This window comes from Hipposideros armiger, unplaced genomic scaffold, assembly GCF_001890085.2.
Source record: "Hipposideros armiger isolate ML-2016 unplaced genomic scaffold, ASM189008v1 scaffold_131, whole genome shotgun sequence".
Lineage (NCBI taxonomy): Eukaryota > Metazoa > Chordata > Mammalia > Chiroptera > Hipposideridae > Hipposideros > Hipposideros armiger.
In genome coordinates, this window is record NW_017731481.1 from 306,517 (window position 1) to 378,605 (window position 72,089).

Consider the following 72,089-nt stretch of genomic DNA (forward strand, 5'->3'; position numbering starts at 1 on the left):
GGGCTGTGATGCCCACTTCTGTATCTACCTGATTAGTCTGAAGCCCCCTTTCTTCCTCATTATTTAGTTTCACTTACTAACGTACAGGTATTAATTCAGAATAGCACAGAAATCAAAGGAAGATTGCTTATAATCAAATTTCTCACTATTTGCTCTTTTTACTAACCAGTCTCTGCTTACCCTGAAAATATAGGGAAATTAAAGGGAAAAAAAAAAGCCCCATAAAAAAAAAACCAAACCCCAAAAAACAAGAGGGAGGTAATATGCAGATAATTGAACAAATAATATGATTTTGACATCAGATGGTCTTTTCTTTCCTATTTGTTTTTTTTCTTTTTATTTCAGGCATGGGGGTTAATGTAACAACTTTGGTTTAAATAAATAAATAAATATATATATATATATATACACACACATACATATACATACATATATAATATAAATATAAAATATATAAAAATATATCTATAGCTTCTGATACTGCTTATGCCTCCAGGCATCTATCTGCATATTAGGAAATACAATGGGGGATCTGACTGTTCCATGTTTTCAAACTTGGGGAAGTGCAGAGAGAGACAGACAGACCTGAGCAGTGGCTATAGAGAATCAGGTGCTGAATTTGTTCTCAACATAGCTAGCATAAAAAAGCTTAACCCCTTCTAACTTGTAAAGAACAAAGAGTATTTAACTGACCAAAGGCTTTGGCACCTTCAACATCTACAATTTCGAAGCAGAAATGAGTGGCAAGGTAGAGGGTGTAATGAGGACAGGGTGGATGAAGAAGAAGTACACGGAAAACACTTTTCTTGAATTTCTATTTTTTTTTTTTGTGGTGGGATACAAAAAGAATGACATGTGATCAAACAGTATTCAATCTGATTCTCTAAGATTCAAAACTTTCCTAGAACAGCCTTCTATGGAGCAGATTTTCTATCATAGCTAGAAGTCATCTTGGAATTAATCTGAAGCAATCAATTCATTTTTTTATTTTTTAGTTTTTTAGATAAGGAGAGTAAGGCTACCAAACTAAAGATTTGCCTCAAGTCACACTGCAATTGACTCCCAGATAGCCTTTCTGAACTGGGACTCATCTGAAACACAGAAAGCATAAAATAATGTGTGTTGACTATTTACTCAATTCTCCCAAGGATGGTGCATAGTTAGTACAATTCTAGAATAATAATAAAGAGGTTAATTCATAACATTCAATGATTGCCTTAGGATATTAGGGCTTAATTCTCTTTAAAAACCCTGATAGAAAAAGACTGTAACAGCATACTATCACCATCTGGTTTCCCCCTGTCACAAACTATTTGGGAGCCGGTTCACAAATTGTTTGGGGGCTCATCCATAAAATGGAAGTCAAGTGAGTTTATAAGAGTTATAAAATTAAAGTATCAACCTTACTGTTTGGCTGCTAGAAGATTCCAAATGATGGACACAGGCTGTTTCCTCTGTGACCTTGAGTTATGATTAATTTTAGGTAAGCAGTGGCTAATACATTTAAGGGAAATCATCTTTGCCCCACCTTGAAACAGAAACATAAATTTCACTTGTGCTATAGTTTCTATAATAATGACTTTGCTATAAAATGTTTCCCAAATAGCTCAACACTGGAAAGGCTGGCTAATAAAGCACTTTGTGCTTATTAGAGAAGAGTAAAATCCCACAGAATTAAATAATTACCTGCAAATAATTGTCAGGATTTTTTTTTTTTGAAAGAACTCGACTCTTTCTCTATATGGGTATCCATACCAAACGCATAGGGAAGCAGTTTTCCCTCTCAGGTCATGATGAAGATGCTCAAGAAACAATCAAAGGCAAACATAATCAGAACAGGAGGCACAATACCGCAGTAGACAGGGCCAAGTGATTTAAGTTCATCCCTTTAGTGACAAAGGATCACTTATTTTTCTTATAGTTTGTCCATGGATAATTAAATATTTGCAAGACGAAGAAATAGTAACACTCACTGAACTGAATCCATCTTTTAGATATGATTGTCCTTCAATAGAGGAAGTAAACTTGATTTTTTTTTATGCCCTCACCAAAGCATGTTTTTAATTTAATAACTGTATAACCACTTATTTTTCATCCAAATGGTCTGGTATGTCATAAGAGGGGTTCAGGTCCTTCTTGAAGATATGCTATTGTGGAGTTTGATGGAATCTGAGTACAATTCAGGATTAAGAATACTGAGTCACTAGGCAAAGTCATTATGAGTTGTCTGAAATGAGAAACTGAAATTAAGATTGAGGATAAAGGCATCCAGAATAAACCACTGTGGCATAAACATTATTTTGAGCTGAAGCCATTTAAGTTCCTAAAATCCTTCATTTGCCCAAAGCAGAGACTCCCAAAAGAACTCAGTTGTCATAAATCTCTTATACAGGCAACTCTAATCTTATTTTCTGCAAGATGAGAAGGGGGCACTTGTACTCAAATATTGTCACAAAACTATCATATCTCTCATCTATTCTCTTAAGAGTCTTTCATCTATCTATCTGTTATCTATCAAAAAAGTCATTTGTTTTTCTACAAGTGCCTTTTCTCCCCCTCTTCTAAAAAATCATTTTATCTCCCAGAAGTGCCCCACTTCTCCTCCCCACCCCCTCTTAAGATAACATAAAAGCCCCACATTCTAACTACCACCTTGAATCACATTTTTCCATGAACTCCCATGTCCACATCTGTGAATAAAAATCTATCTTTTCTCTTGCTATTGTTTTTTGTCAGTTTAATTTTCAGTTCCCTATCAGAGAGCTTAAAAGAGTAAAGGGGAAAAAACCATATATATATATAAATAAAAATAAAATAAATATATTTTTATTATATATATATATATATATATATATATATATATATATATATATAAAATTTTTTTTATCTCCTCCAACAAGGATCAGGGTCACAAAATCAGATCAGAATTCTGTTTGGTGTGGTGGGGGTCACTCCCTTCCCTGCTTCTACAATAAAGACTGGGAAAAACAACACGCAGTCTCTTGTCAGTTTATTTTACAGTTCGGAGTGATCATGTAACACTGTCTGATCAATTAAGTAAAAAAATGAATTTTCTGGAATTGGTTTCTGCTTGCCTAATCAAAGTGGCAAAGGTGGCTAGGCATCTCCTGTCTGTCCCTTCTTCCTTCCTTGAATCATGGATGCAACGTTTGAATCAGCAAACAGCCCTGTATTGTCTATGAAGGGAAGAACATAATGACAAATGACAATTTTCTAAAGATGGAACAAAAAATTAAAAAAAGAGTTTGAGTTTGGGGACCTGTTAGCATCACTAAACAGGTAAGCCTCAACTATCAACTGCCTTCTTCAGGACTTTTTGTTAGGAGAGAAAAATTGTCGGGAGGGAAAACTTCACCCTGATTCCTTTAAGCCACTGTCACACATGTACTGCAAAGTTCAGGCAACTGAAATCTTAACTTAGGAAAACAGTTAAGACAAAAACAGGAAACCGGAGACCAGAACCAGGAGGGATAAGGAAAGTCTAGAGGACTTAATAAGCTCATTGCTCTTGCTGTTTTCTTCTGTTTCTCCGGAATTTTACTTGAAATTCAACTAACTCAGTATCTTTTCTCCTTTTCGGAGGCCTAATGGAAGAAAAGGGAATTATGTAAGCAAATTGCAGTGGCTGAGTCCTGCATGTTTCCACTGACTGGAGCTAGAGCGTCTAGTCAAAGAAAAACATCCATCCTCCTGCCCTGTCCGCTCTTGGTCCCATTCGGAAGAGCCTTTGAAATTCTGTAACAGCAGCTGAGCAAATGAAGTGCCTTATTACACTTCTTCCTTTTCCTTGGAGCAACAGGGACCATTTATACCTCTTAGCAGACCTTAAGAGTGGCTTTTTTTGCTGAAAAACTGGAGGCCTGGAAGGAAAGGAAATTATATGGAAATACATATAAAATGTTTCCTGGGGATGACTATGCAAAGTGTTAGGTAAATGGAAAATATACTACTTATATAAAGATACCCTTTTGCTACTGTTACTGTCCTGGGAGGAGAAGCTTCGAGGAGAGACTGGCTCCCCACTAGGTACACAGATAGGTTCTGGATGACACTGTGTCAGACACTAAAGGTTCTTGAATTGTCAATATAATACAGCAAAATTAAAATTAAGAGTACTCAGTATCTTTCACTCACATAAAAGAAACACCAGAACCTTATTTTTAAGTCACATATCTGAGACTAATAAATGCTTCTGCTCTCCCCCTTCAAAATCCAGGTGTCTCTGTGGCTCAAATGCAAGCTTTGGGTAACTTTCTTATGTATTGGTGATTGCCCTCTCAGGGTAGGCTCTCTTAGGATTGCAAGATCCCTGGAGAAGCGGGGAAAGGCAAGGAGGAAGAAAGAGTTTGGTAATGCCTATAGTGAACCAGGTACTATATTAAGAGCTTTGTTAAACAATTGTTAGAAACAAAACAACAGGACAAATTGGAATTGCTTATGTTAAGCTCCACATCACCAAACTTAACCTACAGTTTTTGTTCTCCCAGAAACAGAATTTTTAAACTAGTCAATCAGGAATCACCTGATCAACACTAATTAGGTAATCTGTTTGATAGACCCCCTGCCACCTCCTAAAGTAACTTTGTAATAACCCACCTACTTTTCTGCCTAGCGCAACTTCCTTGTTCCAGCTCCCTTCTGCCTATAAAAGTTTTTCATTTTGTACAGCTCTTTGGAGCTCCTTTCTATCTGCTAGATTGGATGTTGCCCGACTGAGATCAATATTTGCTTGAATAAACTTTAAAAAATTTTAATGTGCCCCATTTTAGCTTTGAACACTATATACTGGGTGTGTTGCAGTGGGAAAGATGTGTGTGTGGGTGGACTATTGGGTGGGTAATGTGGAATGCGCAGAATGTGGGGTAGGGGATCTGGCCGGGGGCATATACAATGTGAGGAGATAGGGTGAGGAGGAGTGCAGTAGAGCTTATGGGGTGGGGGATGTAAGGACATGCAGGGTGGCAGAGGACACACTATCTAGCACTACTGGGATGCATAGGCAAGACCTCAGTACTCTGGGAGAAGAGACATTGATTGAATAGCAAAGAGCTTAAGAAAGACAAAGTGTAAAAGGTGAGAAAGTGTCAAAAACAGACAAATGTTGCAACTTCCTATTTTATAGTTTACCTAGGGGCAAGGCTTTATGGATTCTATGACTGGAATCCAAAACCTTTTTTCAAATACCTCCAACATATTTAAGAGAAACAAACAAACAAACCACATTCACATGCCTGGGAGCTCATCCCATCTACTTGGCAACAACTAACCAATTTACACTCCCAAAGGGCAATACTGTTGAAGATGTTTAGCTACAGAAACTAATCACTGAGTCATAGTTTCTGCTCAAGAAAAAAATGCTGATCATAAGCAGCCTGAAAAATATATTTACTGAAAAATATATTTACTTAAATTTTACTTTCTGCTGACTTCACCCTTTTTTTCCCCCCCAAAAAAAGTCTATGGAAGTAATTTCACTAACACTCTACCAAGGAAACTAACATTACAATAGGCAAATAGCTTCAAAAGGAAAATAAAAGCACAAAGGATCTGAATGGAGGGCCCAAACATCTTCCACTTTGCTAAATAAAACTCAGTCTAAAACTATAAGAAATGCAAATACCGAAGGTGCCAAAAAATGCATACTTGTGTCTTATATACATTTTTTGTTATTGGTATACATTGAGTATTACAATTTTAATACAGTTTTTTTTTTGTCTTTCTTAAAATGTGTATAGATTTTTTTGGCACCCTCTATATAAGGACTCAAAAGGTTATCGTCACAGCTGGGGTTACCCAGTCTTGGTGATTCAGAGGAATTCATAAAACCTATTAGTACCTCTATGGAGCTTGAAGCCTTTTGCTTATACCACGGTGAGTGTCCTTTGAAAAGAGTTAACATGGGAAAGGATAGGTCTTACTAGAATGTCTTTCTTGAGCACTACAAATCTTATTGGGGAAATATTTAATTGTTTTTCCTCTGTAGGGTAGGAAAAATTACTTTCCCTCTACCTTTTTGAGTTCTTGGCTGAGACCCCCTGTAATAAAAGATAGATTAATAAGAGAGAAACAGAAGTTTATTTACTTTGTGTTGTGCATTGGTTTGATAGGATTTCAAATCCATTTGTGTATGACAAAATGAAAGTTGTTTTTATAAGTAAAATTGTTTTGATATAACAGTGAAGTTGTGGTGTCAAGATGTCATCAACATTCATGGTTTTCTATGAGCACTGGGCACCTCAGCTGTGAAAGGTCCAGCTGGGGGCTCACGAATAGGGCATGTGGAGGAGCAACTATGGTGAGGGGACATTTAGACTATAAATATCAAGAGTTTGTGAGGACTACCCGAGAGTGTTTGGTCTGGGCAAGGCAACTCTTGGCTGATCTAAATAGCTCTCCAAACACCCTGAGGCATTAACTTTCACCTGGGTAAAGTGACTCTTCACCTTTCAGCAGTGGTGAAAACCATCCAGTGGCCCCTTGAAGTAGATCATCTTGCCTGCTGACACTAGCATCTTTGTTCCCTAGCAACATGCTGTAGCAACAAGGAACTTTAATTTCACCCTGGCAGCTAGACCTCAGCTCTTGGTTGACTAAGCCGACTCTCCCGAGAAGCAACTCATAGAAAGGTACACCTCAAACTAAATTTAGACATTAGTTCCTTCTTCTCCCCCTTGCCTGGAACATCAGTATAATTAATTTGCCATTGTATTGGAATATGTCATTTCTTTGTTGGTTTACTAAGAGACATTATCCTGTATGCTATTGACTTGTGAAATTATCGTAATTCCCACAGTGAACTTGTGTTAAATAAATTACTGGCAAAGAGGGTCTCAGTCTCTGAGCATAATTTGCCTGCCTAAACAAAACAACATGGATCTCTTATGTATACATGAGAGATAACCAGCAAAAATGAGTAACTGTCTTAGTGACCTAAGCTACCAGCTTAAATACCATCTTCAGCTAAAGGCAAAAGAAAGAAAGGTATAATTGGGGTGGGGAGTCAGGGGTGGAGTAGTGGGGAGGACAATTATGGGAGGTTACCAGGAAAAGCATGGTAAACAATAGGTTAGTTACATAGATTTAAGGCAGTGTCTTCTCCATAGATAAGATTCTTTTGTGATTTAGTCACTCTTCCTGATACAGAGAGGGAGACCCTTACAAATTAGATTCCTTTGACAAATGCAAATTTCCCTTACAAAAGAGAACTTCTACTTGTGTTTTCAGTTTCTCTTGAATCTGCTGTTTTGCAAATTTAATCAGCTCAAAACAATCCTTGTGCCAATGAGGTATATTTTGGAGTGACATGTTCTGTTACTGTCCTCCTCCAAGGTAAAACATGAAACTATGTTTTGGGGTCATAGAAGCAATAATAATTATAAAACATGGAATATTTGCATTATTTTGGGTTTTTTTGGCCGAGTATAGTATTTTCTTTATGAATCTGAAGGACAGAAGAAAGAAAAATGAAGCCTTGGATACTTTCCAACATCCCTGTTTTTTCTTAGCTGCTCCTTATCCTTCAAGAGGTTTGTACTCCATGTTATTATATGTTATACATAGAAAAGAATCATGTAGAACAAATGTAATGACTTGAAATATAAAAATGATTTACTTAGAAGAAGTACATTTATAGGAAACCATTCTCTGAGAAGCTTTCCCAAAAGTCTCTGGGAATTTATAAAATGATTTTGCCAATGAACCTTATTTTCAGTTTTATCCTATGGCAGTCTCCTAGCAAAAAAATGGGAATTCTGTTTATGCTACAGAAATTAAAGTTCTGCACAGCAGTCAATAGAAAATAATGGGTATCAGTTACACAGCTGGAACCATTGACTTGTTCAAATTTTATAACTCTCTTCTCTGGGGGTCATTTTAATAAATCCATGGAGGGTAGTGTCATGGATTTTATGGGACTATTTCAGAGTTTTATTCTATATATAGAAACAAGTAACTCAAGGCAGCTTGACCACCTTACAGTAAGTCATATTCCTAAATACATAAAATTTAATGAAAAGCAGACACAATGTTAGATCTTTATTAGATTTGAAAGGACTTAAAGGGCACTCTGGATCTTTCTTTCTTTCTTTCTTTCTTTCTTTCTTTCTTTCTTTCTTTCTTTCTTTCTTCTTTCTCTCTTTCTTTTATTCAGTTTGTATTGTTTCTCTCTCTACTCAGAGGGAAATTATCTAGGCATGTTGGTTTGGACAAGGCCCAATGGTCTTTTGCTTTTGCTTCCTCTCTGATTTGTCTTTGCCCTGGTCACCACTTACATTGGACAAGATCTGACTTCTAATCAAATTTTATCTGTAAATCTCATCTAATTTTCTATCTGTAAATTGGATATAATAAAACCATCTACAGTAGTTCTCCCCTTATCCATGGGGTGTATGTTTCAAGACCCCCCAGTGGATGCATGAAATGTAGGATAGTACCAAACCCTATATGTACTATGTTCTTCCTATATATAGTTATGATAAAGTTTAATTTATAAATTAGGCACAGTAAGAGATTAACAACTAATGATAAAATAGAACAATTACAATAATATACTGCAATAAAAGTTATGTGAAAGTGGTCTCTCTCTCTCTCAAAATATCTATTGTACTGTACTCACCCTTTTTGTGATAAGTGAGATGATAAAAGGCCTATTTGATGAGATAAAGTGAAGTGACTGAGACATGACTGAGTAAAATAAGGATTACTTGAACACAGCCACTGCTATGCAGAGACGCCAGTCAGATAACTGAGATGGCTAAGTGAGTCGGGGGCCAGCAGCATCTATAGCATGGACAAAGGGATGATTCCTATCCCGGGCCGGATAGAGTGGGACAGAGCGAGACTTCATTATGCTACTCAGAATGGCATGCAATTTAAAACTTATGAATTGTTTATTTCTGGAATTTTCCATTAATAATTTTGGACTGTGGTTGACCACACGTAACTGAAACTGTGGAAAGGGAAACCACAAATGTGGGGGGTGGGTACTACTACACCTAACAGATAAGATCATGAGGATTAAATGAGATAAAGCAGGGAAAGGATTTAGAGCAGCCCCTGCAGTAAATTCTTTAAAATGTTGGCTATGAGTCATCAATCCATTCTGTATTCATGTCTGTCACACCACTTCTGATCAATTTGGAGAGTGATGTGAGCAAAAACAATAATAAAGTGGATGTTCTTTTTATTTTTCCAAGAAAAGGTCACTGAGAAATCCTGAGTTGAGGAGTCCTTGCTATTCTTTTCTATTTTTTTAATTAAATTTCCAGATTTCTACTAGGGTGTTTCTCTAGCTTTGTGTATAAAAGAATCACCTTGGAGGTGGTGGTGTTAAATGCAGATTATCAAGTCCTTTCCTTATTCTCTGGAGATTCTTATTCTGTAGATGTGGGTGGGCCCAGGAACTTGTATTATTACTAGCCTCCTCCACCTCCCCTCCCATCCTCATAAAGGTGGTCCACAGAACACTCTAAAAGAAGTACAGCCTTAATTTTTAGTTTAGAGCATGACAATAGGCTCACCGAGCTTTTTGAACTGCTACTAAATTTGATTTTTTCTCAGTACATCGATGTGTTGAGAACTCTCTATACTTTCAGAACTCTTTAAAGAGCTTTTAAGAAAATCTCTACCTCATGTGTGGGCAGTTCCAAGTTCTGCCTAACTTTTCTGGAAAATTCCCAGTAGAATACTTAAGGTATCACTTCAGAATCCGTGTGTCTTCTTTTAACAACTTTCCAGGATCTTTTGGTCACAGCTTTGCCACCTGCTGGATTTGGGCACTGGCAGGACTCAGTCTTATAGAAACCACCTGGATATTCTAAATTGGGGCTTGGCTCCCGTGCAGGTGTAGACATGATTGCCAAGTGTCTAGACTTATTTTTATGTGACAACTATAGAAATGACTCAGAAAATATTCCTTCCACATCCTCTCCTTTATTTTTGCCTCTCTTGAAAAAGGTTTTAATCTCTTTCTATGGCAGCAGGTTAAAAACAAAACAAAACAAAATATGCTTATGTCTCTTGAGTTTTCAGTCTTTGCAGAGCTGAGTAATATAGTATATATTATGCATTATTGGTTCTTATGGTCATAGAGACCATCTGCTACCTCTTGAGTTTCTAGTGGGACCTCTAGATGGTTTTCATAGCAGAGACAAATCTTTCTCTTCTCATTGAACACAAAGTAGAATCAGTTAAAAATGTTTCTTAGAAATATGCTGCCTGCTCATAAAATATAAAACATATTAACCCCCTCTCCACATGCAGTCAACTTCCATAGCGTTAAAGGCACTTAGACACTTGCACTACAGGAGAACACCACCATATGTATTTAAACTGCAAGGAGGAAAAGAACAGGAATAACTGCTGTGGTCTTCACAATGTTCTATTTTTTGTGCATTTTATTTGTTTGTTTATTCATGCTATCATACAGGTTTCTAAATACAGAAACATCACATCTCCTATGTGACATCGTCCCCATGGTAAATCTAATTAAACTGCCATTAAAGTCTGTGTTCACTCTATTATGCCAAGGTGACCGCAGATGCTAAGTGTTAACAGCATCTTTCTTTACCCGCTGCCAGGCGCTGGGGGAGGAACAACTGATAGTACTCGTTATAGAAATAGATTTTAACAACTACTGTTTTCTTATTTTACAATCAGTATTTTCTGATTTTGAAAATATCATTGTGAGCCAAGACCACTTGGAAAAAATATATTTAGAAAATTTCTCATACATAATAGAGTTTAAGACAGTTAGAATCAACATTTGCCTATTTCTCTGGCCTTAAATCAAGTGCCTCAGACTGCGATTCAAAACTCTCCATGCCTGGACCCCTACCTTTTGGGCCTATATGGCTGACTTGAACAGCAAGCACTGTTGCTGATGTCTAAACATGGCAAGTATGTTTTAGCCTTCATATTCATGCTAATTTTCATTTTTTATTTATTTTTTAATCTTAATTCCACCCCTCTTCAGGACTCAGTTTGAAATTAAGCTTATCGTGGACCTCAGCAGCCGAAAGTGATTTCTCCTTCACCTTCATTTGATTGACAGCCCAAGTGACCCTTATTACACATCGTCTTGCATTTTTACTCATAATCTCTTCATCAAAAGCATTTTTCGGGCCACCAACTTGAGGAAGAAGGAAGGAATTCAATAATTCTGGACATATACTTTCTTCATGGAAAGGGTTTGCTTCCTGCTCTGCAACTCCCTGGCATGTTATTAGGGTGGGGGCAGCATGCCTTTAACTCTCACAGAAGCCAGAATCCAGGAAGCCTGGGAGTCTCAGCAGCAAGGTCCCTTTTTTTTTTTTTTTTAACTTTCACTGTTACCTCTCTGTTACTGACATATTGAAGCCCTACCTACACTTGCTGCTATGGGTAAGCAGGTGCTTTTCCTCTCTGTCTCCTTGCACCCCCCGCCCCCCAATTCACACACACACACACACATGCACACACACACTGTGCAGGCTGTCCTTACAATTCTTATTCTGTCACAGTTCCTGGCCACACTGCCAGTTCCATACCTTTGGGGGGGTGGGGCGCACCAGGTCCAATGGCTCTGGGGCCTGGGGCCGCTGCTAGGTTTGTTCGGAACTCTGATTCTCTCTGAGCATCACTGCTCCTGCCCATCCCATGTACTGAGGCACTGCTGGTCCCACTCCTGTCCTTAAATACCCTGGTGCCTCCTGTGCCAGCCTGAGTGGTGTGGGCTTCCTCCACCATCCTTGTCCTTCCTCCCGCCCCCCTTTTTGTGGCAGCTTCTTTTGTTATTTATTTATTCATATTCCACTGCTAGATTTCCTTCCTCCTAGATTTGTAGATCCTTGCATATTTCTTTGGCCCCAGAGAAGGACACTCACCCTTTGGCAGGAAGGGCTGTGGGGATGAACATCTACCTCACCAATTAGAATTCCCACTTTGCTCTATGTATGTCCCTGTGCCTGGCAGACTCTAAATAAATATGAGTTAAGGCCAATCATTTCAAAGCTCTCTTTCAAAACCCTTATAGCAGTGAGGGTTATTATTTATCCAGATACTCTTAGGCTACCAGGTTCTTTACCTCAACGATCACATTAAATACTTATAGCATGGGGCAATATTCTTTTTTTCTATTCTATATGTGAGAAAACAGACTCAGATAAATTAATTAATTTGCCCAGGCCACTCAGTTAGTAAGAGTCAGAGAAGAGACTCAAACTCAAGTTTTATGACTCTGCAGTATGCCTGCCATTTCTGACAGGTTTGTTCCCGGCAAGGAGCAAACTCCCCAGGAAGATATAAAGTGATAATTCCCAGTTTACAAGGCCAGTAGTTTAACCCCACCAGAGGGTGCCTTAATGCTGAACAGAGGCTACCTTGTTGTCTGTACACTTTGACCAATAATGTTAAAATATACAAAAATAGGTGTTTTATTGTTAATTGGTACATTTCATTATTTGAGAATTACCTATGTGTATTGGAAAACTTAAGCCAAACTGAGATGTTTCCTTCTGAGTCCCAGAGTTGTATTTTTATCCATGGATCTGGCTTTTGACCCAAATACATAGACTACATGATACACTCTAATAGTTTAAATTGAACTGTATCTCCCCTAAGTAGGTAATTTGTCAGCTGAAGGTTAATGACAGCAAAATGCTAATGATCAAATGGCAATTAAGTGTATCATATTTTTTAAGCCAAACTCTCTTAAGAAGTATTACTATATAATTACTCTCTAGGAAACCTGCGTCATCTGTTAAATCAAAGTCAGGGAGACCTTCCTTTTTAGCAGCATCATGTTTGTCTTCCATCTTTCTCTATTTGATTTCACAAGTTTCATAAATCATTTAGCAGCTGCGATTGTTGTCAAAATGTTTTGGTTTCAAATGCAAATATGTATAACTATTGTTTTATTTTCTAAAACAAAGAGGAAGAACTCTTGAAAACAGCCACTAGAACTGCCAATACTTTTAACTTAGCCTGAGATCAGCCACCATGGTGGGCCCACGATTCTCTCAGAGGCCCTTTCCCAAGTTCTTGCTTGAGAATATACAGCTCTCACTAGCAGGCACGTGCCAGGTCAAAAGCTGGAGAGCCAAATTGTGTTCAAGGATTCCTAAACCTAACTAAGTAGGATGGACTTGGTTCAGACATGGCTCTGGCCTGGATAAGTGGTCCTCATGCAAGAGGAGAGGCACAAGTGCAGTTTTTTCAAGGCATTTCCAAGATTTTTAAAGACTTTGAGAATTGTCATCCCAGTCTTTATAAGGGAACATGTTTCATATGGGTAGACAATTAAAGCAAACAGGTTCAGAAACCCTCCTTTCTGTTGTCCTCCCAATCTCTCTGTCCTAGCTGGGACACTTGTCTGAGGATGTACATTGTGAGCCAAGCTGGCTATGACAATGCAGAGCAGTCACAGGCTCTCAACAGCAGGGCATTCTCACCATCTTTATAAGAATCAATACATTTCAGTAGGATTAATTAATCAAATTTGCCAGAAGAGTTTGTTTTCAAAAGGAATCCAACATGACTTACAATGAAAGTGTAGAAACTGCAGTGATCATAAAATAACAAAAACTATACGTGGGGAGGAGAAAAACAGATGTATGTAGACTAATAGAGGCCCTGAATGGGAACATTAAATGTGCTAAGTTTCTAGAAGGCTCAGAAGGAGAATCACGTCATGTCTAGTGTTCATATCACTTTTTAATAGTAAAAGCAACATATACAGTTTTTTAAATATAAATGTCGAGGATTAGGAAAGCATAATTCTCCAGACTTGCTAAAGCTATCTATTTTTCATTTTTTGTATATTCCATTTCAATCTTTATTCTTGTAAAAAGAGCCTTATACTATTCCATTCATGATATTTGTAAAATTTCATAGCCTCCTTCTTATTCTCTCCTCAACACCTACGTAACCATCTGTCAGATGAATCTTGACAGAAACTAGATCACTAATAGCTCAAGAGTAAGCCCCTGAGGAGCACCTGTGGCATATGTTCAAGGCAGGACATTGCTGGAGACAGAGGCAGGGGCAGGGCTTGGCTCTCTGCTTAGAGCTGTGATTGCTGACTTTGATGGGTCACTAAGCCTTTTGAAGCTTAGGAAAACTAGCAAAATTTTCCTTGGAAAGTATGCAGTCGTATAGATTTTTTTCATGTAATTTTAGGAAGTTGCAGAGACCAGATTGAAGATCTCTGATATAGTGTTAACTATAATAGAGCCTGCAAACAGAAATGAGCTTTTCTCAAGGCATAGCTCAAAAATAATTAAAGACAAGGACATAGATAACCCCTGGGATCACAAATAAGGGTGACTGTCTTAGGCCCAATGCTTTGGGTGCCGAGATGCAATTGCTATAGACAATATTGCGCTGTGGGTCTTAAGTATTCTGGTTTTATGACCCCTTTATGCTCTTTGAAATTATTGAGAATCCTAAAAAGTTTTTTTTAAATATGAGCTATACCTATCAATAGTTACCATATGAGAAATTGAAACTGAGAAATTTAAAAAATATGATTTACTAATTTATTTAAAATATGCATAACAATAAATTTGTTACATGTTTACATAACCTATCATTTTTAAAAAGTTACTTTTTTTAAAAATTGTGACAAAATGGCATGATATTCCATTTTGCCAATCTCTTTAATGTCTGTGTTAATGGAAGACAGCTGGATGCTCATATCTGCTCTTCATTCAATTTGTTGTGTTATGTTGTTTTGGTTGAAGACTGAAGAAAATCCAGCCTCACACTGACATGTAGTTAGAAAAGAGAGGAGAATATTAGTAATCTTTTCAGATAATTGTGAATATTTGTTTTTGTCACTATACCTAAAACTTGACAACTGTTAGTTTCCTAATAGTAAGTTGCCACTGGATATGCAATTCGAAATAATTACAATGTACTCTTTTTCACTTTGTTATGTTAAAATCCAGTGATCTATCTTGCAGTTAAAGCGTTTCTTTTCCCCATGAATGTTTTGGACCTCTCAGACCGCCCCCCCCATCCCCTCTGAAAGAGTCCCTGAGCTCAGAGACCACATAAATACAGTCCTGAAGCACTTTTTGTCCTCAGTCTACACATGCTGTTAAGCTTGCAAGTCCCCATTTTGTGGTTTTCGTCCACCTTCCTAGGTCCTTTTCACCCACAATTAGCTAAGAATGAAATAAAATATAGAGTATGTAGAACATAGAGAGATTATCATCACAATCTTGGAATCCACAGGAAACTCCAGCCCAAGGGAGAGATGTGTTTTCATATAAATGAAAGAGGGAGGGAGGGAGGGAGAGAGAGAGAGAGAGAAAGAAGGAGAGGGAGAAAGGGAGATGGGGGAGAGGGAGAGAGAACTAGAAGGCAAGGAAGGCAGATCCAAGAAGCAACCATACCAAAAAGGACTCCACTTGAAATCTGTGTATCAGTGTGTGTTTGTTCTGGGGATGGGGGTGCAGATAACTGGAGTACAGAGGTTGGAGAGAGACATACTAAAAGACAAACTTTGCCTAATACCAATCTCGGTGGGATATGCTACACATCGTTAAAGCAATGCTTATAACTTTTCCAACTCCCAGTTATTTGCAAGGCAATTGGGATAATTGCTAAAACAATAACACTACCTAGATAATGGTTTAGCAAAACTTTGAATGAACTGCATTTAGATTTTTTGTACAGTTAAAATTCCTTATATTCTAACACATTTTAAAAATAAAAAAACTGGCTTGGTTTCCTTTACTGAAGATAAAGTTAATCCCTAATTTAAACAAACTAATTCAACAATAGTATTTTCTCTTTCCTAGATGTACTAGATTTTCAAACCTGGCCTTACAGAATCTGGAAGGTTTCCATCTTTGCAATTAATAACTGTCTCTGATAAAATATAAGAAGTCTGAGCCATTCATGGCAACTCACTTCTTTAGGAGATTCTGGTCCTTCAGGAGTCTTGCCTGTCAGCCACAGGAGACCCCGTCATGACTGACCTCACCAGAGACCAGGTAGACTGAGAATGCCTGATTCAAAGTTCCTGTTCCAAACGTGTCCCTTTGCAGCCACCATGATACTTACATTCCAAGAAATATATCCATCTCAACAAGGAGCTGGCCCAGCCAGGAAATCCTGGGAATTTTAGAGCTGAGGCTCCTGAGCTTGCAATGGCTTTGTTACTTCTTTAAATGCAAAGATGCTTGTGTAATCTTTGCCAAAGGCTTTAGAGGCAGAGACATTTATTAGCATGAAAGTCAGACAAATGAAAAAAAAACTATTCTGAGACTGTAACTACAGCTACGTCCAGACAGCGGGGGAGTCTTACTACATGTTTGTGTAGGTGGTGCCATGGCTGTGCCTACAAGTGCTGCATCCCAGCAGCTGGTGGCCGGGCACTGCAGCTGGGTATCCACAGGTCTGATTGGTGGGAAAGTGGAACATCTACTCTCTGAGATTTAAGCACTCTCCTCACTGAGCTTATTATTCTTTTGCTTTTCAAGGGAAGGGTTAACACTTAATACTGACACTCTATCTAGTGAACTATTTAAAATTCATCTCTCGTACCTTTCATCTCCCTGTTATGCAACTAATTTCCCCAAAGGAAACATAGCTTGAAGTGTCTGGAGCATCTGAAGGAACAAGGCAAAAAAGCACATTCTATGTGAAAGCCAAGCTGGCCTCTGTTCAGGTAGCACCCAGGCACAGGGAAAACTTGGGTTTCTTCCAGATGGCTCCAGGGACACATTTTTGGTCTCTGCCGCTGTCAAGTTCTCCTATTTTTTCAAAGTTAATGACTCAAAGGGGAACAGGGGGTGATGTGTTGGCCAAAAAAAAAAAAAAAACCCCAAAGAAAAAAAACAAAACAAACCATGATGATAAAGCCTGCTGATGCATCTTTTCTAGAAAGAGCAGACAGCTGTTTTCTGCTTGCTATGCCAGGCATGCCTGGTTACCTGTGTTTTTCTCCATTCCCCAGTTCCCTGGCAGGGAGGAGTTGGCGTATGCACAGTTCCAAAACACCTTAATGAGAAGAATGCTATTGCAGGGCAGCCATTATTGTGAACATCTGTGAACTGTAGAGTTTAATTGAGCTACAGCTAATGTTTATTGTGTGTGGAAAGAGGAGGGGGATGAATGGTTGTTTGATTGCCTTTAGATGGTTTCTTATTATCTTTTCCTTTCTCCTGTGATGCTTTGTCAGAAGTTACAAGAAGCAGCAAAAGCCCGAGGATCAGGGACCTGAATCAGCCAGTGGTCTTTTGATTTACAAACTAAGAAGTCTGGGAGTTGTTCTTACAGCTTTCCTTAGGAATATATAGTATAAACTGTAGGGTCAGGTTGGAAAGCAGTTAACAATAAGGAAAATTTAGCTGCCACCCATAGCAAAATAAATAAATATATATGTTTATTTATATATTCCAGATTATTCATTATAATCTCCCCAGTGGTGTCAGCTTTGCACTGTCATTTCCAAATATCTTAAATAAACTGGGATTGAGCTGAGGAAATGAAAGTTCCTGAAGAATTTTTTGGATTAAACCACAAGGCTCAGATTTTTTTTTTGGATTTTTTTTTGAGACAAAAAGGTAAATGACCCTTAATTTCTTTTTCCTTAACAAAGCTGAGTACAGATAAAGTTTCCATTATCTTGGCTTCCCTACACTTGCCATATTCTGGGGTTGCAGAATTTTGTATGGCAGAACCCTGTATTCCTGTCTTTGACAAACCTCTCAGGGTTTAAGTCACAGAACAGGTTTTTTTCTTGTTTTGTTTTGTTTTTTTGTATGACTTATCTCTAGAGAATAATTTTCAAATTGCTTTCAGTAAATCTGACATTTTAACTCCATTTTCATAAGAAATTGAGTGGATGTAAATACTCCAACTCTAGATTTAGGTTCCTCTTTGTGCTGTAAACCTGTGCTCACAGCTGCTAAAAAAGAAATTTCAGCATTTTTGGTAGTTAATCTTCAAAGAGCTATCTTTTGAAAGAACACAGTGGAAAACATGCATACAGATACATACACATATGCAATCATATTTGTGGGGTGAATAATACCCGGAAAGGAATAGGCCAAGGTAAACAGATCTGCATGGGGCCTAAACTTCCTCCTGTCATCCACTGGCACACTGGTCTCCATCCATACCCTAGCAGCCCTAACCAGAACCCCCAGTTCCTCCTCCAGGTGTACCCCACAGCACAGGAGCAGAAACAGCATCTTTCCCCTGGAGGCCAGGTGATGGTTTTCTAAGTTACCTCAATCAGAGGACACCAAAACAAAGAGCAAACACATACAATAAAAGAAGGAAAAAAACCTTTAGAATAAAATCACTTTGGTCCAAGTATGTATTTTTCCTTTTTATTCTAGCTAGCAATTTTCTTAGAGATACCTGAAAGAAAGTACTGAAAAAGATATATGTGCTTGAAATTAGCTGTTATCTTCAGGATGCCACTGGATTGCACATGGGATAATGAATTAAATGAAGTAAAACCATGGCCTGAACTGGAAATGTGCTTCGTGCCTAATGTAATTAATTTCTATTGAAACAGCTAAGCCATTTAATTTGTGTTGCATGAATAATGAAATGAAAGGGGCACGTATGAATTAACTTTTTAACCAGCAGAGAAGATGCAACCTCCAGGCTTAAAAATTGATTGGGATTTTCCTGAAAACTCTTTAGATTTATGTGTGTCAGCCACAATTCCTTTCTCTCATTGGTTGGTCACCGACTTTTTAAGCCATATCTAGGGACATTGAGACTTTTTTGGAAATTTACATCACAAGGCATTTTTGGACAGTGACCCAAAGGGTGTGTCCATAGCCCAGATACGTGCTAGCTGTATAGCCTTTCCCTGAAAAGTATTTAGCTTTCCCCTTTCAAGATTTCCTTCCTCATAATATTTGGAGAGAACAGGTGGGAGAGCATGTCATCACTATTGTCACGTTGGTCTATGTCTCTGAGACTACCATGCTCCTTTGAAAATGATGGGATGGCTACATAAGCCTCTGATGGGCAATGCCAGGAAGGCCTCAACCCCTTTTGGGTTCATTCTAAGGAATTTACAGGAATGCATCCTTCCTTTAAATTCCTTTAGGATTTAATACAGTTTTACTAAAGAGTAGGTGTATTATGATTACTAATAAAAGTCAAGCTTAGTGCCAAATATCCTAGAGTCTGGCTACTGTGCCCCTCCACCAGCATCTCTTCTGGCTTTCCCTCTTCTTAGCCTGCCACCAGGTTGCAGACACTAGTCTCATCAGACGCTGTGACCAAATATTTGTGCAGAGGTGGAAGAGTGAGGGGTTGAAAAAATATTTCTCAAAAACAAATAAGTATTTCCTGGGACAGTTCAATCTAAATTCCTATTTAGAAATGTAGGAAAAAGGTTATTTGAAAGGGCACTGATTTTTGATAATGTTTGTAACTTATATGGAAATGTGCTTCTTTAGATAACTTTTGTTTCCCTTTGCCATCATCTCTTTCCTCATCTTTTTTCTCTCATCATGACTGGAACAAGCATACTTAAACACTGTTGAATCAGTGAACAGGGCAGAGCTCTATCACAGTCTAGAAAAAATGTAATCTTAAGATGAAATTAATAGAGGCCAGAAGCAAGAAAACACAGCGAAAAGGGGAGAGTTGGTGGCGGATAAGCACAAGAGAAAATGTTGTCAGCTATAGTTCAGTAGTACAAGTTACTGAGTGGTTTCAGCTAGATAAAAAAGGTAGCCTTTGAAGGTAAGTGTGTCAGCATTATAGTCAGGAATCTGCATCCTTGCCTTATCAATTCTTTCAGCATGATGGATATTAAACAAGTCAAGGTGACCACCCAGCTCTCTCTCTGGACCACAGTGGCAGTCTAGCTTTCTAATGGTTCAGTTTCCTCACACCTCTTCTACACACAGAGTTCCTTCACACCTCTTTTTCATCATCAATGCAGCCTCAGAGGTGTGAAATTACTGTAGCACTCTCTGTTCCACCTTCCTTTTCACACTCTTCTCAGCTGCAGAGCCAAAGTGCCCTAATGGTCTTTCTGCACTGCCTGCCCCCAAAACCCTCATTATCTACTCAGTTGAGTGCACTTCCTCATTAAATATGCTTGTTCTGTACCTTTCCTTTCAACTAGCTACTGAACAGAATAAGACCTCAATAAATGCATCCACACTAAGGTACCCATCTATTTTAAGGATAATTCTCCTTAGTCAAATGAATGAGTCTCCAAGTGCAGCATATTTGGCATTAAGATTGGTTGATAAGAGAGCAGCTTGTTAAGAGAAACAGGAAAGAGCTTTGTATCCTATCCCATGCTTAGGCACATATTTAGCCAAGTATCTCCCAGTCTTGGGCGTACCATCTTCATCAGAAAATTACCTGTTGAGAGCAGCCTCTGACCTGTTCAAAACACTTAAAAAAAAAACACTTAAAAAGTTCTACTTTCTGCATCGTCAATTGCATGACTTTTTGAGAAGAGGTTATAAAAAACATTACAGCCTCCCACATGCTGTCTTTCTAAGATAATTTGCTCTGAAGAAAACCAGCTGTAATGTTGTGAGGGCACTCAAACCGTCCCAGAAAAGGTCTATGATCGAGGAACTGAGGCTTCCTGCCAAGGGCCATTTTGAACGAACCATTTTGAAAGCAAATCCCAAACTCCCAGTCAAGTCTGCAGATGATTGTAGCCTAAGCTGACACCTTGATGACTTAATGAAAAAACCTGAGCCAGAACCACCCAGTTAAGCAGCTTCCAAATTTCTGACCCACAAAAAGGGTAGGAGTATAAATGTTTGTTGCTTTAAGTTTCTAAGTTTTCAGGCAATTTGTCACACAGCACTGATTAATAAAATTTTTATGTATATTTTGTATTAAAAATATGTAAAATTACATACAATTATATAAATGTGTATATTCTACATTATTCCAAAAATATTTTGGCACATTATGATTAGTTTGATTTGCTCAGGGAATGACTAAATTTGGTATGGCCATTTTAAACAAGATTATTTAGATGCCATTTTTATGTCACATTGTGCTACAATGAAGCTTGAATTTTCTTTAGGTTAAAGAATGTAACCTATTTCAGGAAATCCAAGATGTCATAGTAGATACACTGTGCCTGCTTCCTCCCATGAACATTAAAATTACAACTAAATTATAGAGCAATCCACCTGGAGAATCATCTGAAATCTAGCTGAACAGAAGTTTTATAACCAAAGATATAAAGAAGAAGCCAAGTCGAGACTAGTAGAAGGGGCAGAGATGCGAAATGAGCTAGTCCTAAACCTCCGTGTGGTGGTTGAGAAAGGGAAAGTAATTTCGCCACAGAAGTTGCCCCCAGAGGAGCAAGAAACCCCAGCAGCAAACCAGTCTCCCAGCCCAGAGTACTAGTGCCAGGAAGAGGAGCCTCCCCAACATCTGGCTGTTAAAAACAGTGGGGATTCCGACTATCCTGGTGGGACAGAAGGCTGCAGGGATCCCAGACGCCCTCTTAAACAGCCCACACATAGACTCAGTCACTCGCAGGCACTCACCTTGGGCTCCAGCGGAGAGACAGTATCTCAGGGCGTTGTTGGAGACATATGAGGGGCAGACTGAGGAGTGTGGCTCCGTACTGAGAGCTGGAGGACAGTTGCCATTTTCCCTGGGTGGGGTCCTTCTCCCATGTAGCCAGCAGGTGGAAGCCATCTTTCCTGTGTTGAGCCCTCCCCTACAGGCCAAATCTGTATCTGATTGGCCTGGTGAGCTCTGCTCACTCCACCCCACTGACTCATTGGAATCCTACCCCATCCAACTTGCCCAACACCTGAGGCACTTTCTCCACGAGTAGTCTGCCCTACCCAAATTGCACTCTTTCTTAGAAAACTATTGGAGTCCAAGGGACCCAGGCAGGCAGCAACAGGCCTTGCTGTGTTCTGAGACCTTTGCTAAGTTGCTCCAGGCTCATCACTGGTACCAAACCAGAATTTACATTAACCTGGTGATCACAACTCTTCTCACTCTAGTGACTCCCTGAGACCCTGCCTCATGCAGCTTGTACACCACATGAGTCTTTATCAGTGACTGAACCTCAAGGGAGCCAGCAGGTGGCAGCAGGCCTTGGGGTGTCCTGGCATTTTGCGGAGCTACCCCAGGCCCAGCACTGGTGGCAGAGGTCCTTGGTTTGTAGCATGGCCTCTCCCACCTGCCTCCAGAATTAGCATAGGCAGTGAACAACTGCAGATCGCAGTGTAGTTCCTCCCAGGTAGTCCCTGGCCAGTCACAGGCAGTGGGTGACCAGGGCCTGCACCAGAGTCCCTCCAAAGACGCCTCAACAAACATATATGGAGGTTGGCTTGGATCACAGCAGAGCACTTCCCAATTAGCCCAACAAACAGCACACCCAAAGGGCAGTCTAACTAGGCACCAGAGCCCACTGGGGCGAATCTCACTCAGTGGGGTAAACCTCCTGTACAGTAGACCACAAGCTATGAATGTGGCCAAACCCCACAGTCAATCAGCCTAAGGGTCAATCTTACCAACTTAAGTGTCAATCAAGGCTCAACTATAACACAAGGGCACACACAACACACACAAGGGACACTCCTGGAGTACCTGGAGTAGGTGACCAGGGAGACTGTGCCAGGGCCCCACAGGGCACCTACTACATAAGGCCACCTGGCCAAGACTGGGAAATATAGCAGATCTACCTAATACATAGAAACAAACAGAGAGGCAGCCAAAATGCGTAAACAAAGAAATATGTCCCAAATAAAAGAACAGAAGAAAACTCCACAAAAAGAACAACAAATTGAGGCAAGCAACGTATCAGATACTGAGTTCAAAACAGTAGTTATAAAAGTGCCCAAGGAACTTAGTGAGAACTTCAACAAAGAGATACCAAGCATAAAAAAGGACATAGAAACCATAAAAAAGAACTAATTAAAAGTGAAGAATACAATAACTGAAATGAAAAATGCATTAGAAGAAATCACCAACAGACTAAATGAAACAGAGGATCAAATCAGCAATTTTGGAAGGCAAGATAGCATAAAACACTCAATTGGAACAGCAAGAAGAAAAAAGTATCCAAAAATTGAGGATAGTTTAAGAGACCTCTGTGACAACATCAGGCATAACAACATTTGCATCACAGGGAACCAGAAGGAGAAGAGAGAAAGCAAGGGATTGAGAACCTATTTTAAAAAATGGTAACTGAAAACTTTTCCAATCTGGCAAAGAAATAGACATACAAGTCCAGGAAGTGCAAAATCCCAAACAAGATGAACCCAAACAGGCCCACACCAAGACACATTATAATTAAAATGGCAAAAGTTAAAGACAAAGAGAGAATCCTAAAAGCAGCAAGAGAAAGGCAACTAGTAACTTATAAGGGAGCTCCCATAAGACTGTTAGCTGAATTTTCAACAGAAACTTTACAGGCCAGAGTGATGGGCACAAAATATTCAACATGATGAAAAGCAAGGACCTACAATGAAGATTACTCTACCCAGCAAAGCTATCATTTAGAATCGAAGGACAGATAAAGAGCTTCCTAGACAAGAAATCACTAAAGGAATTCATCATCACCAAACCAGCATTACAAGGAATATTAGAGAAACTTCTTTAAGATGGAAAAAATTTTAAAAAGATCAAAATTATGAATAATAAAATGACAATACTTAAATATGTATCAATAATTACTTTCAATGTAAATGGATTAAATGCTCCACTCAAAAGACATAGGAGGGCTGAATGGATAAGAAAACAAAAAATCCTTACATATGCTGCCTACAAGAGACTCACTTCAGTTTGAAAGATACACACAGACTGAAAGTAAAGGGGTGGAAAAAGATATTTCATGAAAATGGAAACAGAAAACAAACAAAAAAGCTGGAGTAGCAATACTTATACTAGACAAAATAGACTTTAAAACAAAGACTATAACAAGAGACAAAAAGGAACCAGTAATCCCAGTTCAGGATATTTATCTGAAGAAACCCAAATGCCACTTCGAGGGCATGTGTGCATCCATATGTTCATTGCAGTATTGTTTAGAATGGCCAAGATGTAGAGGCAGCCTGGGTGTCTGTCAATAAAAGAACGGATAAAGAGGAAGTGGTACATATCTACAATGGAACATTCCTCGGCCATTGAATAGAATGGGTTCTTGCCCTCTGTGGCAGCATGGATGGACCTGAAGGGTACTGTCCTGAGTGGAGTGTAAGACAGAGAAGGATAGATGCAATATGATTTCACTCATAAGTGGAATTTAAAGAACAAAAGAAACACATAAAATGAACAAACTCATAGAGACAAAGAGAACATATTGATGGTTGCCAGATGGGAGTGGGGTTGGGGATGAGGGAAAAAGGTGAAGGGGTTAAGTTCAAATGGTTGTTATACAATAATGACAAGGATGTAGGGTATAGCATAAGGGATGTAATTAATAACATTGTAATAATTATGTATGGTGTCAGATGGGTGCTAGATTTGTTAGGGTGATAGATGGGAGGAGGTTAGGGGACAGGGTGAAAAATGTGAAGAGATCAAGAAGGACAAACTGGTAGTTACAAAATATTAATAGTTATGTGGATGTAAAGTAAAGTGCTGGAAATATAGTCAATAATAGGGTAATAACTGTATATAGTGCCAGGTGAGTACTAGACTAGCCAGGGGATCCTTTCTTAAATATACAAATTTGTAACCACTATGCTGTACACCTGAAATTAATATGAAATAATATTGAATGTCAACTGTAATTGAAAATTTTAAAAAGTTGGGAAAAGGTGAACGAGAATAAGAGGTCCAAATTGTTAGGCATAAAACAAATAAGTCATGGGGATGTAATGTACAGCATAGGGATTTTAGTCAATAATATTGTGATAGCATAGTATGGTGTCAGATGGTTGCTGGACTTATCATGGTGATCACTTCTTTAGGTATATAAATGTTGAATAACTGTGGTGTATCCCTGAAACTAATATAATATTACATGTTAGCTATATTTTAATACAAATATTTTAAAAATAAGTATAGTATAAAGAAAAAAACTAGTAGAAAAGTAGTGGGGACATTTGTATCATAAACTGTCTAATTATACATTAGAATTTTAATATAAAAATAATAAAATTAAAGAATAAAATTAAATATTTCATTCAGGTCCTAGGAGATCAGCTGTATTATTTGAAGCAGGGAGGATTTAAGGTCTGATTTCCTATCTCTGAGCATTCAGAGCTTAAGTCTAAAGACAAATATACTGAATGGACCACTGTCAAAGTGGCAATGGCAGGCAGTTTTAAAACTCACGTCTAAAGGTAGTTGTGAAGAGACCCCCCAACCTACCTTTAATAACCCCAATAGCATGAGGAGATGGAGGCAAAATGAGAGATGAGGGAATCCAATCCTATCCACACTTTCTACAAAACTTGTGACTTGGTTGCTTGAGGGAAGAAATAACGTCTGTTTACCACTATGTAGCCAGTACCTCGCAGATTGCCTACACAGTCACTAGTCTCTAATAAACAATTTTTGAATAAAAAAAAATATAGAGATAGATAGATAGATAGATATCACATATACTTTACCTTCACATTTTTTGCCTGTTCTTTGTAAACTAGTAAAAGCTATCAATATTATATTTAAACAAAACTTATTAATAGCTGATGATATATAATGATGCCCCACTGATGTCAATAAGGAGGTATTGGAGTAAATGAATCAATAAATCCCATTCTCTTTCTGGCTGGTCCACCACAGTTATTCTGTTGTATGCAAAATTTGAAAGTTACTTCATAAACATCATATAGTAAGTATTTTATTCCTCACATAACTCAATTAATGCATTCACCCACATTTTTCCTTTTTAATCTTGGAATCAGGTAGTTTGCAGCAACCTGAAAAAGCAGATGACTTGTTATCTATGCAAACGTTAGTGCCTTAATTAACAATAAAAGTTGATCATCTTGCATAACAATTCAAAAATTTGGAAGCAGCTCGGCTAGGTGTTTCTGTCTCCAGATCTTTCATCAGATTGCAATCAAGACGTCAGCTGGAGCCACAATCATCTGATGGCTTGACTGGGGTTGGAGGATCCACTTCCAAAATGTCTCACTCACATAGCAATTAGCAGGAGGCCTCAGTTTCTTGCCATCTGGAACGCTACATAGGGTGGCTTGTGTGTCTCAGGACATGGCAAGGTAACTGGCTTTTCATTGAGTGAGTAATCCAAGAAAGAGAAATGCAGAACAGCAATGTTTCTAACTATCTAGTCTTAGAAGTCATAGACTATCATTTCTGTAATATCCTAATGATTACACCAGTGATCCCTATGGAATGTAGATTTTAGAAGGACACCCCATCCTTGTACTATACATCTCATAAATACCCCAAAAGGATTTGGGGGAAGCACTCATTCTCAAGTCCATTAAAATTTTTTCTACAAAACATGGATATTCTCATTAAAGTTTTTTTTGACCTAAGTAATTTACCACAAATTTATTTTTAAAAATTTAATTTTTGAGGACTCTTTGGATTTGCGGATTGTGGGAAAGGTATTGCAGGTCAGTACAATTCATGTTTCCTTTTAGTTTTATGTAAGTTCACAGCTGAGTTACCATACCACTTATTTTAATCCAAATCACTTAGAAAAAATACTGTCTAGTTCCACTGCAGTCTACTATAGAAAGTTTTATATAAAATGGTTTTATTGCATAGATATTAGAAATAATTTAAAAGTATTACATTGACTTAATAAATCTTAAATGTTTTATTCAGCATTGTAAAAACCATTCAAGATATAAAAATATTTAATTATAAATAATGTCCTTGGAATAACTACAACTCTATCTTGAAAATTTCCAAGATATCATACCTTTAGTTGCTGTTCAAAAATGTACATTACTAACTAGCTATTCATAGTGAAAATAAAGAAAATATACACTAGGCCTGGAAGCAATGGAAACTACTTATTTCATTTACAATTAAGAATGATTCAGGGAATGGTGTGATCTTAAAGAGCATTGTGAATTTCTTTTTCTTTCTTCTTCTTCTTTTCTTTTTTAAAGCACCAGATTTTTGAGGACTGATTTGTGCGCTTTGGAGTCAAATAGATGCAGATTTGAATGCTTATTTGTTTGACCTTGAGCAAATAACTTAAACTCCTTGAGTTTCAGCTATAGATAGGAGGTGATACTTATCTTTCAAGTTAATTAGAAGGACTAGAAAGAATAATGTTATTAACAAAGATCCTGTCAACTTAAAAGGGCTTAAAAAGCTTTTCTTGTTATTTCGGTAATACTATCTTGGAAAATTTGGGTATGAAGTTTCCAGATATGGAATCATATTTAAAATACACTTAGGAACTTGCCTATAATAAAATCCTTTGTTAACTTTTTAATTTTTGTAAGAGAACAATCTTCCTGTAAGGAAACTATGATCTTCAAATGACTAATGGGTTGGTCTAGATATTTAAATGTTAGTTTGGCCTTAACTGCTGTATAACACAGCCATGCCAACAATGGGTACCTGTGGTTCTCATAAAAGAGAAGGAAAGTTTTCCTGGCATTCTACTCTCTCCCTTTAAATTGACTTACTTATAGAGCAGAAACTGGGCCTGTGACAGAGACAATAAACATAAATTTCTTTTTAGATACAAGCCCAGTATTTACAAGACTAGACGTCTAGCATAGGACTTTGACATTATGTGATACAACTTTTGTTGTGTTAATGGACCTCATTTATATGCTGATAAGCCTTGTGTTGCTGGTGCCAGGGTGATGCCTTTAAATTAATATAAAGGGCAGCTGTAAGTCTTAATTTACGACAAACTGATCAGCCCAATGATGTGCTATTCTCATCATAAATTTAACTATGGTTACCTTGTTTGGGCAGATAACTAGAAAGCACACCATTACTCCTACATTGAATACAATATGTATTTTGCTGTAGCCATACTTTAACAGTTTAAAGAGTGAATTAAATTTATAACACAGTTCTCATAGAGGTGCATGCTGTGATATTCCATCATAGAGACAAAGGACATCTAAGGTTATCTGGTTCAACCCCTTCATTTACCAAGGAGGAAATTGCTCCAGAGAAGGGAAGGGATTTCCCCCAGGACACACAGCAACTGAGAAGCAGAGCCAGTACTGGAACCCAAGCCTCCTGTCTCCCAGTCAAATTCTCTTTTTTCTATTTTACACCAACACAGAGTGAAATATGGTAACATTATAAAGGGAAGACTGGGTTTCTTCTTCTCATCCATTCACACCTTCTTAAAATAATTTAAAACATTCTGCTGACTTTTCTATGCAGTGTAAATTATGTGCTGAGTAACCATAGCATTTGTTGAAGGGTTTTGGAATATCAGTTTCTTCCTTCTTTTTATGCCCTCTAGGCCAATTTCATATCATTTCATTCAAAGACTATTACAGTGAACTCACCCCACTACTTCTGCTATCTCTCCACTCCATCCCAACCTGAAAATTACCATGGGTGAACTGATTCATTCCATTCCATTGCAAATATCTACCCTGGAGGAGGCACTGTTCTAAGTGACGGGCATGCTGCCTTGATGAGAAAGAAACCAAGACCTTATGTTCTCCTCACAGAATCCTGAGAATTCTTTTCCCATTCCAGGGCACAAAACTATTTGATGATGTCTGTTGCTTCCTTCGTGGAGCTCGGTCTGACTGTCGTAGCCCTGCCAGTCTCCTTCTCTGTTGCACTGCCATCATAGAAATGTTAGTTAAAAAAAAAAAAAAAGTCAGGTTCCTGGGCTTTATCTCAAATCACTGAATCAGAATGCTGAGTTAAAAATCCGCACTTTTAACAAGCATCCCAGGTTATTATCAGGCATATCAAAGTTTGAAACCCTGGACTCCTACAAAAATGAATGTCTGCTTCCTTCACTAGACACTTAATGCATGGCTTCATTTTACTATTTGTCATTTCATAAGTGAATACAATTTTCTGTCCTTTGTACCATTGGCTTCTTAATGATAGTGGCTCTAATTGTACTTTTTTTCTGTATGCCTCACAGTACCTAGAACCATTTATTAAATATGTTGGCTAGTCAATGTAATAAATGACTTCATAATTAAATGTGAAGTGACATTAGTCATTCTTCATACACACTTCTCTCCAGGGAAGCTGCATGGAATTTTATTTTTTATCCTTAAAAGGTTTACTTTGCAAAGTTGCCAAACCTGACTGGAAGCTCTCTGAAGACAGTAACATGACTCTTGTGATCATTAGCTCCCGGCAGCATCTCTTCCTATCCACCCCAGGTTTATTGGATGTCTCTGGTCCTTGCCTTCAGCTCATGGCTTTTATTTTTAGGTGACTAGTCCCCAGCTCTAGAGTAGGGCATGGACCTCAGACCTCAATTAATCAGCATGATATCACCTATTGTATATTCAGGGGTGGGTATGACTCCGTTAAGGTCAAGGAGACACAAAAAGAGATTGGCTGGGAGCTTGCAGAACCTGGAAACTTCTGCATATGGAAGAGAAATCATGTAGCCTTGATGACCATCTTACAACCTTGACAGCAACCAGCCTTATCATGTAGCAGATGCTGCAGAAGGCACGGCAGAGGTAGAAAGAAACAGAGTCCCCTGTGACCATAATAATTGACGAATAAACCATCCCTGAAGCTGGTTTTGTCTTTGACTTTTCTAGTTATGCAAGGCAATAATCCTTATTTATTATTTAAGTCACATTGAGTTGGGTGTTCTGTTACATGGAACCAGAAGCATCTTGAGTGACACAAGTCAGGATCATGTTTATCTTTTCCACTGCTATATCCCAAAGTCCTAGCATAGCACATAATTCGAAATAGACAACTAAGATACATTTTTGAGTGAATCAATGAACTTCAGTTGTGCACTCTTGTTTTCCCAGCGGACTAAATAAACTATCGTGGTTTGTCAGAGTACTGCTCATGGTGTTCAGGACACTAAGCTACACATTCATGTATTGAATCCATACTGTATTCAAGTGCTGTTAGTTTCTGGGGATAGGGATATTTTTAACGGGGAAAATCAAAGGAAAATGAAATGTTTGCTGACTCCTTGAAATAGTCCAGGCACTGCGTTGAGTGCAGTCACACAAATTTTTTCAATTAACCCTCACATAAGCCTTATGAGAAATATATCCTTATTATTTTCAAACAAACAAAACTATCTCGGGATGATTAAGTGGTTAGACCAAAGTCACATCGCTAATATGTGGGGGAAATTAATATTCACACTCAGGTTTGTGTCCTGTCTCCCACACCACAGTTTGGTGCCTGTGCCAAAGAACCTCCCATCCTTTTAAACCCTTGCTGGAGGCCTACGGGGAAGAGAGCAATGTCAGAGAAGTTTTAAGTTTCACAGTTTATCCTCTGCAGAGGGAACTCGGCAATTCATTGTTCCAAGGTCATTGAAGGGAAAAATAGAAGCCTTTGCCTCAGAGAAATAATGTTTGTTGCTCACAATGCTTTTTGTCTTTAAAAAAAAAAATTAATTGGAGCTAGTTTTTAGCTTCTGTGACTGCCAAATGACCAAGAGGTCGGTTGCCCTGCTGTGGGGTTTTCAGCCAATTCACGAGGGCTATTTTGCTTGACAAGGGCCTTGTTTTAATGGGAAATGTTGTCACATCCTATTAATATCCTGTTTTTGATCTCCCCACAGCAAATTTGGTTAGCTATGCCCTCCATCCTGTCCTTTTCCAGATTTTTCTTTTAACAGCCCCACTTTGATATGCAAGGAGCGCTTTTCCTGATCAAGCTGTTTCTGGCCTCATTGGATTTCCCCCAACACCTGAATCTGCTCTTTGGCAATGGCCAGTGTGGAGGGTGCCAGGCTCCACAGCAACTGCACAGCCAGCTGCTTTGGGATTACAGGCAATATGTGTGAAGACCTTATCAGTCCTAGCTTCCCAGCCCTCACCATCAACACCCTCCCTTGTTCAATAAGACCGTTATGTGCTGTGCTGCTCTACTTAGCAGTAGCTTTAATTTCTTCCCAGCAGCAGATGCCATTGTTCACTGTGGCAGATAAATGTCTTGAAACGAGTCTCTGGGCAGCCCTACTCATGAATGAGGAGGCAGATCAGCTTGGTGTTTCTTCTCAGGGGGTGGTACCCACAGCTTGATGACCTCATTAGCACTAAGAGACAACCACAGAGTTTGGGACATCAGAAGTTAGATGAAGACATGGACAAGAGAGAAGGTTGAATGAGAGAGGAGAAGTGAAGAAAGGAAGGGCAAGAAGGCATGTGGCTTGTAGAGGTGTGGAAGCATGACCCTCAGGAAGGTAAGGTCTTTTATACTTCCTCACAAATGCAATCACTTGGGGCCTTTTCGACCAGGTTTGCTGGTCTATTCTAGGTCTTACAGTACAACAGAAATCTCATTATCATTGCAGCTGAAGACTGGAATTGGGGTCAGTTTTGTAGGATCATGTTCCTGGGCTGAACCCAGGGCTCCCTGATACCTTTTGATCTGCAACTTCCCCTGTTTCCTCGCCAAGTTGTCCCAGCAAATATGTACAGGTTTTTGCCTTGGGTCCCTATCTGTCTTCAGCTGCTTAATAGGACTGCGTTCCTATTCAGATTCCCAGACCAGTGGTGCCCACAACACCGCACAATTCCAAGGGCTGGCCTTCATGTGAATCAAGCTCCTTGAAGCTGTGCATATAGACGGTATGACCTTCTGTGATAATCTTGTTGCAATATCCCAATACCTCTAGGATGGGTAGAGGGTTATGTCTCTTAATCCCAGATCCTGGCTAAACTCCTATTTCAACAAATCATCATGTCTGCTTCATCTTATTCAGAAAGGTGCCAGTTTATGCTGTGCATATCCAGGATATTGAACTTGTCTTGAATCAGGCAAAATCTTCTAATATCAGGCAAAATCCTCTAATATTGCTGCTCCCCATTCCTCAACCTCCCATCAGGGAACAGCATTATACAATACTGAGTCACTTCTCCTCCTGGTCGATCCCCACCCAATTTCTGAGTCTCTCTTGCCCAACAGCTTGGGCCCTGGAGTTTGCAGTGGGATTGAGAGCCCAGATTCCCCTTGCTGTTCTCCCTACTGTGTGGTCTCAGGGCAGGCAGAATGATCTTTCAAAGCACAAACCTCCCCAAGCCACTCCCCTGCTTGGAACTCTTTAGTGGCTTCTTTTTTTTTTTTTTTTTTTTAGCTGAGCCATCCTGCTACCTATTGGCAGCTCAGCGGCTGCTCAGCTCGGGCTGGACTCGAACCGCTATTGCTCAGAGCTCAAACTCTTGAGCGAGCTCTTAACCAACTGAGCCACTCGGCTGGCCCCTTTAGTGGCTTCTTAATGCCCTTAGAAGGAAAAATAGTCAAAAGAATTGATTTTTCAATCAAAATGAAAAAATTGATCAATTCCAATTAAAAGTATATATTCTAACAAAACTGATAAATCTGTTAGCTAATTTAATTAAGAAAAATAAGAAAGAAGACACAAATCTAGAACTATTATAAAATATTTTTACACAGATATTTTCATATATATACACAAACATATACATATATATTTATACATGTACATATTTAGTCTTATATATGTATAACCTTATACTCAAATTAGAAATCTTAATAAAATTTGACTATATTTAAGGTTTTTTAAATGGCCCAAATACAAGAAGGAAATTGGAATAGACCAAAACTGTGAAAGAAGTTTCAGAAGTTTATGAAAAAATAACCGCTGGGTTTCGCAGAAGAGTTATTTCAAATGTTCAAAGAATAGATAATCCCTACCATTATCTGTTACCATTTAAACGGTTCCTAAGAATCCAAAAGAAGTGAAAACCTTTAAATTAGTATGACTCTGATATTAAAATCTGATTAAATTGTTTTAAAAATAAAACATTCAAATCAGTGTCACTTATGAATATAGACGCCAAATATACTAAAATATAATAGCTAATCGATTTCATCAGCATATTAGGGTATATTAGTATATCAGTATATTAGAAGAATAATATACTTTGTCAATAAAGTTTAATCTAAAAACATATGGTTAAATATTAGAATATCTATAAACATAATATATAATGTTAGTAGAACAAAGGAAAAACCATGCATTTAATAGAGTTAAAATTTTATTCCAAATTTTTTAAAAAATTAGTAAGGCAAGATGTAAGAGATATGTTCTCAATATGATTTTAAAAAATCACAAAAACAGTAACAAGCATCTCACCTCATGCTAAGAATGCTAATTGTATTGTTACTGAGTCACACGTAGAACAAGGAAAGTTCCTTTTACTACTTCTACAATTATTATGGACATATTACTCATTGTTCTGAACATTTTTGTCATTGTAATAAGATAAAATAAATCTAGATTGAAGAAAGGGAGGATAATATTACCAATTCTTGTAAAGAGTTTTTAATCAGCAAGGAATTGGGCACTTTTATAATCTGGTAATAAGAATGTTTGTGGTAAAATATTTCAGAACAGTTTGGTAATGAGTATCAAAAATCTTGGTTGTATATACAAAATTATTTTTTATTTCAGACAAGCAAAAACATATATGTTCACTTAATGCATTGTTTTCGTATTTATATAGGTAGAACTTCAGATGATGGAGATGTATATGTAAAATACATATTGCATAGATCTATATAGAGACAATAAAAGGTAGTAATATGTTAATAGTGGCTCTGGGTAGTAGAATTGTTAAAATAGAATTTTCAAGAAGGTAAAATTCATTACTTATGAAAATATAAAATGAACACATGACCAATATTTTGTTCAGTTTATTAAGTAATGAAGGAACCAGTAAGATATTAAGACTGGTTCACAGAATGTTTAAGGAGCTAGATATTTATAGGCAATTTAACAAAAGACTGTTAGGATATAATTGCTGGACTAGATAATAACTGATTAATATTCTATAGCACAAGATAATTGTTTATGTTATCTTTGCTACTGAACAGAAGTTATTTAGATCTCTACTGGACAAAATTCTACGAGTTAACTTGTGACTTCACTAACATTGAGAATTTTAATCAAAACTAACCAGTTAGTTGAACAAAGCACCTTTCCCAAATCTATGCTATCCAATATGGTAGCCACTAATCACATGTGGCTTTTGAACACTTGAAATATAGCTGGCTCAAATCGAGATGTGCTGTAAGTATAAAATACATGACAGACTTTGAAGACTTAATACAATAAAATATATAAAATACTTCATTAATAATTTCTTATAATGATTATATATTAAATTAATATTTTGGATATATTGGGTTAACTCAATTATATTATAAAAATTAATTTTATCACTTTATTTTTATGTTTTTAACATGGCTATTAGAAATTCGAAAATGAATAGTTTGAACTTATGTTTCACATTATATTTTTATTGGTTCTAGATAATCCTTGGGTGGGCCTTGGCTCTCATATAATGTTGAAAGGACATGCCACCCATATTTATATCTCATTTCCAAGTTTTGAATTATTTTTATTAACAAGAAAATAGGTAATTTATTTTTCTTCATTTTTTTGTAATTTGACAAAACGTCTGAAGTAGATAAGCATCCCTCTTACAATCTGAATTTTTTTCATCCCTGTGATATAAGGTAAAACACCTAAGTCAGCTTAGGAAATAAAAAGCACACAGAGTAGGATTTGGAATAGGGCTCTAATGGCATGTTCAGCTATGTTAGCTCAAGTCCTCCTGTGAGTTATTTTCGCTAATGATTTTAAGCAGCCAAGCATCTCTTAAAGTCTATTTCAGAGAAAATGAGAGGCCCCGGGCATGAGCTGTGAAAGCCTCATCTGGATGAGAAGGAGCCTCACTGTACGGTTCTCTGAGTTCCATACTCTCCCGAGTAGCTATCAAGCCTGACAGGCTAGGACTAGTCACACAGGTAAATCAGCTGGCAATGGAAATTTGAGTTGCAGAGTTTTGGAGGTAAAGGAGGTGGGGAGATCAAGATGTACTACATCTGGTCTTTGTAGGTCACTTGAGAGTCAGAGATAGCCACAGCTCAAGAGGGTGAGAGATTCCCAGGGACTCTCAAATCCTAGAGCTGTTCTGTCTTTATCCTGCTTGATAGTCTCTGAATTACAGATTTCACAAGCACTAATCCACTTCAAGGCAACACGTGTCCCTGAGGGAGGCCCTTTAAGAGCTAGCTTTCAACATGTTGTTATTTCACAGTATCTTCCTATTTCGAGATGAAATTTAGGGACACAAAAGCCAAGGCATTGGGGTTTTTGTTGTAGTCTTCTACTATTATGTTCTCTATGGTCAACAATGTAAACCCCTAAACATGTGAGGATAATAGTTGTACATTTAGAAATCAAGGTGAACCACAATCTCAAATCAAATACCTTAGGTGTTCTAAGCTATAAACATTTTGTCCAAAGTATATAAAATAAAAATTAGTAATAGTATTATTAAACCCCTGGGTGTTGGGGGTGTAAATCATATAGAAAAGTAGTATTTATATGAATTATAAAACTAAAGTGGTGGTTTGCTTTAAAAATAGTAAAGGATCTCTCCCTCCTTTCTTTAAAAAAGGAGAGTGAAATTTTTTAGTTAGGCATAATGGTAATGAGATTTATCCATGTTTGCCTTTTCTTTAAACTTTGAACCTTAATCAATTGCCCAGATTTTCAAGTTCAAGTAGCAACATGTGAACCAATTGAAGTTGAGACTGCTTCACTGAGGCTGATTCAATAAACAAGCTAAAAGGAAAGTGTCCTTTCTGCGTATGCCTCTTTTTTTAGGACAGAACAAAGCAGGTCAAGTAGCTGTTTCTAAATTGTTCCACGTAGACTGGTAGAACCCACATGGCTTACCTCTACTTCCAGACCTCCAGCGGCATAATTTCATTTGTCTGATATACCCCTTCACATCCCCTAGCCTCTCAGCTAACCCCTGTCATTCCAATGTTCTGTTCTGTGGTTCTCAAAATATGGCCTGAAGACCCTTATTTTATAGAAGATCCTTTTAAGGCCATCTGAGAGGTTAAAACTATTTTTATAGTAATACTAAGGTATTATTTGTCCTTTTTACTGTGTTAAAATTTGCTCAGATGGTGCAAAAGCAATGGTGGGAAAAACAGCCAGTGTGTAGCATTAAACGAGGCAGTGTTCCAAACCATGCCAGTAGTCATTGCATTCCTCACCACCGTGCATTCAATTTCACTTAAGAATGCCCAGTAAAAATTATTCATTTTATTAATTTAGACCCTTAAGTACCTTTCTTCTTATTATTCTGTGTGAGGAAAGAGGAAGTACAAAGAAAGCACTTCTGCAGACCAAAGTATGATGGTTGTCTCGAGGGAAAACACTGGGTGTAATAAAATTTCATACTGATACATTAAAATCCATTCATCAGTATAGGCTAAAATCCATTAGCCTACATTTGTACTGTTTCATTAAAATCCATTAGTCTATGTTGAATGGATCTTTTCCCCTTGTTCTGGTTTTTGTAACAGCATGAGTTGATCATGTGGAAAATATTTGTTCACTGGGTTATCCAAATCTTCCAAATACTGACTCATTATATTTGAGACTCCACAAACGTAAAAAACACTATTTATAGAAATGTTATAAGTAGGATAACAAAAGAGCATATCCACAGTTATCTGAGAAAGGCATTAAAATACTTCCCTTTCAAGCTACATATTTGCAGGAGGTCACATTTTCTTCATATACTTCAACCAAGATAACATAACACAACAGCGCAAATGCTGAAGCAGATGTGAGAATCCAGCTGTCTTCTATTGTTAGACATTAAACAGATAAATGAAACACATAAATAAAGGTGTCTAGGTTCTCAGTAATTTTTCAAGCGTGAAAAGGGGTTCTGAGACTAGAAAGTTTGAAAACGTATGACCTGGTCAACCCTGTCTCATCACCTCCAGTCCACATTGTTCACTCTTCCTTTGACACCTTCTAGCACAATGCATTTTTATGTGCATGCAGGTGACCGAGGGAAAGTGCTAAATAAAATTTAGATTCTGATGCAGTGCACCTGGGGTGGGACCTGAGCTCCTAACAGTCTCCCAGAATATGCCAGTACCAATGCTTCCAGTCCATAGATGGCTCCTTAAGTAGCAAGACTCTAACTCATACTACCTGCACCACTTACATGATTCTCATCACTTGCTGCCTTGTGACATTTGAGTTGTTGTCTCACTTCTATTATTCTTATTACCATTGACATTATTGCTTTGTGCACATATTATCAATTTGGTGCTGTACACTGTGCTAAGACCTTTACACGTATTATCTCATTTAATGCTCACAGCATTCCTATGAGGTAGATTCTGTTACTACACCTAATCTACAGTTTAGGAGACTGAGAGAAGTAATTTGCCAAGGTCACAAACAACTAGCATGAGCCAGGATTTGATGCCATGGCCAGTGCTACTAATCACTACATTATATGAACTTTTATCATTTTAATTCTCATAATTTGTTTTCATTTATCTTTCCATTTAGATTAGATGCTCTTTGGGGTCAAAACCCAAGTGCTATCTCACTCCTGTCTGCATTCCCCCCACTACTTTTGTTCAGAAGCCTACAATGGCCCAATATACATATTTGCTGAATAAATGAATCAACATAGATGTTCACGTAAGAGAATAACAAATAACCCTGACAGTCCAAAGCTGTTGGTCTTTACATACTTCAGTAGAACACGTACAGATGCTCCTCAACTTACAATAGGGTTACAACTCATCATAAGTTGAAAATACGGTAAGTCAAAAATGCAACTCATACACCTCATCTATCGAACATCATGGCACAACCTAGCTGACCTTAACTGTGCTCAGAATACAATACCCAAAAAGTGCAGGCAGCACAGTGCACTGCAGACTGCTGGTTCTTGACCTTGTGATCGCCTGGCTGACTGGGAGCTGTGGCTGGTTGCCGCTGTCCAGGATCATCAGTGAGCATCATACTGCATATTGCTAGCCTTGGAAAAGATCAAAATTCAAAATGCGAATTTCCCACTGAGTGCCTATCGCTTTTGTACCATTGTAAAGCCTAAAGACTGTAAATTGAATTACTGTAAGTAGGGACCATCTGTACTCTGAATTATTTGAATAATCCAGTAGTGAGGCTGGATCTAGGTTGATGAAATTCTATTCTTTTTTTTCTAGCTCATTTAGGCCAAAATGTAGATCCATGATGTCTTATAAATATATTTTCTGTGGCCCCAGAATTGTTGGATCTTTATGCTTTTTTTCTTAAATCAACTGGCAATATTTAAAAATCAGGGAAGTTCACAAATATTTCAGATCAGCTGCTTTGGCTGTAATGGAGCCCCAATTCCATATCAGAGTGATTGTCTGGAAGGAAGTAGCAGCAGCCCCCACCCCCCATCCCCACTCCCCCAGCTCTCTACTAAGTACCGTCAGTCATTTATCTGTGTGTTTCCAATTTTAGGACATTAGTGTGCTTTTAGAAATGATATTTTGTTACCACCAAACAAGATGCATGCCAAAGAAGCAGTTATTATACTACAGTCATTTCTACAGCATGATTGACAATAATTTTGTTTTAAAGATTGGCTTAAATTTTTTCTTCTTGGAGTTTCATAAATGTTCTTGGAGGTCTCTAGGGGAGGATCTCCTAGTAGCCGGTTCTTCTCTCTCAGAGATTTTGGATTGGTGGTGGGTGGGAAGGAAAGCAGGAAGAAAATTCCCAGCAGGGAGAGGTGAGAAGAAGGGGCTAAAATGTAAAATTTGGGAAACAGCATAAAATGACAATCAGAAATGAAGGAAGGAGAATAGATAGACTATTTCAAAATTGAGTATTTTTGAAAGCTATCCATTCTTATTTTTTTAAGTTCAAATCATAATTTATAGACTACACCTGAAAGGGCAGTTTTTGAAAGCCCAGGGTCAACTTAGCCTTTTTCTGAAAAGCTTCATCTAGAAAACCAACTGCATTCTTAAGACAGAAGAAAATAGCAATGATTAGCAATTGTACAGACCTCTTAAAGTATATAGAGCTCCTTTGTTTGCATGAACTCATTTGACTCTCCCTGTAATCTAGGAATGTGGGCATTATGAACTTTCTATTAAAGATAAAGAAGCCAAGCCTCAGAGCCCCTTTTTAGGTGCTCAAGGTCACTTATTTTAAATATTAGCTAGAACAATGTAACCACATCCCATGGTCCTCCAATTCATGCAGTAGCATTATTGTCATCAAACCACTATAAAAGTATGCAGTTACATTGCACATTGGATTGAAGCTCAGTGAGAGTGACTTTTATCTCTGAATCCCCATAAACACAATTAGCAAGCATTTGATTAATCTGTCTATTACATGTAACATAATTCTCTTGGTCACTATAGTTACTTGTATTTAGAGAGGCTGCTTTCCATTCTCTGACCATCTTTGCTTAAAGTCTAGTTTATTTCTTCTTCTATGTTCATTGTTAGTGAAAAAAAAAAATTCTAGCTCTTGCTAAAAACAGTAATACCCAGTAGTGAGGCTGGACTAGGCTGATGAATTTCTATTTTTTGTCTAGCTCATTTTTCAGGACAACTGTGATAGGCATAGGGACTACTGCAGTGGGGGTTGCAGTAGGGGAGAGCAATTTGCCTCAACTCTGAGTATAACAAGGGAAAGTGAAGATTTAAAGCCCAGGAGCAGAATTGGGGAGTGGGGTGAGGAGGGGGGTAGTCTGTGGATGGAAATTTACTAACAGGGTAGGGTAATTTTTTGCTGTTGACTTAACAGGATCTTGCTGAAGGCAGGCCAAAGTGACCAGATATCAACTGGAGGGTGGTGGAGAATGAGGAATTTGGTCAGATATAGAGAGCAATCAGATTGAGGCTGGAGGATTCTAGTTAAACCAATTTGTCAGGATTCTTACTATTGGGTTGTCGGAAAAGTCATGACGCATTTTTGCAATGAAAAACAGAAAAAAGACGTCATGACTTTTCTGACAACCTAATAAAATTGGGCTCTTAAGGAAATACACAAGCACAGGACCTAGTTGAAAAGAGTTCAGAGGAGCCCAACTAGAATTTGATCAAGGAGAGACTTTGTCATTGTGTTTATTAAATGAACAGTATATGAGTGAAGAATCAATGAAACGCTGTTGCCTTCTGCTTTTTAGTCTTGTTTCTAATGAGTGTGTGTGCGCGCGCGCGCGCACGTGTGTGTGTGTGTGTGTGTGTGTGTGTGTGTGTGTGTGTGTGTGTGGTCATGTATGCATGCCTAAATATGGAGAGTAGAGGGATACTAAAGGAAGACATCAAATTTTATAGATATTTATCTCTTTACCCTGATTAAAATTTGACCGATAGCTTTTCTTTTCCATTATTAACTGTTGTATTTAACCATAAAGGGACGTAATTGGCGAAGATGATTCCGAATACATATCTTAACTAGCATGAAACTCTACATTTTGCTTTTATACTGCTTGCTATGACACAGTAGAGACATCAAGAAATATGGTTGTGGAGGGGGCTTTGGCCCCTTGTCCTCACCCCACTCTGTAAGTCTTCCATTTCTTAATATGCACAGTTGACATTTTTTTGATCATCTGTAACCTTATATGCAAACTTATTCCAAGGCAAGTCTCTAAGGCCCCAGTTCCAACTAAATTACCACATTTATGGCTCCTCTATAGAAATTCTGGAGTCACCATGTTCTGTCATGCCCAAGCAGAATTTTTGAGATGTGAAATTGTGCATCTTTCTGCAGCTGCCACGCTGGATCCAAAGAACACTGCTTTCGTCATATGACTGTGTCAAGGACGTCTCCACAAAATCACACGTAGAACTGGGAGTCTCCCTAGATGTGCCAAGTTTGGCAGAATTGCGGTGAATCTGTGTTGCTATTTGGGCTAAAATTCTTGCCCACTTTCCTCATGTTTCATTGATAAAATTGGATACCATTTAGCAAATGTTTACTGTGTGCCAAACATTTTGCATATATTATCTCTAATCCTCATAAAAACCCATTCAAGATATAATGATTCCCAAGTTACTAATGACAGAATTTGGACTCAGAAAAGATGGATAATTATTACCAGAACTGGATTTGACTCTAGATCTGCTCAATTCCAAATCATGCGTTTTTCCAAATATATTATGTTATTGCAGTGTCCTGGTCTTTTTCTGGCTACAATTAACTTCTGAGGCTCCAATGCAATTCATTTCCAATGTAAAACAGAGCAATCACCAAATGCCTCTTCCCTAAAATTGGGCCTTTTTTACTCTGCTTACTGATTGTCCAGACTCAGGCCTCCCTACCACTCTCTGCTTCTTCGGGAGGGGCTTAACCTCTTTCTGGCCACGATGCCAGGATCTCGCAGATTCACTTGCAAAAACTGGAACCCTGGCTTTAACTGTCATTGGTTCATCCTTAGCTCATTTTGCATAATGATCACTAACCATCAGTAAAGTGGTAATAGGAATTTCTTAGAAGGCTTTAGCTCACTCATGTTTCATTCCAAAGAGCCTCCCATGAAAGGATTTCTGTTCGCATGTAATTCCAGATTTTTGAACAGGAATAAACCCTAAAGATTATTTCTTCTGCTCCTTCACTTTGGGGATGATTAAACCAAGGCTTAGTGGGGTGAAATGATTTATTTACAACATGTACCAAGCAGATAGTGGAGGAGGACTGGACTGCAGATCTGAGTCACCGCACAGACCTCTTCCCACCACACCACACTGAATCCAGAAGATTCCTTGTAACTCATAACCCAGGTGAGTCATTTGTGCCTCTCCCCTCGTCCCAGCTGAACCAAGAGCCAATGTAGCTGTGAGATTTTCCCAATCTAAGAGGGAAACATGTCAAATGATGAGCAAGGAGTTTTTTGTCCTTCATCAAACTGAAAAGCGCCCTGCTGTTAGACAACCAGACGAGAGACCCAAACAGCACAAAGCAGCCAGTCCTGTCAGCTGGAAACAGACACTCAGCTGGCAAGCTAAACACTCAGAGGCAGGTACTTTAACTTGTCTCAAAAACAAACTTCCAAATGCTCTGAAGCCGCAAACTGACTGAAACACAGAAAAAAACAATACAGGCCTCTCATTGTGATCATCCCTTTTTTGTCACTGAAAATTTTGAAGTTGAGGGAGAATGAGTGACTATAGCTGGGACCCCGTTTGAAGGGGCGGTTGGGTGAGAGAAGCTGCCCAGTGGCAGATTTGTTCTTCATGGGTCGCTAAGGACTTAGACTATATTCAGATAGATCTTTTTTTAACGGGGAGACCTTGGAGAGGTTAGTTCGTCACTTTGGGACTTAAGCTCCTCATTGATAAAATGAATGACTTGGGCCAAGCCATCACTAAGATCTTCTCAGCCCTTCAAAGATAAACCAGAGAAATTTAAATTTTAACCAGTATCTTTCATCTAGATTTTGTCTCCACTCCTACTTGCGTGCTCTTTGCCCTTTAATGACCTCCAGACATTGATGCCTTCCCATTACTTAAGGATGCTATTCCTCCCCTACCTTCTCTTACCGTCCTGACCAGCTTCAACTGCTGATCAGTATTCTGAGTCCTCTTATTCCTTGTCCTTCAGCTCTACCAACTTTGTTAATTGCCACTGTTTGACCAGCTTACTCTCATTCTATTCCCAAGAAGCTAAATCTTGATGGGAAAAACAGATTTAGCTATATTAATTGGACTCATTCCAAATTTATGATTTTCTTCACAAGAAAATTCTCAATGCTCTTCAGAAATTCTCTTAATCATTTCTAGTTGGCTTCCTCTTACATTCCCTATAATAGTAAGCCCAAACATTTATTATGTGTCTCGATATCCTGTTTTCACTCATGATTATAAATTATATGGCACACTCTCTAAATATACAAGAAATTTTATTGTAGAAAGTCAACAACTATGAATTAAACACTTAGTATTACCAGGCACTGTTCCAGGTAGCAAGGACAAAATAAAATATTTGTGTGCTTCGAGTCTAGTAGGAAGAATGAAAACAGACAAACAAATAAAACTGCAAAGGGGTTTCCTTGTATCTTGACTGAATTCTAAGCTGCTCACAAGTAGGGCAAGACTCCATGATGTTGGGCGCAGAAAAACTACTCAGGGGTTGTGAGCCAAATAAAGTTTCCAGAGCTTGTGCAGGACTGGGGAGTTATGGAGTGTGTTAAGCATTGCTAAGTGCTATGGAGAAAATAAAGCATGGCAAAGGGGATAGCAAATGATGGGGGAAGATATATGTTATATATAGGATCGTGAGGAAAAGCTATATTTATAGCTGAATTTGGGGCAGATTCTTGGAAGAAGTGATGCTATAAATTATGTAGATAACAAAGGAAAGGACATTTAGCAAGAGATAACTATACATAAACAGCTTAAGAAATGAGGTTAATGTACTTGAGGAAGATCAAGAAGGCTAATACATCTAGATTTGAGACAATAAGGACTAGAATGAGATATGAAGTCAGAGAGATATGAAGCGATGATCCAGGACCTTATAAGGGCCTTGAAAAGGACTTATACTTTTATACTGAGTAAGATAGGGACTCTTTAAAGGGTTTTGAAATAAAAAGAATAAAAGGAATAATAAGACGATATTATGTTATTTTTTCAATATGCTGTACTTCTGCTTCTGATTATTACAGGGTAATTGGCACCAGACTAGCCCTCCCACAATAAGCACTATAAAAGTGAGCTAAATAAATGAAACAGCTATTTTCAGATTTTAGAAAACAGCATGGGACTGTTATCCTAGAAAGGAAGGAAAACAATTAAGGGAGCAAAATAATTGTTCTGGATGTCTATATGCAGCTCCTTTCTAAATAGCAGCTCAGGAATTTGGAGTTTACACAAATTTGGATTCCATACAGGTCCATACAAAAAGAATTGTACAGACTGTGGTGGTCTTGCAGGGTTAAAAGCACATAAATCAAAGTTTGGGGTAGCTGAGGAAATGGAATTTATAAGGCAGAGTATCAGAGAGGAGGGAGCTTTACAGAGAAGAAGCTGAGGAAAATTTCACAGGGCTCCCCTTGAATCTTGGATGAATACTAAGCTGCTCATGCTTTGGGCAAGATTTTATGATACTGAGAAAAAGAATAATTATTGGGGAGCTGTGAGCCAAATAAGGATTCTGGAACTCATGCAGGACTAGGAGATGTTGGAGTTCTGAATGGCCTAGGTGGGGAGACTTGACTGAATTACCCAGGCATCTAGTAGATACTTGAGAAAGGTCAAGTAGCCCGATTTCAGTAGCCCTGAAATTGGGCTACTGTAGCCCGGTAGGTGCTCTAGTTTTGCCCTAACAAAGCTTTAAAAAATTCTAAGATAATCACAGTGGTCCTCAACAAGATTCAACACTCAAAAAAAGAAGACACAAAATTCAAACACTCAACCATTTAGTATTTACAATATCTAAAGTTCAATTAAAAATGCTATATATGCAGAGAAGCAGGAGAAAAATGCATCAATAAAAACAGAATCAGAGATGCCACACATGTTAACAGATGTGATAGCATTAAAGAGACAAGGACTTCACAATAGCTACTCTAAATGTACTTAAGGATTTAAAGAAATATATGCATATAATAGAGAAGAGATGAGGTATCTCAATAGATAAATGGAAGATAAGCCAGAACAATAAGAACAATCCAAACTGATGTACACATAGAAAACATGGGAAAAAATATGAACAGAGCATCAGTGACCTGTGAGTCATGAAACAGAGAAACTTATGTGTAATTAATTCCCAGAAGGAAAGGAAAGTGACTGGAGCAACAAGGGAAATGTGTGCAGCATTAATAGCCAAAAAAACTCCGAACTTTGACAAAAAAAGAAAAAAATCCACAGATTCAAGTAACTCAAGAAGCATAAACACAAAGAAAAGCACCACAAGGGCACTTCATATTCAAACTGCTGAAAACAAATGACAAAGAGTAAACCTTAAAAGCTTCAGAGAAAAAGAATGAAAGGGAAATAAGACTAAGAATGTCCACTTACTTTTCATTGGAAACAATGCAAACAGATGGACAATGAGCTGCTATCATTAAAGTAATGAAAGTATAATTTTTCAAAAACCTCGTCAACTTGGGATTCTATATATAGGAAAAAAAGCCTTCAAAAATCAAAGTGAAATTAAAACAATTTCAGAAAAAAGAAGAGAAAATGTATCACTATGGACCTATACTATAAGAACTATTAAAATTTTCAATTGACAATTAATTTGACAATTATAGAACACCACACACACAAGAACTGAAGAGTACATATTATTTTCAAGTATATGTAAAGACAATATGAGAAAATGAAAAATTGAAAAAAGCTGTTACCCCAAATGTGCACTACAAGAAATATTAAGAGAAATTCTTCAACTGACAGGTAGGACAAGCGAAGATTATAGAATATTATACCTGAGAACTGCAGAACACACATCCTTTTTAAGTTTACATGAAATATTTTCAAGTTAGTCCATATGTTGGTACATATAATAAGCCCTCATAAATTTAAAGAGGTTGAAATCTTATAGAACATATTTTATGTCCACAAAGGAATTAAATTAGAAAACTGATAATAGGGAGATATCTAGAAAAGCCAAGATACTTGACAATCATCCACTTTGAAACAATTCTTACATTAAAGAGGAAATCACAAGACAACTTGAAAAATATTTAGACCTGGATAATAATGAAAACACATCACAATTTGTGGATATAGAAAGGCAACAAAACCAAAATCTACAAAATCAAAAACTGGTGCTTTGAGAAGATGATAAAATTGACAAAGCTTTAGCTAGGCTGACCAACAAAAAAAAAGGGACAAGACTCAAATTGCAGGATAGGAATAAAAGAGGGGACACCCCTAACAATATTGCAAAAATAAAAGCTATTGTACTGGAATACCTCAACTGTATGCAAAAAAAAACTAAATAACTGAGAAGAAATGAACAAAAAACTAGAAAGACACAAAGTACCCAAAATGATTAAAGAGGAAATGAAATATCTGAATAGACCTATAAAAATTAAAATATCAAATTACCTGTTAAAAAGCATCACACAAAAGAAAAGCTCAGGCCCACGTGACTTCACTGGTGAATTCTACCTAAAATTTAATTAAAGAATTTCTGGGTTAAGAGTAGAGAACAAGTACAGGTAGAATTGATGCTAATGAGTAAGATAGGGACTCTTAGGGGCTAGACTAATGCATAGATGCTATCAATAACTTAACTAGACTAAGCTGGCAGGATATCTAATGGCTGAGGTCCACAAAGACACAAGGAAAGCACGATGCTGCACAACACATACAATTGGAACCTGAAATGTAAGAAGCATGAACAAAAGTAAATTGAAAATTGTAAAGCAAGAAATAGAACATCTAAACATTGCAGTGCTTGGTATCAGCAAACTAAAATGGACTGGGATGGGACATTTCCAGTAAGCCATCTACAAAGTGTTCTACTCTGGAGAAATGGAGTGGCTTTAATACTGAGGCAAGATGTAGCAAACAAAGACAGGTAGGGGCTACAATGCAAGGTCTAACTGAGTAATAGCAATCAGATTTCTAGGACAACCCATTAACATAACCATCATTCAAGTCTATACTACAACTACGTAGGCCGAGACAACGAAGTTGGAGGCGTGGATACAAGTATCCCGGAAGAAATTGATCACACACCAGAACAAGACATGCTAATAATTATGGTCAACTGGAACGCAAAAGTAGGAAATCAAGCAGAATCAAATGTAATTGGGAATTTGGACTAGGGTTCAGGAATGAAGCAGGAAATCAGTTCATGTATTTCTGCAAGGCCAACAACTTGTCCATCACAAACACATGCTTCAAACAACCAAACAGACTACTGTAGTGGCCAACACAGAAACCAAATAGACATGTGACTGGAAGCAGGAGATGGAGAAGCTGTATTCTCTCTGCCAAAACAAGACCAGGAGCAGGTTGTGGTACTGACGGTGAACAGTTAATATCAAACATTAGAGTAAAGCTGAAGAAGAGCACTAAAAATTTGCAGTGTCAAAATATAATGTACATCACATTCCTGACTGATTGAAAGTCTACATAAAAAACAGTTTTGTACTGTTAAACTTAATTGACAGAGAACCAGAAGAACTGTGTGGATGAAATTAGATATATTACTAGGGAAGAATGCAAAAAAACAATGTCGGAAATAAAGAGGAAAGAAAAATTGAGACGAATGACGGAAGAAACTAAAAATTGTTAAAGACAAGCAAGAGGCAAAAGTAAAAGGTGACAAAAACAGAGTTAGAATCCTGAATGCACTTTTTCAACAACAATTACATAGCAGTAAAAAGAACTATTACAATAGTCAATGTAAGGAGATAGAGGAGGACAACAAAAAAGGAAATACGAGAGACCTTTACCAGAAGATTCAATAAATAAATGGGAAATTCAAACCTAGACTAGAAATGCTGAACGAACCAACAAGGAAGCATATAATCGATTCAGGAGAAAATAAAGAAAAGGTGGAAACAGCATGCTGAAAATCTATACAGAAGAGAAAAAAGGATGGCAAATGCCTTTGAAGAAGATTCTTATGAGAAAGAACCTGTAATTTTAGTAAGTGAAGTGAAAGTTGCCCTAAAAGGACGGGGAGGAAATAAATCGCTAGGAGTACATGGGATACCAAGAGAACGATTTCAAGTTACAGAGACTGAATCTGTCAAAAACCTAATGAGAATATGTCGACAAGTATGGAAAACAAAGCAATGGCCGACAGGTGGGAAACGTTTAATACACATTCCAATTTTCAAGAGTGGAGATCCCAAGGAGTGCAGTAACTATAGGACCTCTGCTCTAATTTCCCGCGCAGGTCAAGTATTGCTCAAGATGATGCAACAAAGCCTTCTACCTTACAGGGAGCCAGAAATGTTGGCTGTTGAAGCTGGATTCAGAAAAGGAAGAGGAACTTGAAATTTGTCTGTGAACATTTGTTGGATGCTAGAGTGCTACAAAGAATTTCAGAAGAAAGTTAGTCTATGTTTTAGAGACTACCTTAAAGCCTTTGACTGTGTGGATCACGAAAGGCTATGGTTGCTCTAAAAGAAATGGGTGTGGCTCAGTACTTGATTGTCCTGATGGCATAACCTGTATTGTGGACAGGAAGCCACTGTCAGAACAGAGGTGGAGAGACAGAATGGTTTCCTAGAGGCAGAGACGTCAGACAAGAGTACATTTTATTTCCCTATTTGCTTAATCTGTATGCTGAACATATATGAAAAACTGGGTTAGACTCAGAGGGAGGAAGGGAAGTTGGTAGAAGAAATATCAATAACTTAACTTAAATAACTTAAACAACTGGTTCCTTGTTTTTCCACAGCTTCCAAGCAGGATGCCAATTCTCTAATGAACTAATTCTCAGGCTAAATAACAATGTATATAATTTATGTTAGAGGCATGCCTTGCTTTGCCTCACAGATTGTTTTTCAAACAAGTTCTGTTTGCATCAGAAATTCCCTAATTGAAATATATTTTAAATGTAGTAGGGGTAAAACACTCTACAAGCAATTAAGCATATCTGAGTACTGAGAAAATAATTCTGGAACAGGAGTTATAAAGCCTGTATTCTATTATCTACTCTGACACTACCTAGCTGTATAATCATAGCTACGGACAAGTCATAACCTATAAAGACTTTAATTAACTGCCAAATGAGAAGTTTTGATAACCAGACTCCATTCAGTTCTATAAATTATTTGACAAAGAAGTCAATGTATACCTATTTAGTGATTTGGGGTTTGGGAATATTAGAGTGTGTTAAAACCAATACTCAACTATCTTTTCCTTGCCATACTCATATATTCTGGAATTGGGACCTCACCTATTTTTTTCCACTGAGTAGAAATATTAGGAAAGCTATCTTCCCTTAACACTGGAGAGCTGCTTTATAAAAACATACTTAGAAAATAATACCCTTTCCTCCACTACAAATCTTGATGGAAACAAATTGTTTGGCTGTCAGGAAGCCAATGGCTGTAGTCACCTTTGACTAAGTGGGTCAGAACCCAGGAGAAGACCCCCAGGAGTGGGCAGCTAGGCAGAGGCACCCTGATAGTCACTGCATTAAGGTCCACGTGCAATCACAAAACAAAACAGCAGGATGTGGACAGTTTGGGCTGAAAGTGGATTCTTAATCCCAAATCAGATTTCTCATGGAGGAGTAGAGTCCTGCAAGGTAAGCATTCTTGTGCAAGGCGAGCTGGGCTGTGTGGATGTCCAATCCTGCTCCGTGGGAAAGAACAGATCTTAGAGGGCATGTGATTTCTTAGGATTGTGCATTAGCTTAACATTAAATTATGACAGCAAAATTCTTCTTATGGTATGTTATACATCAAGTCAGTGCACCTTTAAAGTGCTATTTTCTACCTGCTTCAGCCCTGCCTCATTCTTGTATCACTCTCTCTTGATCCCTTTAGGCCCAAGGATGGTCTGTTACTGTAAAGACCCAAGTTACTATATTAATCCTTGAGGATGTTTATTTTCATTTAAAGATGCCATTTGTTGTTTGATGCTGACTGATACACTTACATAGATGAATTCTGTCCAGAATAGTAATGAGATGATCTCAGAATCAAACCCCCAATCTCAGTTTACCTGATTCCCTTGCAGCTGGAGGTGGTCATATGACATAACTGAGGCCACTGAGAGACAACCTCAAGTTGGGAGGGGGCGGGAGACTCCTGGAAATGTTCTTCCAAAGGGGACTGGTTCACCTGGTTTGCCTCTCTGTTTCTTTAGCCCTTTACCTTCTTCCTTCATGGACAGTGGATGTCATGACCACATTTTGAGCATGAACCTGAAAGCCACAGGCTAGGGATGGAGGAGCAGACAGCGAAAGAGTCTGGGAGCCTCCTTAAGGCACTGAAGTGGTCATGGTACCAGCCTAGACTTCCGATTTCCAGATTACTTGTTACATAAGAAAAATATGGATGAGTTACTGTGGTTTGGCTTCTGTCTCACGCAGCCCATGTAATCCCAACTGGTATTCAGCACCTTTCTCCTATTCGTCTTGCTTTATGTTGGCTGCTAATATAATCTTCCTGGCTTTCTATTCTGATGTCTCAAGTTTGGAACTGTTTATTAGCTTCTCTAGCCTTTGACAACATTTTCTTCCTGCTTCCTATTTCCAGGTACCCTGATCTTGTACCTTTAGAAACTAACTATCCATTTAGAAACTAGGCCCCTTCTTTGTGTTCATTCCTCTGAAACAATTTCAGAAGCCTAGACTCTAAGAAGCAAGTGGTACATGGCAAGTTAATATAAAAGAATACTCATTGGATTTGGAATTAGATGACGTGGGGTTATTTCTCTATTACTTTCTGCTTTGTGACCAGGGGCAAATAATCTCTTTTAGGGTCAGGTTTTGACATTAGAAAAATTGGATAAATTGGTTTTACCTATGCAATCGAGTTGTTATGAGATTCAATATCAAATAAAAATGCTTTCCAGTTTGAAAAAAACAATACCACAGTCAGCATACTAATTTAGGGATTGTTATTATTGGAATCCTGGAGAGAGAGAGTGCCAGAGCATTGGGTAGGGGCCAATTGTGAGCCTAGAGGAGTCAGTTAACCTTCTGGTATTTTGTGGCTTCCAGTAGCTCCACATATATTGTTCGCATCATCTGTTTCACAGATTTTAGGATGCTCACTACCCCAAGGAAGGCTGTTGCATGAGCACTTGACTTTTTTTTCTGACTGATGAGATCTTAGCTCGTGGCATAATTAGAAATGAGAGGGGGTCATACGTAAATTCATTCAGAAACTACCTCATTATTGCAGGATAAAATAATCTGGATATTTGTTGCAATGTAGTTTATTTTCTCCTATGGAGCTGGAAGAAGGAAGCGTCTGGCAGAGATTTCCTTTTGTCTGAATCTGGCTTTCTCTCTATTTCATTTGGCACTATCTGTACCTGACCAAAGTCATGGGTAATTAACTTCCACCCACTAAGTCACTCAAGTTCTCTGCAGTATTTTGTCAGCAATTAATTTTAAAAATGAATTTCCATCTAGCTTTCCTGCAAGTTGCCCACCTAGAGGGCTTAGTAGAAGTACGTGTTGCACGTGCACCTAATGTTTACAGCGCCAAAAACAGTCTGGCTAATGTGAGAGTGATGTGGTACAGCAGTCTTATGGTATATAGTCCTGCAGCCAGGCGGCCTCGGTGGGCATCCCATCCTTGCCACTTCTAATTGCCATGACCTTGGGCAAGTTATTTAATCTTTTCGGGCCTCAATTTTCTTTTCTAAATAATAGGACTGATAAGAGTATCTCTCTCATAAATTTGTCATAAGGATTAAATTACATTATAGGTGAAATGCTGAGCATGGTACATGGCACATGGGAAAGTACGGGGTTTTGTGTCTGTAACCCCATTGTGACTGAGATGGGAATGTGGGCCCAATGTTCCAGACAATTCAATTATTTAAGAAAAACTAGTAATTAGATTTTCATTGTGACTTTTAAATATCGGCATCTAATTTAAAAGCCTGTAACACTGTACACGCTTCAAGCAAAATATGGCTGAGGGCTGAATTCGAAATATAGGCCTCTAATTTATAATCTCTGAATTAGAGGAATCTACAGTAGTTGTATAATTTCATGTAATGATGCCCGAGTTCTGGGCCCCTAATCCTTGGCAAGTCAGCTTGAGCCAGGGCTGCACTTAGATCTTGCGTGGAATAAACTGGTAAGGGAAAGAGAAGGGCGAGCACCTATTGTGTGCCAGCCCTGTGCTGACGTGGGACACATATGATTTTATTACTTTCTCACAATAATGTGAGAATAATATCGCAAGGTGGTGTGATATTGTGATTTATAATAAGAAATATATATTTCATCTTCTTCCTGTTTCCAGCACACAGCTCATAAAAGCCTTGGAATTTACTGTGTTGAGAGCAATAAAGGTGTCTTTTGTTATGTTAACGAGATGACTTTTGGAAAGCACCTAAGGATGGGGGCTGGTTGCCAGGAATCCTTACCATGTGATTAGGTGGTTGAAACTTTCAGTCCCCCGCCACCTCCCTCACCCTCACCTCCAAGAAGAGAAGAGAGGTTGGAAGTTGAATCAATCACCAATGGCTAATGATTTAATCAATTCATGCCTATGTAGTGAAACCCATAAAAACTCAAAAAGGACTGGGTTCAGAGAGCTTCAGGGTTGGTGAACACATGGAGGTGCTGGCAGGGTGCCTTGCGTGGAGAGGGCAGCGAGGCTCCAGGCCCTTTCCCCGTGCCTTGCCCTATGGATCTCTTCCATCTGGCTGTTGATTCATATCTTTTAATGTCCTTTGTAATAAATTGGTAATCTAGTGAGTAAACGGGTTTCCCGAGTTCTGTGAGCCACTCTAGCAATTTAATGGAACCCAGGGTGGCATGTGAACCTCCGATTTACGGCCAGTTGGTCAGAAGCACAGGTGACAACCTGGACTTGAGATTGGTGTCTGAAGTGGGAGGGAACAGTCTTGTGGGACTGAGCCCTTAATCTGTGAGATCTGATGACATCTCCAGGTAGATAGTGTCAGAATTTAGTTGAATTGTAGGATACCAGAATTGGTGATATGGGAGGAAAAACCCTATACACATTGGAATTGGTACCAGAACCCTTAGGTGGGCATTGTCATCTTCCTTCACAGATAGAGAACTGAGATTCAGAGAGATGAAGCAACTTGCCCAAGTTTACATGGCAGAGCAGGGATTCAAATTCAGATCTGTCTGACACCAAAGCCCATGCTCTTGACCACTTTTCAAAACTACTTGTCAATTAAGCTGAAGAAATGAAAGTAATGTTCACCACTGATATAATAAATTCCAAAATCTCAGTGGCTTACCCCAGTAGGAGGTTATGTCTCACTCATGTAAAATCCAAAAGTATGTATCTGAGCGGTGGACATAGTCTATCCAATCATTCAGAGACCAGGCTCCTTTGATCTTCTAGCTTGGCCATATTTACCCGTGATTTCCAAGGAGGAAAGTATGGTGAAAGGGCATGCAGTCTATTGATTAGAGATATGTATGGACAGGACTTGGAAATAGTGGACATTACTTCCCATCATGTGCCTAGTCCTAGCATCCAGTCACATGACCATAAAGGGCAAGAAAAAGTCTGGGAAATGTAATCTTGCTGTGGCCTAGAAGGGAGAGGAAGCCTGTTTAGTAAACATCAGGTGTTGGACTGTCAACATTCCCATCTGTGATGTGATCTTTATGTTTTTTTAACCCACCTGGACCCAGTGCATTCTTCTTTGGTGGTGGTGGTGGTGGGGGGGGGGGGCTTTAAAATTAGATGACAGCATTCCAGCCTGTCTTGGCCATGAAATAATGATAAAGTCTCTTAAACAGCTACTTTTTTCAGGAATGTGTTAGGCTTCCTCTGCATTAGGATATTACAGAGGCCGTTTCTTTCTGATCGTTTATAACCTTAAAAAAGTTATGATGTGGACATTCTTTTAAATCCCATAATCCATCATCAACAACAGTATTAGTTAGTAACTCCCACTTTTAAATTGAATTTTAGTGCTCTCCATTAACAGTTCCCTAGAGAGAAATGACAAATAATTTCATGGCTTAAGAGCAGCAGACAGATGAGTTCAGCAAAAATGAGGCCTGGTATCAGTAGGGGGTGAACAAAATATGTAGCCTTCAAATTAAGGGTATTTGCTCTCCATCTTTCTAATTGCATAATTTAGCATCACCAAGGGTCATTAGCTCATTCTTTTTAGATGAGCAACAAGATGTGTCTTTTTTGTTATCTCTGTTTCTTGTTATCTGTGTTTGTTTTAGAGCAGTGGGTACAGGGACATTGGAAGTTTCAAGTCTTTGTTTCAAGGTATGAAACAAATTCTCCTCATTTAAAAGGAAGATATTTCAGTGTACCTAATTTTTCTCTCCCTTGAGATTTTTCTTTTTTGAAACTCTTCAAGGAAGAACAGCACTTTAGCCTCAGTTTATTGGAAAGATTTGTAAAGGCATCTAGGATCCAACTTACTCAAAACAATGTCTTTTTTTAATGCATAGAACATCCCCGCTAGGACATGATATGCACGCATCACTGCTACCTAGCAGTCGGTCAGAAAGGAGGGGCTGGATGGCTGTTTTACATAACCTCTATTTCCAGGCTTCTGTAGAAGAAGAAAATGGTAACATAGCAATTTATCCTTTGTCTCTAGGAGCAAGCCTTTATCTAAAAACAGGACATCTGCTCCATATACTACAAGCTTGCTATTCTTGACCTCTAAATACTCTGGCCACCATGTAGGAAAAAGGAATTTAACTTAGGGTCAAGAAAAACAAATGGCATAATTTGTTTAGCAATAGGAAGTAAAGAAATTGCAAGTACTCCATTCCTGCAATTCTCATAGGAAGCTGTTCTCTGCATCACTTTCAGTCACTGGGGAGAGGTTACAATTTCATTTGAGCCCACAGAGGTCTGTGGCACTACCACTTCATTATGTCCTCCATCAGAAAATCAAGTCCCCCACCTACTCCAGAATACCCCAGATATTAGCCATCTTTCTCTACTGCTACCCTCACCCTGAGAAGACCCAGCACTCTAGCTCCTGGCAATATGGTAACAGAGTTCACAGAAGCCAAGGAAAAAAGTCTTTATATCCCTATCCAGAGCAGTTATGTGTACTTTGAAATCATCTGCTCCTCCCGGAGACTCTTGCCTCCCTCACTCTTAAGAGCTATTAGGCTGGGAAGTCTGAGATCAGGGTTCTGGCGAAAGGCTTCTTCCAAGTTTATAGACTGCCACCTTCTTGCGGTGTCCTCTCATGGCAGAAAGGCTCTGCCCTCGTGACTCAATTTCTTCCCAAGATCCTACCTCCAAATAGCATCACATTGGGGAGTAGGGCTTCCACATATTCATTTTGGGGGAACACATACTTGCAGTCCATAACAACAAATTAAAACCACATTGAGATATCACTCATACCCTCTAGAATGACTATAGTTAAAAAATTTTTAAGAACACAGAAAAGTTTTGGCAAGGAAGTGGAGAAATGGGGATCCTTATGCGCTTTATACATTGCAGGTGGGAGTGTAAAATGCTGCCACTGCTGTGGAAAACAATTTGGCAGTTACTCAGAAAGTTAGGCACAGAACTACCAATGACCGAGCCATTGCTCTCCTATGTGTATATCCAAAAGAACTGAAAACAGGTGCTCAAGAAATAGTCCTGAATTGATATTCAAAGCAGCGTAATTCACAAGAGCCAAAAGGCAGAAACAACCCAAACATTCATCAATAGATGAATGTATAAACAAAATATGTTATATACACAGAATGGAATATTATTCAGCCATAAAAAGAAAGGAAGTTCTGATACGTGTTATAACATGGATAAACATTGACAACATTATGTTCAGTGCAAGAAGTTAGACGCAGAAGGCCACATATTGCATAATTCCATTTGTATGAAATATCTACTATAGGTAAATCCATAGAGACAGGATTCAGAGTGCTGGTTGCTGGGTGCTGTGGGGAGGGAATAATAGGTCCTGATGGTTTAATGGGTGGGTTTTTTTTTGAGTTGATGAAAATACTTTGTAACTAGATAGAGATGGTAGTCCCACAACACTATACATGCTAAAAATATCACCGAATTGTAGACTTTAAAATTTTGTTGTGTAAATTTTACATGAGTAAAAAACAATATAGCCTATGTGTGGACTCACGAATTCATGCATCTTCATTCTGCTGACACACAACCAGGGCTCCTGGCACTTACACTTCACATTCCTGCGCTTCGTCCTGTATGGTGGACTAAAAGTTGGTGCCCCCTCAAAGTCCATGTGTTGAAATGTTAACCCCCAATATGATAGTTTTAGGGGGTGGGGGCTTTAGGAGATAATTAGGTCATGAAGGTGGAGCCCTTATAAAAATTGTTCTCATGAGTGCTCTGGTCCTCTCCACCAGGTGAGGATCAAGGAGAAACAGCAATTCAGAAGAAAGCTCTCAGCAGAACTCAACCATGCTGGCACAGCTTGTGGAACTATGAGAAAATGCCTTTTGGTTGTTAATAAGCCACAGTCTATGGTATTCTGTTATAGGAGCTGAAGTGGCCTGAGATATCCTGCCCCCTCACCACCATCCCACCAGCCCATCCCCATCGGGTGCTAGAGGCTTCACTTACCCTGTCAATTTTACAACTTCTACCCATTCCTGACCCAACCTACAGGCTGTGGATATGCTGGGGGCAAGAGAATTCTGCAATTCCATTGATTGCCAAAGAGGTGCACACTGATATGTAGCTAAAAATAACCAGGGTAGGCAGAATGTTTCTAAATAGAAATGTGATACACTTGTAAGTGGGCATGAAGCAGAATGTGGCAGCGCCCCAGAAAGGCAGCAGATGGGTGATTTAGACACAGCTGCTGTCACTGGTGGGGAGACTTGCTGATTACCATAGAGATAGGGGGCAATGAGGATTTATTTGGGGAGAATGTTTCAAGGGCATAAAGAATGTAAATAGTCATTTCCCACCCAGAACTCAGTAAAGGGATTATTATATCAGATGTGGGGTGCTGGAATGGAAATTCAAGTCTGATAAAGTGCATAGCCTTTAGGTTAGGGGATATCGGCATGGAGAATACAGAGTATACCACAGTGCTGGGCGCGACCCTAAGGCAATGACTGACACCACTGTAAAATCTGAAAGGACTTAAAAAAGAAGTGTACATGCTAGAGTGATTATTGCATTTTTTTTCCAAACCTGTGGAACAGAGAACTTAATTGAGTGACTTTCAGGCAATCTTCATCTTGTCAGGCTCATCCTGTCTTCAAACTTTCAGGGGGACTTCTGTGGCACCCGGCAGGGGGAGCTGCCAGGTCTGCACCTGGCCTCTGTCCTCCGCTAGCATCTACTGAGATGCAAATCACCACATCTGATCTTTGGTCACCTGTGAACTTTGCTTAGACGATTAGCACCTCTGTGGATTCTGCAATTTACTCAAAATTACATCAGCCCAAACAGTGTGATATAATTGGTGTGTTAGTTAAAACTATATTTTAGGTAGTAGGCTGCTTTATTTTGGGACTCACACTCCTAGCATTGTAGGCTGGCACGCTCTGCAGATGGCCACTATTTTTTCTTTTATTTAAACTAAAAAAATACATAGTGTTTACTTTATGCCAGGCACTGGTCTAAATGCTTTGAAAACACTAAGTCATATTAATACACGAGTAATATTGATATGTACTTCAGGTATCTTTATCTGCCACCAACATCAGAGACTTCAGGAACTAGCATGATGGGTTCTCATAAATGAGATTAGTGATATTCACAATGTATGGTATGGCCAGAATATTGTAGGGACACACCTCAATTTTTCTTGAACATCTAACCAGCTTGGCAGTCTTTTCTCTAAAGAATAACACTGGAGACTTGATCTCTACATGGTCCTGTGACCAGCTTGAAGATCAGAAGGTTCTGGTTACTGAATACCGACTCTACTGAAAAGAGAATCTTGTCTTTAGAATATTGTTGTATTTGCTTTAGGTGAGCTTTTTATCCAGGGTTGGTTTGATGAGCTTTAAGGACAGAAAACTGGAATTCAGCACATTGCTTTATACCTATTTGCTAACAAATATTTAATTAGTAAATGTTCAAATGTGGGGAAGAATTTGGTCTAAGACTTGTTTTCTTTTTTAATTTTTATTTTTTTTCTCTTTAAGACTTGTTTCCATTATAATCTCATAGCAAGTTTGCAGAATTATAGCTAGTCCTCACTCATCTCAAAAATGTAGGTGACGACTGTTACCTAACAGAAAGAACCCAAACTGGCTTCAGGAGCATCACAGTAACCAGGTCTGTATCTGGTCTCCAGCAAGAGTGGTCTTCACACCATCTGCAACTATATTCTCTTACCACAACCATGAGATTGTCCGGGGACCTCATCTTCTCAAGATTATAGAATTGCCTGTATCAGACACATGGGAAATGATACCATAGTTCCGCATGGACATGTGGAACCTTATTGGCAGAACTTTCCTAATTCTTTCTTACTAGAGTGGCAGGAGGAGTGCTGCAATGGTTGCTGCTTTTTAGAGATCCAGTGAGAATGGTAATTTCTCCTTTAACAGCATTTAACCCCTGATGGCCTGAGCAACATCTGGGAGCCAACAATACCATCCCCCATCCCCACCTTAAGTGTGGTAGACAGACTGTAATATGGCCCCATAATCTCTGTCTCCTGGGTCAGGTCACAGACCAAGGTTGGTCTGTGCAACCAATAGAACACAACAAAAGTAAGAGTGTGTCCTATCCAAGATTTGGTAATAAATGACACAGTGGCTTCCATTTTGGTTGCTCTTTCTCATGTCTGTGGCTGGGCCATACAACCCACCAAAAGGAAAATAAATTGCTGGTAACACAAGGGCAGGATAATCTTGACCCCCAAGGAAAAAGTTGTAGAGCCACATAAAAAAATGGAGCCTGCTGTTGAGGGGCCACCTTAGAGATTAAACATTTATCCAGATAGAACTAGAAATTCAGGTACCTGACTGTCATTCTCACAATCTTTCCCCTTCACCAAAAAGAAAGATGGCTGTTATCATTATCTGAGTGGCAGTGATGCAGTAAATCCATGAATTCACAAGCCCACCAATTATCATGTTGACCACAAGTAGCCTAAAACTTTCAAGTGTGTGGGAAGGTCAGGTGGTAGGTAGTACCAGGGTCTTAGGATTGGGGACAAATGCTATTATGTAATGGGGAGAGTTCTTGCTTTTATGGATTCCTGGCTTGGATCTTTGGGAAAGTCATACAGTCTCTGTAAGTCTTTGCTTTGTCATCTGTAAAATAGATATAATAATCTATGCTCTACATACTTCACAGTGTTTCTGAGAGAATAAAATGAGTTAAAATTATGTGAAAGTGTTTGGTAAACTATGAAATGCAATATAACTATGAAGGATTATTATTACTCACCCATACCAATTAAAAAAACCCAAATGTAAATTTATAAATTAGAAAGTCATTATGTGCTAAAAATATTGTTTCAAATCTAATTAAATTAGAACAATGGTTCATTTGTCAATTTATATGCTAAGTTTCCAAATAGCAATGCTATGGAATGTAACTAATGAACAGGAATAGAGCAAAATAATAAGTTTGTTATATAGCTAAAGCAACTACCTATATGTTAACCAAGTCTTAATAACAATCTTATTCAGAATTCATTTATTGAAAGGCTGGAAAGAAGGGCCTTATTAATGCCTGGGTTGCTTAAGCCCCTTATAAACTGTTAAAATGCTTACAGACTTTTAAACTGCATCGTACTTTACAAATTTCACAATGTTTTTAAAGCATTTTCTCATTTGATTATCATTTTCTCATTTGAGGCTAACTAGAACACTTGTTGTCCCCAATGAATATATTAGTAAAGAAACTGAGCTCCAGTAAGTATGAATGTCATTCCAAAGTCATACAATTATTATGTATAAATGGTACAGCTAGAATGCGCTCCCAGGTTTTCTCACTGGAAGTGTCATATACTTTCTATTATACTGCAGATATTGGGAACTACATGGATGGCCAATCTTGATTGTTCAGCTTCTCCTCTCACCCCTGGCCTCTCAAGCAAACACATACATTCATCCCCTTTCTCAGCAAATCAACACATATCACCACTTCATTTTGGCCTCAAGGGAAATACCCACAAAGTTTGCCTAGTTCTGAGCTGGATAACTTTGCAAATCACACTAGCTCTTTTGTTTTTGTTTTCTTCTTCTTTTATTTTTATTATTTTTTTTAAGTATAAGAAATAAAACCTTCTAGTGTCCCCCAATCTTTGTATATTCTAGTGTCCTCTGAGGACTTGTGTGAAAATGAATTTAGCCCCAGGAGCTCTGAGGAGCAGAAGGCCCTGATTTGTATGGGAAATATAGTTGGAGATGGCAAAAGTGATTCTTCACACCCACAATAAGACTAATTCCTGGCATCTACCTCCTTGTGGGACTCATAAGTAGAAGAGAGAAACCGAATTCCCTTTTTCTTCCTTTCTTTTTTCTTTCTTATTTTTAATGATTTGGTATATTTTTGACACATGTTTTTCTAACAGCCTCCCTCTTTTCTCCTTACCTCCCAGAAGCAGAGATTCAAATTTGGAGAAGGGGTGGGAGTAAAATCTGCTCATCAGACCCATGTTTCAACTGGGGCATTCTCCTCACTGAACCAACCAGTTGACAGAGTTGGGAGCCCCATGGTGTGTACATGTGAGCTGAAGTCCTTCACTGGCTTCCCTGGGGATGATTCCCATCACCACTGCTTGTGACTATAATCAGGAAATAACCATACAAGCCCTCTTCTCCCTCATTTCCTTTTTGCTGCTGTTTAAAATAGGCAAGAAATATAGCTTTAGTGATTCTATTTACTCCACACAATAGAGATAAAGCCCATGGGCAGCTCTGCAGATTTCTTCAGGGAATATAATGGGCTGAGAGTAGAAGGTGCTGCCGGAAGCATTTATTTCTGGCAAACAATTTTTCACTTGACGGGGGATGGGAAGCAATGAAAATAAGTGAATATATTCATACGGGGGCTTTAAAAAATAATGATTTGAGGGTTAGGCTTCTGAAAGACTGGGTATTCATTCTGTGGGACAGCAAGGGGATTTGGGAGGTACTAAAACACACACACACACACACACACACACACACACACACACACAGATCAGCAATCTTAAACTTAAAAATGAACCTCTGAGATAGCAGGCATCTATAAATAAGTTGTTTGGAACAACTTTTTAGAGAAACAATGCCACAGCATAGTTAGCTGCTTTGCACAAGTCATAAAGGCCTACTTTAGCCCATATATTCTTGAATACTAATCTTCTTTGCGAATCATAATAATTTACAAGGTCCCTAAGGAGGAATGCCTTCAACTTTCTGAATCTGAAGTCCTTGCTTTATTCCTTAGAAAAACAAGGATTAAGTACATGTAAACCATAAGGCTAAATAAAGCAATAAATATTGAAAGAAGTCATCAGAAATTTTAAGCAAGTAGTGCTTGACAAACTTTGTATTGAAATTTAATTCATTCCAAAAAATGCTTATCAATCACCTGTTATAAATTGGGCTTATCCTGTCCTTCTTTCTCCATGATTCCTGGCTTTGACTTCAACCAAGGCTGGTTTCAGGTGGATGCCAGCAAATGGTATAAGGCTACAGCTTAATACAGATATGGGTGCTTTGTTAGTAGTGCAGAGGACTTTTGGGCTCTTTTCAGAACCTTCTTATCCCCAAGGTGATCCCTCAACATCAGGCTCCCATGGACAAGAAGGCACTGTTTTATGTGATCCTGTGGCCTTGTCCTGGGGTCAAATCCATCCTGTACTTGCAATACAGGAAATTTATTTTGGTTTAGGTGAGCTGTGTGGCCCAACTATAGAAGCATCATCTCCACGTCGGTGTCTTGTTTAGTTATCTGAAGTATATTCATCAACTACCTGACTTAGTTGTCCCAACCACACCATGAAGCTTCTTTAGTCTTCTCAGATGAAGTCAGTCAGTATTTGGCTGCACTCCTTATCTTTCCTTTCAAGCCAGCTGCAGATGTGTGCTTCTTCTGTTCCAAGGCTGGGAACCCCCATCATAGATTCAGTGGAAATCAAAGACATATCCAACTTCATGCTTTTAGATTGAGGGGCGTTTCTAACTCCAGCTCCCCCACATATGATTAGCCTATCCATGGTCCAAGAAATGATCAATCCTCAGTTCTTTTTGAGGATTGATTTATGTGTTCTCTCACCCACCCCAGAGCACTTAAAATACTCTTTATTTGGAGTTAATAGACCTAATTTCAATCAAGGAGGGGAGAAGGTAATTCCCTCAAAGAAGATTGACTTAATGACACTCTCGTAGGGAGTTAGTAAGAAGCTCAAGTGCCACTCTGCAGTCAAGTGCAGGTCTCAGTCTGAAGGGAAAGCGTTCGGTTGGGTTCACAAGACACAGCCTCTAAGCATGATTGACCCCAAGATCTGCAAACAGTCAGACTATGATTCTAGCTAAGTACTTGTTTTCTCTCAAATCTGTCAAAACTCCGTTAAAATCTCATAGTGATAGTGAAAGTAAATGTGAATGTGCTTTAAAAAGTGAGAGCTGGGATATAAATATGAAGTGTTGTTGTTTATGCTTATATTTAGTCCTACATTACAGCTTCAAAAAAATGCGTGGATATATTTTTCCATCCACAGCTACAGCTCCTTTTCTACATCACTTTATATACGTGGCTGTGTGTCCAAAATCAGATATAAACATATTCATAAAGAAAGATGGCTGTGACTGTGGTTATAAATGGTTATAAATGTGCTTTTAGCTTTTATTTCTCCCTGGTGCAGATGACAATGTGTCTTAAAACCTTCTAGTGAGCTATGTTTTGCCTTAAAAAGCTTGTGTTCCAAAAATAAGGCTTGGGCTGAGTCATCAGGCCCTGGGCTAGGGAAGGGATATGCTGGTGGAGGAGGCACGAAGGATTTTTCAGGGAAGATGCACTGAACAAAGTGGAAGGGCTTTCTCCCAGGGCTTGGCAACCTATGGCCCACAGGCGAAATTTAACCCTCTGCCTGTTTTGTAAACAAAGTTTTATTGGAACACAGCCACATTCATTCATTTGGTTATTGTCCATGGCTGCTTTTGTGCTACCATAGCAGAGTTGAGTAGTTGCAATAGAGACTATATTTGGTCTGAAAACCTAAAATATTTACCATCTGGCCCTTCAGAAAAAGTTTACTGACCCTTGCTTTTTTCTAACATTCTACAAACATGTCATATTTTTCACATTTTTTTAATGCTTTGATATATTTTAACAGGATATTGCCCTATAAAGTAGTTCACATCTTTATGCCCAATTTGCTGATGAGGAAAATAAAGCTCAGGGAGGTCATATGGCCCAATCCATCATCTAGAAGTAGCCAGAAGAGTCTGCCACTAAAATTTTTCAGTGTTTGTTTGACCCTCTGTGTACTCTTCTACCACATCAACTTCTAAGTGAGAGCCTTTCTATGATATTTTCTTGAAGATAAATATCCTATTATCTATCTGTCTATTATCTATCTATATCTATCTATCTATCTATCTATCTATCTATCTATCTATCTATCTATCTATCTATTTAATCTATCATCTATCTATCGACCATCTCAGCTTTATTGAGGTATGTGGGGACGAAGAACTGAAATTCAACTTATTAGACTTGCCTTCCTTAGACTCAACACTATGCTAAATCAGAGGGTAAAGAACGTTGGTTTGAGGCCCCAAGTTCTTGTTCTGTCCCTAACTAGTTGAGGGACCTTGGGCAAGTCACTTGGTTCTTCTGGGTCTGGGTTCTTCATTTGTAATATAAATGGATCATAGAAAAAAAAATCTCTAAATCATTGACAACTTGAACTTTCTACAAAGTATTCCTTTCCTTTCTAATACCATGTATTGCAGCATTTCTTTAGACAGTCCCATGTAGTGCCAGCAGTCCTAGGTACCCAATGGCAGGTAAGGCAGCTAGGAGAGACAACAGGGGGCAGGAGGGGGACAGTGGACCTAAGCTATTCTGTCCCTGGCTTTGTCTCTTCCCACCTGGGCCCTTTTCTTATAACTACTGCTTGTCCCTTATATTTCCTGGAAAACTGCAACTCTGCAAAGAGTCTGGCGAGGGGGCTGGTGTCTGTATAAAGAAGAAACGAAGAGAACAGTCGCTTATTTTGTACCAAAAAGTCTTTCTTTTTTTCATTTAATGGAATGTGCTATTTTTAAGTCCCGTCAGCCTGCAAGTGTATGTGCAGCAATTGCCCTGAACACATTTGAATAATGTCTCTGCATCCTTCTGTGATGTGGTGCAGAACGGCAACTTTGTACTTTGCATTTTTATTGTGATGAAGATATTTTATGACACTATTTGAATCTCAACAAAAATTTTCCTGAAAGCAAGGCATTTCTGGACCACTTAGAAGGAAGGTGGCCCAGACCAATCCCGTGTTGGGAAATTTGGGGTGGGGTAAGTCTGGTCTGCACGGCAGAAAGAGACCCTGGGCAACTCGAGAAGTTAGGGACCGTTGCATTTGGAGCCTCACATTGCCCCATTCAGCCTCCTGCCCACCCAGCTGCATTACGGTCAACCCCAGGGCAAGCTCCTTTTCTCTCCACTTTCAGTTTTCCCTTTCCCTATTCCAGCTGAATTTGCCTTTCAGTGTGTACCAGGTAAGTTCCAGTCAATACAGATATTTTTGTATGGGGAAATAGTTATAAGATATCGCAAGAGCTGAAAATTCAAAGAGGAGCTACACGGCAAGCCAGAGATTTAGTGGGAAATTGCTATCATCTCTAGAGCTGGAGAATCACAGGGAGGGGCTGACATTACCAGAACTTAGGAGCTCAAGCTACCCAGTGGAAGCTGAGCCCATGTCAGAGGTTGCCTATAGGTGCTGGGTCCATAGAGGGGGATTGTTTGAAGGGAGCTGGTACCGTGGAAGAGACATAGTCATTTCCAAAGATGCAACTTAAAGCAGAGGGGGTGGGGAAAGGAATTCCATGGCCCCTCCCTTCTTTCTACCCTCCAGTCTCCTGCTAATGACTCTCATTAACTGGACTCAACAAATTAGCAAGACAACCTTGGATGTGTACTGTTCTTGGGTCAGCTTCTTATAACACAAGCCAGAGTAGAAAAGGGCGGGGGAATTAATTAGAGGGAAACAGGCAAAAAAAAAAAAGAAAAAAAGAAAAAAATGTACTTTTGACATCAAGCTGCTCATTCTGCCAACCTCTATTAAAAGAAGTCCCCATTGCTTTGGAAAGATTTCCTTCTGTGCATAGGACATGCCTGTGACTGTAGGTGACAGAAATGGAGCCAGGAGAAATGCTTGAGACTTCAGACCTGGGCATAGGCAATGGGTGAGCATAGTGGAAAGCCAGGCGTCACATGGACGTGTGTTGGTGCCTGGGAGTAAAAACTGATGGTATTGGTTGAAAAAAAGGCTGCAGCAGAAATGAAAGTTATAGGAGATCCTGCACTGCGGTTCCTGAAGGCCAGCTCATTTTAGGGCCGGAGTCTAGCGAGCAGCTAGTTGTTTAAGAAGAAGGCCTCCTGAGGGAGGGATTAGCAAACTGTAAACCCAGGGTTTAGGCCCCCATCAATCAGAGCAGGGTTTAAGCCTTGGCCCCAGTCCTAGCAGTGCCACCTCAAGCCTGGTCCTTTACGCAGAATCAACACATTCAAACATAATAACCTCCAGGCTTAGAAAAGCCAGTTTCAAACACTAAGCTGCACTCAAAACAACCACCCAGGTTGCCTCCCCAATTTGCCCCTAGCTTATTTTTCATGGTCTTGATTTTCTAATTCCAAAGATTAGGTTTTTTTATATGCACCTCTGGCTATTTTTCTCTTCTGTTTCTGGCTTAATCTTCTTCCATTACCCTGGTACTACCTACTGTCTTGGGAAGAACTCCCTGGCTCCTGGACTTACAGATGCTTCCTCCACCCCTGTTCCAATGCCATTCCTCTGCCTGCCATGGCCAGCCCTTACCCTGCATGAGGGTGCATTCTGAAAAGCAAAGAAGCAATGCGCCAAACAGGGAGAGGATAGTTTCCATTGGATAGACTAGATAAATGTGGGAGGGGCCATGAAATACTGAGGATCCTAATAAACATCAAGGGCCATTCAGGGAGATGAAGCTGTCAAGAGCTTACCGTATTAAGCCTTTTCACACGTATCACATGCTTCCTTATTGGACAGCAACACGTGTGCCCCTTCATCTATCACAGAAACTCCCAGGGAACCTGCCACCTAGCCTTTTCTTTTTAAAACAGCAACTACTTCTGTTTTCAATTGTTTCTTTGTAGTTTATTTATTTGTTGAGGCAATAAGTCAAACTTTCTGTATTTGAATGTTAGTTCCATCAATGACTACCCCTGCGACTTCAGAGAATAACTTAACCTTTCTCAGCCTCAAATCCAATATCTGTAAAAGAGATATAGTATTAGTATCTCCCTTATAGGATTTCACTGAAAAATTAAATTCTGTTAACAAAAAAATAAAATGTTCATTAAATGATGATGGATCATCATCGTCGTCATCATCATCACCGCTTGAGCAGTAGTAGTAGTCTTCTTGCTTCCTCTCCACTTTGATGCCTCCTACAATAAAAATACTAGCTTGTTGTTTTTTGTTTGTTTGTTTTTTTTTTAAGTGGAGCAATCTTGCACCCGGTGGGAAGCTAGCGGGCAGTCAAGCCGGGGCGGGGACGTACCCCGCTTTCGTTAAAGGTTCACCCTCTTGAGTAAGCCTTAACCAAACTAGCCCATTAACCAGCCCCCATTCCTATGTTTTTTTAGGGGGTTTTTTTCCTACCAATCACTACCAGACAAAAGATAGCAGGTACCATATATGTCACATTAAAGAAAAAAAATCCTCCAAAATCCTCATTCTCATCAGGCCTAGTAAGTAATTCTGAAATTTTTTATTTCTTTTGGGTGTCAGTAGACTTCTTGGCTTCCTATTTTTTATCTAGAAACATCAGAACTTCCTGGGCTCTCCTTCTAGCCTCTGTCAATTCTTTTTGTCAGGAAAATCCCACTCTCTAATACTTATGTTCCGGTTCACATTTTGGGTTCCTTAAGTCTCATCTGTAGATGACCACTTACCTCCTAGAACTGTATCATCATCCTGTGAACTCAGCTTCCAAAAAAAATAAAACTTTCTTTTTCAGGAGGTTGAGGCTAAGAAAGACGGTATTATTTATAAAATTCTCAAACATGGCTAGTCTTCAGAAACTAGGTGTCCCCTGGCTGTCAGCTGAGTCACACTCTGGTTGATTTCTAGGCACATGTCCTTGTTTTTTTCAGTGTATTGTTTACCAGATCATGCCTTGAAAATGTGGGTAATGGATGGGCAAAGAAAGTATTTGTTTGTATCTGGGCAATCTCACATCCCTTATTGGTAGTGGGACCAGAACCCAGGATCCCAGACTCTTGGTCTAGTGAATTTCCCATCTAACATATTTACAAAAAATTTAATACCCCAATATTTTAAAACAGCTTAAAAATGGGCCAGAAAGAGTAGAGGAGACAAAGAAAGGAAACTTATGTGTGTGACTGTAGCCCGAGTGTGATCCTGTAATTAAGAACTAAGTGGACACACTACCTCAATTGAAATTGTAGCTCCAACAATTGCATGAATTAGAGCAAGTTTCTAATGGTCTAATGCCTCAGCTTTCTCATCTGCAAATTAGGAAGAATAATATTTACTTTATGAGATTCCAGTGAAATTTAGATGAATTAGTACATGTAAACACTTAAGAAGTTTCCTGACTGGCTCAGGAAATAAGCAACCTGACCTGAACAGTCACAGAACTCTCAGAGGCATGCAATAATAAGCATTTATTTCTCATATGTCTGGGGATCAACTAGGGCAACTCTAAGCTGCAGGTTGCATTGGGGTATGTCATGTTTCTCTCATCCTCCTTGGGCCAGTGAACTAGGCAAGGATATTCTTCTATTCCTACTGCAAAAGTAAGAGAGGGCAAGACCAAACAAGCAAACACATCTAACCCATGGTGTGTTTTTTTTTTCATCTGGTGACATCTTTTTGGCTAAACAAATTGTGTGGATGAGCCCAACATAAAGAACCAGGGAAATATATTCTGTCTTATTTGGAGGAACTGCCAAGTTTTATGGCCAAGGACATGGATTTGAATGGAAGGGAGTATGAAGAATTTGGACCAATAATTTGGTCTACTATATTGGCATACAATAAAAGTTTAATTAGTATTAGCTAAATGCAGCAGTATTATCCCTAGACACTCTTGAAAGAAGAAGGTTCTGCTTTCCTACTACTTCTAATACCCTCTTTGCGTTCCTGCACTGCCTTTATATGCTCTCACTACTCACTGTTATGAAGTGGCTCCCTATGGGTCCCCTTCACTTAGGACCGGTACAACAGTGCCCCATGCAGGCTCACACTGGCAATACAACTTCTGATACCAACTTCTCCCATAATAAAATTTAATTGGCCTAGAGCCAATTTCTCCTCATTTCTAAGATAGTTGCAGTTTGACAGGGAATCTGAAGAAAAGCTAAAGAAAAAGCTTTATACAGTAGCACTGTAATTGGTGTATTTATTTTAGTAGAGGTCTCTTTGATAAAAGTTTTAATGGCAAAAACTTTATAGACAACATGGCCAGCTTATAGAGGGAGCTATCTAGGGATCTGGGAAATATAGGCCAATAAGGACACTCAAGAGGATTTCAAGTTGCCCTTGGTTTTTGTAGGTTGAATGATGACCTGCCAGAGATGTCCCTGCCCTAATCTCTGGAACCTCTAAATATGTCACCTTGTACGGCGAAAGGGACTTTTCAGTTGTGATTAGGTAAGGATCTTGAGATGTGAAGATTTTTAGATTTTCCAGGTGGATCCAATGTAATCACAAGAACTTTTATAAAAGGAAGATAGTAAAGTTAGAGTTATACAAAAGGCAATGTGAAGATGGAAGACAGGATAGAGAGCGAGAGAGAGAGATTGGAAGATGCCACAATACTGGTTTTGAAGTTGGAGAATGGGGCCACAAGCCAAGATATGCAGGAAGCCTCGAGAAACTGGAAAACACAAGGAAATAGACTCTTACCTAGAGGCAGAAGGAACACAGCCCCGATATCAGACTCATTTTAGGACATCCGACCTTCAGAACTGCAAGAGAATAAGTCTGTGTTGTTTATAACCACTAAGTTTGTGGCAATTTGTTACAGCAGCAATAGGATCTCTAGCACCTTTGAAAAAATGAAATCAGGCAATAGGCCATAGTTTCTGTTCTCACATGGTCATAACTAAAACTGAAAAAATCCATAAATTTTCTCTCTGCTAGGCCATGGGACTTACACCTCTTAGTCAATAAAACTGATACTATTTGTCCTTTCCTAAGACAAATAGCTAAGGAACCAAGCATCTGGGCTCTGTAGACTTCTAACAAGCTGGCTCTAACACAAATTTTCCTAATGTCTGTCTCATGTGTACTTGGACTCAGCCTATCAATTGTTCTGTTGCCCAGCAGGCCTAGAGGGCTCATACCCAGCCTGCTTTGTTTCAGTGATTGGTTTCCTAGTTTCTTCTAAACCTAGGCTTTTAGAATCTCTCCTTTCCGAGCATAGGGACTACCCAAGGCTGGAAGTTCTGTGACTACAGGGTCTGCCTTATGGATGGGCAATATAAGCAAGCAACAGCCTCTGAATTGTGAAGGGTGGGCTCACATCTGGAGGGGATTCTATTACACTGAAGATAACAGAAAACAAAACTGGCTTAAATAAATGAATTTATCTCTCTCTTTTTAAAATAAAAAAAAGAAGAAGAAAAGAAAAAGAAAAAGAAAAAGAAAAAAAGAAAAACCCAACCAAACAAAAAATCAACACCAGATAAGGAAGACTGATATGTAGGTATTGTTAGGAGAGAGGCAGCCTCCTTCTCTCTTTCTGCTCTACCATCTTAGAGCATGGTACAGCTTCATACTCAAGGTTGATTTGTTGTCCAAGCTTATTGGCAGAACTCCAGTCATAATCTCCATGTTTTGGCAGGAAGAAGGAAAAATAGGGAATGCAAAAAAGCACACTTCCCAGAAAAATCATTCTCCTTTAATGAGCTTTCTTGGAAGACACCCATGACCACCACTTATATTTCATTAGCCACCCCGACCTAGCTTTAAGGGAATTTGGTAAAAGTAATAAAAGTAATGTTTAAAAACAACAACAAAAAAAACAACAGGTACACTTTCTCAAAGAAGAACATTCTAGTTCATTCTAGTTCTGTTAGAAAGAAGGGGAGAATGGATATTGGTTAGGCAACTGTTTCAGGCACACTCTACCCCCTTCACTACCCAATATTCATGAGATCTACATATAAATATATTCACCACCACCCCAAAAAAGTTAATTACAAATTTTTGTCAAATTATTATATCCAGCTCAATGTTCGGTATATCTGAATGATGTGCAGTTCTGTCATATCTGGGTGTTTTTTCTTGTGGCTCAGTGACATGCAAACTCAAAAGCAAGTTACCTTCCCCCCAAATAACCATGATGGAGAAGACATAGGATGACTGCAATAAAAACAAACAAAAATCTTCTATTTGAAAAAGTAAAGAATGAGAAACATTGATCCATAGCCATTATTGAATCCTTTTGTGTAAGAATAACAAGGATTCCTAAGCCCTTTCAGTGGAGGATTTCAGTGGAGGATGTGATGAGTGAGCTTAACAGGCAGCCTCAGTTCTGCTGCCTGGGAAGAGCTCCCTTCTGAGTCCTTTTCTTTCTGTTGCCCCTGGCCTTGAATACTAGAAGTCTTATCATTGCTCATTATCCTCCATGACCACATCTGAGTGTGTACTGGAGAGTACACCTTGGAGGTGGGGTGGGGGTGGGGGGGTTCATAGCTCTCATAGCCCACTTGCTGTTGTGCAGTTTGGGGGCTCAGAGGTTGCTTTGAAGGTAGAAAAACCTCAGGCTGTTGATGGTCATGTTTCAGTTTATTATGATTATTATCTTCTTGTCTCTAAAATTGACCAAGCTTTCAGTCTCCTTGCTTCTGTTCTGTCTCATGCAAAGTAATGGTAGGCTAAAAAGAACATTTAAGCAGGGAAAGCCTCATCTTTTATTTACTGGCCTCTGTGCTCTGCTAGACCTTGTTTTTTCAAATTGATGGTCACTTCCTGGACTCATCGATATAATGAGCTTGGATGGGAATGTAATACCTTTAATCCTATATTTGTCAGCAGGTTCCTAACTTCCTATGAGAGAATATCAGTCTTACAAAGACAGCAGTTTTATGCCACTACTTATAACTGCTTCAGTTTGGGGCACAAAAGCATTTCGCTTTTTTAACCCTGCAAGACCTAAATTATGAGACTTCTATTCCATCCAGATACAGAGTGAAGGCAGGGAATATCCACCTTAGTAAACTGGCGTTTCTCCCCATCTGTGCTTATAGTGTAGCTAGCTCTCATATGAACTTCTTTCTCTCCTGTAGGACTGCAGAGAGCAAGAGGAGGAGACTAGCATATACCAAAACTTCTAGTTTTCTTACCATTTTTCTAACAGTTTAACGTTGGTCAGCATGTAGTCTGATTTCCAAGGTACCTTAGGCAACAGATTGATAAAATGTCTCACCAGTGTAGTAACAGGAGCAGCAGGGTTCGGGGACTACGATATCTGCATCTTTTTTTTAAAAGATTTTTATTGGGGAATTGGGGGATGGGAACAGACAAGTTGCTGTCATTTTGTTCTTCAGTCTAATTGTGGAGGATGTTGCTTCACTGGCCCAAGTTGGCACCATCATTGCACTCTTCCCGGGTGAGGCAGATCAGTCACCGGCTTCTAGACGGCCACTCACTGCGGCAGCCGGCCGCTCACGCTGGTTGCTGGCCACATACGGTAGCCCATGGCAACCCACTGCCACATGGGCTGCAACCTACGCCGTCGCCGGAGACTCACAGCAGCCCAGCTCCAGGTTGAGCTGTTGTTCAGCATCTTAGCTGTGGAGGGCAGTGTCACTGGCCCTCATATGTGGGATCCGAACCGGGGCCCTCTGGCATCCCAAGCCAGTTCTTAACCATCGCACCACTCGGCCAGCCCTGATATCTGCACCCTTAATATCTGCCTGCCCACCTCATCCATTCAGGCAGGTTGATATTTTGGGTTCTGTCATCTCTACTGCCTTACTTCTAGGAACCAAGTTCTGTATCAATCAGGATTTGTTTCTGCTGCATATAACAGAAAACCCAAGTATGTAATCCCAACAAGGCAGAGGCCCATTTCTCTCTCACATGAAGGAAGTAGGTGGTCTAGGATTTGTATAGTAGCTCTAGAATTTTCCAGGCACTTGATTGCTTCTACCTTTCCGTTCCATTGTCCTCAAGATTACTTCATTGTCCAAAATGTTTGCTGACACATTCATATAACTAAGCAAGAGAAAGGGGAAGGGAGGAGGGGTGCTGGACAAATAGTAAAGTCCACCAGCGAAACCAGCTTGATTTGAAATTCTTTCCTCTGCTTCTCCCAGTTACATCACTCCCAGGGACTGTTACCACATCTAACTACATAGGAGCCTGGGAAATGTAGTCTTTTAGCTGAGCACATAACCACTTAAAATAAAATTGGGTTTCTGTTAGCAAGAAGG